Source organism: Pteropus medius, unplaced genomic scaffold (assembly GCF_902729225.1).
Source record: "Pteropus medius unplaced genomic scaffold, Ma_sr-lr_union100, whole genome shotgun sequence".
Taxonomy (NCBI): domain Eukaryota; kingdom Metazoa; phylum Chordata; class Mammalia; order Chiroptera; family Pteropodidae; genus Pteropus; species Pteropus medius.
The window spans coordinates 3763238-3818404 of NW_024348533.1; the positions used below are offsets into that span (position 1 = coordinate 3763238).

General features: G+C 52.4%; 4 protein-coding genes across 30 annotated transcripts in view; all 4 read right to left on the bottom strand.

Moving 5' to 3' along the window:
- The window catches only part of PDLIM7 (PDZ and LIM domain 7), a 17484-nt gene extending 14569 nt beyond the window's left edge, over positions 1-2915 (bottom strand). For 7 of the 13 annotated variants that reach the window (XM_039880108.1, XM_039880106.1, XM_039880105.1 and 4 more), the window contains exons 1-3: positions 2804-2909; positions 1983-2098; positions 1751-1851 (exon numbers count right to left, since the gene is read on the bottom strand). Coding sequence is in view for 10 of the 13 variants with exons in the window: in XM_039880105.1 (XP_039736039.1) it covers positions 1751-1846 (96 nt within the window). In the remaining 3 variants the exon portion in view is untranslated. Of the gene's footprint in view, positions 1-1750; positions 1852-1982; positions 2249-2803 lie in introns of all 13 variants that reach the window. The other 6 variants (XM_039880104.1, XM_039880099.1, XM_039880102.1 and 3 more) reach the window with 2 other exon arrangements.
- A 5950-nt stretch (positions 2916-8865) lies between these two features.
- Positions 8866-15068, bottom strand: DOK3 (docking protein 3). Of its 2 annotated transcripts, none has more exons than XM_039880128.1 (6): positions 13883-15068; positions 13119-13220; positions 11856-12161; positions 10078-10177; positions 9811-9983; positions 8866-9731 (listed from the first exon to the last, which is right to left on the bottom strand). In XM_039880128.1, exons 1-6 carry the CDS (start codon positions 13883-13885, stop codon positions 9051-9053), a joined length of 1365 nt encoding a protein of 454 aa, XP_039736062.1. In that variant the 5' UTR covers positions 13886-15068; the 3' UTR covers positions 8866-9050. The 2 variants fall into 2 exon arrangements, with proteins under 2 accessions (XP_039736062.1, XP_039736060.1); XM_039880126.1 differs by having other exon boundaries at positions 13119-13423.
- Positions 15068-20392, bottom strand: DDX41 (DEAD-box helicase 41). 2 transcript variants are annotated; one of them, XM_039880125.1, is made up of 17 exons: positions 20290-20392; positions 20030-20137; positions 19598-19757; positions 19443-19517; positions 19256-19316; positions 18991-19127; positions 18540-18612; positions 18261-18414; positions 18047-18183; positions 17064-17226; positions 16793-16924; positions 16464-16535; positions 16243-16339; positions 15954-16103; positions 15792-15863; positions 15581-15691; positions 15068-15423 (listed from the first exon to the last, which is right to left on the bottom strand). In XM_039880125.1, exons 5-17 carry the CDS (start codon positions 19309-19311, stop codon positions 15287-15289), a joined length of 1491 nt encoding a protein of 496 aa, XP_039736059.1. In that variant the 5' UTR covers positions 19312-19316; positions 19443-19517; positions 19598-19757; positions 20030-20137; positions 20290-20392; the 3' UTR covers positions 15068-15286. The 2 variants fall into 2 exon arrangements, with proteins under 2 accessions (XP_039736059.1, XP_039736058.1); XM_039880124.1 differs by having other exon boundaries at positions 20220-20299.
- Positions 20393-22638: 2246 nt separating this feature from the next.
- Positions 22639-53171, bottom strand: FAM193B (family with sequence similarity 193 member B). Of its 13 annotated transcripts, none has more exons than XM_039880116.1 (11): positions 51851-53018; positions 46913-46973; positions 39319-39561; positions 38317-38542; positions 36806-37205; positions 34108-34309; positions 32994-33233; positions 25937-26960; positions 25726-25801; positions 24788-24885; positions 22639-23013 (listed from the first exon to the last, which is right to left on the bottom strand). In XM_039880116.1, exons 3-10 carry the CDS (start codon positions 39430-39432, stop codon positions 24789-24791), a joined length of 2379 nt encoding a protein of 792 aa, XP_039736050.1. In that variant the 5' UTR covers positions 39433-39561; positions 46913-46973; positions 51851-53018; the 3' UTR covers positions 22639-23013; position 24788. The 13 variants fall into 13 exon arrangements, with proteins under 13 accessions (XP_039736050.1, XP_039736051.1, XP_039736045.1 ...); XM_039880117.1 differs by lacking the exon at positions 46913-46973 and having other exon boundaries at positions 51851-52043; positions 52875-53000; XM_039880111.1 differs by lacking the exon at positions 46913-46973 and having other exon boundaries at positions 34108-34306; positions 52875-53131.
- Between the last annotated feature and the right edge of the window lie 1996 nt (positions 53172-55167).

Sequence of the window (55167 nt, forward strand, 5' to 3'; positions counted from 1 at the left end):
AAAAGCCAGGGGGGTGGACATTACATGGGGTGGGTGGGGGGGTGAGTCAGCTTGAGGGCTCCACTGAGCAGCCCAACCCCCCAGTCCCAGACGTTACCTCATCTCCCAGGCCTGGGCCCACAGCCAGACCTAGCCCCTCCTTCCTCCCTCCATGCTAGGGTCAGGGGAGAGGGAGAGGGCCCACCCAGCTCATAAAAGACCACCCCATCCACCCACCCACTAGGGCCCAGGTCCAACTCCAGGGCTGTGTTCAGATGGTGGCCCCACCCATACGCTGGGGCTGCTGACCAGAGGACCAAGAGTGCCCCCAAGAGGCCACATCCGAAAATCCATCCCCCAGGCTACTACGATGTTGCCCATCCCCTCCAATGAAAAAAACGGAGGCTCAGAGGCCAGCCAAGACCTATGGCTCCCCAGTCACACTGGCCAGCACTTTCCCAGGGAGGGGGAGATAGGGTAGGTGTTCAGGGCTGGCAAGGCTTGAAGACTATATAGGGGTGGGTGGGTGTGGTGGGGGCACCACTGCCCTTAGCTATTCTGATGGCAGGGCAGTTTCCAGGGGAAACTCTTGGAAAAGTCCCTGGGAAAAACGGTGACCGCCTCCCTGCCCTGGCTACCAGTCCAACTCCCACAGACAGACTCCGCCTTGGGGCCCCTCAGGCTGGGCAGTGCCTGGATAACCTTCTGGCCCCTCATGGCTGTGCTTGCCCTGGGCTTCCTGCCAACAGCTGCCTGCCCACTAGGCACCTGGGTGGGCCTCTCTGGACAGGCAGATGTGCAGACAGGAAGTTCCCACCTTCTCCTAGCCCCCAGACCACAGTCAGAAACATTAGCCCAAAGGCCGGTCTCACTGTCTCTGGGCAGGCAGTTTGTTCTCTGTATCCCACAGCTACTCTACAGCTGGAGCCATGGCCTGGTGGTCACCAGGTGAGGTACCCACTGATGGGGTTCAGGGGTTCAGGCCTAGGCCAGCCTTTTTTGGCTCTGCAGACTCCAGCCACCAGTTGGCAATCTCAGTGTGGGGCTGCATTTTTGGGCTTATAAGGCAATCCCCCTGCCACAGAGAGGAGCCAGCCCCCAGCTCCGCCCCCACGATGGCAGGCTCTCAGAACTGAAGTCAGAGCCTTAGACCTCATTCCACACCCCCTTGGGGTCAAAGGCCACTGCACTCTGAATGTGACCAGTGGATGGGGATGGAGGTCCTCACATAGGCTGGGGAAACCCCCACCCAAGTTCTACTCCCCCAAACTGCAACCATCCCAGTGCCTGAATTCTAATCCTAGCTTGACCACGGAATCTGGGAATGAGCCCTTCCCACCTCTCAGCCCTGAGGTCCCTCATCTGGAAAAAAGGATAATGGCTATATCCCAGGTGGTGATGAGGTTGAAGTGAGATCCCACAGTCAAAGTGCCCCGTTTGGGGCTGGGCCCCAAGTACTGCTCCCACACACAGCTTAGACACTTCCTAGAGACCTTGGTGCCCCTCCTGCAGAAAGTTCAGCCCCAGGACCTCAGAGGTGGTTCCAGGAGCTTTGTGGAATGGCACCAGTTACAAAGCAGCGCTAGAGCAGTGTTGGAACTCCTCTCCCAGTATCCTAATTGAGAGTCCTTGAGGCAGGTGTCCCTCACACCTCTGGATCTGGGTACCTTCTGGCCTATTGGTCTTGGCTCACTCCTGCTCAGACTCACCACCCCCCAGGCCAGAGCACCCACAGACTCCTGGAGGAGCCCCTCCCCCAACCTAGGCTTACCCGGGAGATGGAGAGGGGCACATTGAAGTCCTTGCCTCCCTGTAGCCGAAAGCCCCAAGGTGCTGGCCCCTCTAGCACCACCTTGAAGGAATCCATGGTGCCTGCTCATGAAAGGAGAGAAGGGTGAATGGCTGGTATGGTGGGTGCGCAGCTTGGTACCCTGGCCTGGGACTGGTGCCAGGCAGGCATGGGGCAGATGCTGAGCACTCCCAGGTCACAGGTAGGCAGGTACCTTGTCAGGTTTGGCTGGGCTGTTGGTTGGCAGATCTCACTTTGGAAAAGACAGGGGCAACCCCCCTCTTCCAGAGACTGGGAAGGTGAGGGGAGCCCGTATCCAGGCTTGAAGTTCTTTTCATCCAGGAGAAGGCAGACTTAATGTGACTCGGCCACCCCACAAGCCAGTCTTCAGGCTCCAGCAGCGGGGTGGGTCAGGGGCCGTCGCTTGTCTCCCCCGCCCCCAGATCCCAGCAGGCAGGCCGCGGCTGGAGCCTGCTCGGACTATATAAGGCGTGTAAGCTGACACTGTGCAGCGAGCCAGTGGAGGAAGCACCCAGGGGCTCGGGACTCGAGGGGGAGGGGAGAGAGGCTGCTGGAGCGTGTTCTAGCCATTCGGGTACGGGTCGAGGCTGCCGGAAGCCAGGGCAGGACCCCTGGACGTTGGTGGGGAGTGGACAGGGGTGCGGCCCCTACAGAGATCGGTGGGGGTTGGGTCCCCAAGGAGTGGCCAGGAAGGGGATTCGAATCTGGGTAGTGCCTCCCTCGCAGGACTGCTACCAACCAGACGTGACTCAGTTTCCCTCTGGTCCACCCCCGCCGGGGCCCCCTGTATTGGTTAAATCCCGGGGGCAGGAAGCAGCGCAGGCGCCAATCGGCCTCGCGGCAGCCGGCTTCACCGCAAGGAGGCGGAGGCGGAGGCGGGGTCAGGGGCAGGGGCCCCGGCCCGCGAGAGGAAGCTCAGCGCTGGCCAAGACCCCTAATGCCCTCTTTGGTCCCCAGCAGCTCCCTGCCCCCCAGCTGGCCCAACCGAGACCCCCCACACACGGTCGCTAGTACCTGCTCGGCCCCGCCGGGGCGCTGCTCGCGGCGGACTCCAAAGAACCGCGTTGAGATCGGCCGCCGTACTCTCACTCCGCCTCCGCGGCAGCCATCCGCTTTGAGCCTGCGGAAAGGGGCGGTGCCCAAGACCACGGCCTGTCAAGGCCACGCCCACTAGCGGCCTCTCCACCGGTGGGAGCCCCACCCAATCCTTCCGGCCCGCCCAATCACGAAGTTCCATCACGCTTTGAGCTGGAAAGCACGGCCCTCCCGGGGGTCCCCTCTGTGAAGCAGAGCCTGGGCGGTGTCTGGATGGGACCTGGGCGGGGTATGGGCGGAGTGTGGCTTAGCAACGCCGTTCGCACAGCTCTTTGCTTTTCCCTCCCTCCAAGAGAAAAGAAAACAGCCTTCGGAAACAATTGTCTCTGAACCTAAATTTCCTCCTCGGAGAAATGGAACAATAGTACCCGCTTCACTGGGCCTCTGTGAAGACAGGCATTGTTTGGCGTAAGGCTCAGCCATCAGCGGCTCCAGAATTTCTAAATCGGAGGGAGTTGGTGGGGGCCACACATCGAGGCGGGGTAGAGGGGGCAGGGGAACTCGAAGCTAGGTTTGCAGAACACTGACTCATGGAAGGCAGAAAATAAGGGCAGGAGAGGACGGAAGTGGAGGGGGCCCTTGGCTGGGCCTCGAGCCTGAACTTCCCACCCACTCGTTCCCACCCACTGACCTCGGCAGTCAGCAGCCGCTGCCCTGCGACCACAGCTCAGCGTTGACCCCACAGTTGAGATGTGCTCTGTCCTCGTACTCCGTTCCAGTTGGAGTGTCAGAGTCCTCACTTTGCTCCCCACTCCTGCTCAGCCCGGGCGTCTAGCGCACGCGGAGGGGGAAATTGAGCAGGGACGGGAGTACGCGGCTGAGTGAACGGGTTAGCTGCTAAGACATGGCCGCTTCTCTTCGCCCCCTTCTGCCATCAACACATTCCCCCCTCTTCTGCATCATTCCCCTCACTACACGAACTGCTGTAAGAGTCTCCTGTTTAAAGAAATCCTCTCGACCCCACCTCCCTCTCCAGTTATGGCTCTTTTTTTCTACTCCCCTTGAGAATGAAATTCCTCAAAGGAGTTGTCTGTCGCCCTGTCTCTATTTGCTTTCCTCCCCCTGGTTCTCTTGAACCCACTCCAGTCAGGCACTTCACCCCTGCCCCCCCCCCCCCCACGCCTCCGGTCTTCTTGATTAATTCCCTCTTATCAGGTCTCAATGACCTCTGAGTTATCACATCAATGGTGCTTTCTCAGCTTTCCTCTGACTCTGCCTAGGAACAGCACTGGTCCAGTCACACTCCCTCATTCCCAGCCTCATGCCTCCTCTTGCACCACCGTTGCTCCTTAAACTCCTCCTTGGGAGACTCCTCATCTGCCTTCTAACTTGGCCCTTTTTCAGCTCTACACTCACTTTGAGACCCCATCTTGTTCTGTGGCTGGCTGGCTTGCTCTCTTTTCTTCCTTCCTTCCTTCCTTCCTTCCTTCCTTTTCCTTCCTTCCTTTCTTTCTCTTTCTCTCTCTCTCTCTTTCTTTCTTTCTTTTTTTCTTTCTTTCTTTATCCTGTGGCTTTCAATAACACCTATATGCCATGGACTTCCAAGTTATATGTCCAGCTCTGACCCCCAACACAAGAACTCAAGACTTGAATATACAACCACTTGTCCAACCCTTACTTGGATGTCATATCTCAAATAATCATGCCCCAATTTAAACCTGTGGTTTTCCCACCTCCTTAACTCCTTCCTCACCTCAGTAAATGGCACCACCATTTATCTGCCTAGTCCAGTAAAAACTATGAAGTTTTCTTTTTTTTCTCTTCTCTGTCATAGTCCAGATTCTGAAAATTCCACCTGTGGAATATATTCCACATCTGGCCACTACTGCCACCATTGTTGCTGCCACTCGTCTTGTGCCAGGACACCTTAACAGTCAAGAATCTTTTCCACATGGCAGCCAAAGTGATATTTTTTAAAGCAGAAATCATTATACCACATCACCCTCAGCTTTTAGCATTCTGGTAGGCTCACGCTGCACCTAAAATAAAACTAAAGTCCTTAAGATGCATATGACACTAATAAACTGGTTCCACCTTTCACCACTCTCCTCTCTCGCTCCACTCCAGCCACTCTGGCCTCCTCACTGTTCCTCCAACACGGTGAGCATATTCTTGCCTCAGGGTCTTTGCACTTGAGGCTCCTGCTTGAAACAGTGTTCCCCAGATATGTAAACAACAGGCTCTCTCACTTTGTTCAGGTCTCTGCTCAGATGTTGCCTCTGAGGGGCCTTCACTGATCATGCTTTTTAAAACAGCAGCCCCCTGACACCTCACTGGCATCCTTTATCCTGCTTTATTTTTCCCATGACACTTATTACCATCAACATTATGTTAAGATTTTGTTTCTTTATTATCCTTTGTTCCCATTAGAATGTTAGTCCCACGAGATCAGGGGCTTGTATGTCTCGTCCACCATTTTCCCAGTGGGAATGAAGGAAAGACTGAGAGAGTGAACGGCAAATGAGCAAAGGAAGAAGGGGTAGGCTGGGGTCCTGGCAGTCCTCCAGCCTAGAGGACCCCAGGGTCTGGTTTCTTGGGTCTGCGCAAGGCTCAGGCCTAGATGGAGCCCTGAGAGCTCCCTGCATAGGCAGCCCCTGCATAAGAACAGGCCCCAAGCTAGGTTACAGTGCCTCCTGGTGGCCAGGATGACTGTAGCTCCAGGGCAAATCCCCTAAAGCATCTGTTCCCACCCAGCTTTTTTGGCACCAGGGACCTGAGCTCCTATGAGATTCTAATGCCTGATGGTCTGAGGTGGAGCTGAGGCGGTGATGCTAGCTCTGGGAAGCGGTCGTAATACAGATGAAGCTTCGCTCACTTGCCAGCCGCTCACTTTCGGTTGTGTGGCCTGGTTCCTAACAGGCCACGGACCAGTACTGGTCTGCGGCTCCGGGGATGAGAACACTTGCCCTAAAGTCCTGGAAATTTCCAAACTCTTCCAGTCTATTTGGAACCTCACAGCAACTGCCATGAACAAAAAGGCTTAGATTTATAATAAATGAAAGCACACCCTATTGGGTACCTAGAGTTCTGGATCCCAGTTCTGGCTACGTCCTTGACTCTTTGAGTAACCTCCAGTGTGAACTGGGACTTGCTGAGCTGGTGGAGGGGTCCCTGCTGCAGCAACCCTGACTGGAAGCCTCCTGGTTTCACCTTGTTCTATGGCGGGCAGCCTGATCGCACATGGGAAGACATTACCATCAAGAGCATCCATAAATGGGGCCAAAATCTGCCTCCTTGTGGCTCCAACCTCCTTCCAGGCCTCGCCCTCCGTGGCCACAGACACCCTGGGAAAGCACTGTGCAGAGCTGCCTCCCCTTAACCCCCCTTCAGACATGATATTTGGAGATGAATCTTAGACCCCCAAAGCCTAACACTGTCATACTCTTAAATCCAGAGCCCGTGGGAGAGGTCTGAGTTGAAGATGTGCCTTTGGTCTGTGAGACGTGGAGACAGGATTGGCTCACTTAGGGCCATGGGTCTCAACCCTGGACACACACTGCAATCACTGGGGAATTGAAGAAATGGCCCTGCTGGATTGAAGCCCCAGCCCCTGGGTGTGGGCCTAGGCATGGGCAGTTTTTAAAGGCTCCCAGTTGATTCCGTGTGCAGCCAGGGTTGAACCATACTGTGTCTGAGGCCAAGAGTCCCAAGTGGAACTCGGGCAGAAGAGGCGAGAAACCAAGAAAGACAGTGTGTCATGTCAAGGAGAGATGTCAAGGAGAGATGTGTGCTACTGAGAAGTCAGAAGAGTCCAGGTCACAGAGGGAACCTGAGTTGCTTTGTTTTGGGGAACAGGGAGGTTGCTGATCTCCATAAGAGCAATGGAATGGCATAGTGAGTACAACTGGGAGACTGGAATTAGTGAAGGGAGAATGGAAGGTGACAAAGTGGAAATGAGAGTAATCAATGGCTCTTTTGAGGACTTTCTATGTGAAGAGGAACAGAGAAGTGGGGAGGTGCTGAAGGAGAATTTGAGGTCAAGGGAAGGTTTCTTTTAAAGATGTGACTTATGAACATGGTTCCATAGTGTAGCAGTTAGCACGTCTGCTTTACATGCAGAAGGTCCTGGGTTCGCGCCCCAGTGGAACCACGGTCCATGGTTTACGGCCATGCCACCCTGAATAAGCCCGATGTCTGATCTCGGAAGCTAAGCAGGGTCGGGCCTGGTTAGTACTTAGATGGTACTGTAGTACTGTAGGCATAAATAATAACAGTAAGAAAAATAAAATAAATAAAATAAAGATGTGACTTTACAGAGTTTGTTGATGTGGCTGGAAACGATGTAACAATGGAATTAATGGGTCGGGGAGAGAGGGGACAGCTCCGTTTGCCAAGCTAGCTGTGAGGAGGCGAGAGGAGCTGGGGTCAGTATGAATGTCTGGGAAACAGACACTACTTCCGATGTAGGTCAGGAAGGAGATACAGGAGCGCTTGCAGGTGAGGTGGAGGGAGGTGGAGGTTGTTCACTGAGGGTCACTATTTGATGGGATCTCTGCAAGGTGAGGATGGGCAGGGATGGAGCGGAGAAGGTATGAAGGTCTCGGGGAGGAGAAAAGCAGTGACTCTGAGATGCAAGATCTCTGGGCAGCATGGAGAGCCTGCCTGTGTGAGGTTTGAGATGGTACTAGTAAAAAGAACGCGATCAGCCCGGTTACGTGAATTTCTCTGGCCATGGGCAGCTGCCAGGCACAGAGGAGGGCTGGGTCTGCCCAAAGCAGGGGCTTTGCTGGACAAATAAGATAGAAAGAGAAAGGAGTGTGTGGGGGGTGACTGCATTGGTGGAGTGCAGAATCTAAGTGAGACAAGGACGGAACCGTGGACAGCAGCTGTGCAGACAGTGAGAAAAAGGTCAGTGTAGTTCCTGGCAGCTGGGGAGGCACCATATGTGCTACGCTAGAGAAAGGAGGCTGGAAGGAGAGGAGGAGGGGGCCAGAGGCAGTTGCTTGGAAATAAAATTGTGTCACTGTGAAGCGGCAATAGAGTGTCACTGTCATGAAGATGAGGTCCAGGATGTGCCAAGGGTGTGGGCAGCTGAGGCAGAGTTGTCGCCAAGGAGCCAGTAGATTAGGTCCTCATAGGTGTGATGCTTGTGTACATGGAGGCACCAGGGATAGTGACAGGAGTAGCATGAGGGGAGGACAGTAAGGCAAGCATTAAAGTCTTCATGAGACTTGCTTATCTCCCTGTGGGACTTAGGCTCCTTGAACCTGGCCATGTCCCCAAGGCAGGTGGTAAAACCGGCAGTAGAAATTGAATGAATGCATGCCCGGTGTGTAATTTGATCTTTAGCCTTGATAGTTGAGGAACCTGACACCAAGGGTTCCCCAGAGCATCTGCACAGCTATTTGTCTCAGCAGAGAGCAGGGGTTTTGGGTGCACAAGTCTTTGAAGTTTCTTCCACCTGCCCCTCCCCCCACCTCCTCCCTAGCTCAGGCTCCCGAGTCTGTAGTTTGGGGCCCAAATTCAGCCTCTGCACTGCTCCTACCCTGGTCTGATTGTCCTTTCAAGCTCATTGCAGGACCGTCAGGCATCTCACACTCAGCCACCAACTCCACATCAGGCCTTTAGAGCCTTTGTGTACACACTCTTCCCTTGGGCTCTGGACTACCATGACCACCCTTGGCCTGGAAAGCTCTGGGGCTCCCTGCCTGCCCAGTGCAGCTCTGCCTGCCCTTCACTCTCCATCCTTCCAGAGGGTGCCCTTCCCACAAATGAGCCTCACTCTTCCTCTGCCTGACTGTCCGACTCATTTCTGCTGCACATGGAGTCTTATTATCTTGCCTGCGTGCTGGAGTGGATTTGAGCCCACTGGTAGTAGAGATCAGGTCCAGGTCATCCATGTCCCTAGAACTCAGCAGAGGGCATTGCTGTTTGTTCCAACACATGTGCAGGAGGGTCTGTGTGCCTGTGCGAACCCCAAGTGCACTATCAGGAGCTGAAGTGAGGAGGTGCGGGCTATGGGCCACAAGGCAGGACCAAGAAGAGAGCTGGAGGCTTTATTCTCAGCAGACCTATACACTACACACTAGGGGGCCAGCAAGTCTCCTGAGGGGCCTCCTCAGGCCACCTGCTGGGTCCCCCAAAGGCCAGAGTGGATGCAGGGGTGTGTCCCCAGATGTCCATTGTTTGCCTGCCCTCTTGTCCCATGCTAAGGCACACCAGGTGCTCAGGGCCTATCGCAGGGGGCTGGGCCCTTCTTCCGCTCACGGCTCAGAAGTGTCACCAGCTTGGCCTTGAAGCCCGTATGAGTCCCAGGGCGGATGGAGCCCCCGGACTCTTCATCGTTGTCGCCCAGCTCCAGCTCCAGCAGCCGTCGGTACTGAGCCTCCAGGCTGGTGTCATGGGCCGGGCTGGGCCAGCCCAGGTCCTCGCTGTTGTGGTAGATGGGGCTGGCTGGGGGGCTACGGCTGCTGGGGCCCTCCTGTGCAGGGCCCCTGAGGTCGGGCGGTGCATGGCCAGCCTCCAACGCACACAGGTTCTCGTAGAGGTGCTCGGCGGTGCCTGGGGGCCCACTGGCCCGCTTGCACACAGCTGCGTACAGCCCGGACTCGGTGGGCAGAGGGGGCAGGCTCTGCGGCCCAGCCTCCGCCGGGTGCGCCCTCTGGGAGCTGGGTGGCTCGGGCCCTGGGGGTACCTCCCAAAGCTCCCCAGGAGGGTCCAAGGAGGGCAGGGAGGTGGCCCGTGGAAGGGGGCAGGGTCGGGGCCCCACCAGTTCAGGCAGCCGCTCCCGCTGGCGGGCAATGGCAGCAGCCACGATCCCACACAGGTCTCGGGCTCGGGGGCTGCTGAAGGCAAAGAGGCCCTCGCCTGAGTCACAGCGGCGGCCGGCTTCGAAGGAGAACACACCCTGGGCACAGGTGACATGGGTGGGTCAGCAGTCAAGAGGCCACCTGCTACCCCCACTCCCTGCCAGCCCAGCACCTCACCTTGTCAGAGCCGAACTTGCGCAGGAAGTGGTAGGGCCAGGTGTAGAGGGCCTGTGAGCTGGCAGGCTCGCTTAGCTTGATGGCATCTTGGCCCAGCAGCAGGACATAGGGCCCCTTCAGCTGGCAGCGGGCCGCAGCCTCGGTCCTCTGTGCCACCACTGGAAACTCCCCCACTGCAGGCAGAGGGCACAGCCATCATGGGTCTTCCAGAGGTCACAGTCCTGGATGTGGTGGCACTGAGGCTGCCCCTGCACCCCCCTGACTCACCTTCCTGCCAGGAGGAGTAGATGGAATTCTCCTCCATGGGAACCAGGCCCCGCTTGGGAGCTTCCGCCTCCCCTGGTCCGGAGGAGCTCTCCCCTGTACCCTGAGGAATGGGCCAAGGTCAGAGGTTAGAGTCATCTCCACTTCCTCCTGCATCTTTTTCATAGGGAAAGATATCCAGGATGCTGTGACAAGCAAGTGCACCAGTCCCAGCTCTGCGTCTGACAATACTCCATGACCCTGGGCACCCCTCTGAGCCTGTATCCCCTCTGCAATACCCCCTGCTTCCCCTGGAGCATGCTGAGAGCCATAAAGCAGAGGCACATAACAGGCCACCTTGCCCTAGTACTAGGCCAGGGACCAGGTCGACCCATGTGTCCCCCATAGCTTAGAGCAGTGAAGGGGCAGAAACTTCAGGGTTAGGACGAGTGAACTGTCCACTCACTCTTGCCCCAAGCCTCTGGCTCCACCTCACCCCTTCTCATCCCCTCTCATCTTTGGGGCTCTGACACTCAGCACCTCCACCAAGACCACTTTGGTCCAGGGTAGCACAGCCAGGGGCAAATGCAAGGGGTTCCTCACTGATCTCCTTGCTTCTGTTCATTTCCTTTTCTTTTCTTTTTTCTTTTTAATTTTTAAAATCAAAACAATTTTAAATTAAAAACATTTAAATACACAATAACAAATTCTACAATTTTAACCATTTTAAAGTATATTCAAAGTCACAAGGCTGTGCAACCTTCACCTTTATCTACTTCCAGAACTTTTCATCACTCCGCATCAAAACCGTACTCAGGCCCCACTCCCTGCTCCCCCCTGGGGGACGCCAGCCTGCTACCTGTCACTATGGAGACTACAGGTGGCATTTTGTGTCTGGCTTCTTCACTTAGCATAATGTTTTCGAGGTTCGTCACAGTGTAGCATGTGTCAGTGCTACGTTCCTTTTTGTAGTCAAGTAATATTCCATCGTATAAACAGATTACATTTGGTTTATCCATTATCAACTGACGGATATTGGGTTGTTTGTACCTTTAAGCTACCGGGAATACTGTTGCTCTGAATATTCTCATACAAGTTTTGTTTGAATATCTGTTTCAATTCTCTTGGGAATTGCTGGGTCATATAGTAACTCTGTGTTTCATGCTTTGAGGAACCAGACCCATTTCTTTTTGGTCCATCACAGACCCCATGAAGCTTAAAACTCTCTGTCTCTGACTCAACTCCCTGAAAGCTTCTCCTCTCACTCAGAATAAAACCCCAAACTCCACACGTGGCCCAAGGTGGTTTCAGCTGGCTCTCCCTGAACTCTCCCCATCCTGGACTCTCCCACTCCTTGCCTTCCAGCCACACTGCCTGCTCTCTGTCTCTTGAACACCCCAACCTTCCCCCCGCCTCAGGGCCTTTGCCTATACTGTTCCTTCTGTTCAGTACATTCCTCAGACCTCAGTATCTGGGATACTGTCTCCAGATGTTTGACTCGTGGGTTGTCCTTGAAGACTAAAGCTGGCTGTCCCTTCCTGAGAGGCCCTCCTGGGCCATCCTGCCTAACGTCCCCTGGTCCACTCCTGGTCCCACCCCAGCCTTTCATTTTCTCCATAGCACGTATGGCCATCTGAGATTTGTTCTGTGGCTTCTGGGCTATTTCCCAGGCTTGTAGGTACTTACTTGGCAGGTATTTGCTTAGTGACAGGATGTGAATGAGCATGGAATTAATAAGGTGGCAGTGAAACAGTCCCCCTGGGCCAGCCCCTAGAGGCCCTGCCCTCCCACCCTGTGCTCACCGGGAAGGCCAACTGGCAGATGGAGCCCATCCATGCCTGGCGATGCTGTGCAGCCAGCAGGTGGCTTCGCTCCGTGGTGGTGAGCAGGAAGGCGCCAGTGTCCCTGGGGCAGCTCTCACCATCAGCCGGCAGCACGGACACACAGTCAGCCAGGCGGATGACCCGACGCTCTCCCCGCCGGCCAGGACCTGCAGACCTGTCACTCGCTGGTCCCAGGCCACCATCCCGGACCTCCCAGCTCTCCAGCCGTGCCACACCTGATGGGCCTCCTGCATACAGCAGACCCCACACCTTCCGCCAGGATTTCTGGGGAAGATGAAGACTGAGGTGAAGACCTTCCCTGCAGCTCAGCTCAGGACAAGCTGCTCAGCAAATGCTCCTGGCCACTCAGGCTGGCCTCTGCCTCTCCTGGGTCCTCAGGGCCTCAGAGAAAGAGGCCTTGCCACAGCCGGCTGGCCCCACAGGTGAAAGAGTCTATGCTTAGGGTCAGTCAGCCCTAGGTTCAAATCTGCCCCCTTGCTTTCCTAATCGGTACCCCCATAAACACTAGTGTCTTTGTCTCACAAAAGGCCATGAAAAGGAGAGGTTGAGGCTTCTACTGGATTATGTATGTAAAGTATCTAGAGACTGGAACAGTCCACCTGACTCTGCTGTTATGCTGGTGCCCCTCCCCCTCCCAAAAAAAGTCACTTGGGCCACGGGACAAGGAAGGGTGGGAGGGAGACCTCACTTTCATGATGGCAAGGAAGGAAACATGCAAATAGTGTCAAGCAAAGGAAACAGACCGTTTATCTGCCTGGGCAGCAGCTGCAGCTGAGCTGCGGGGGGTGTAGGGCCTGCTGCCTGAGGAGAGGTGAACCCCACAATATGTCCCATGACAGGCTGGGAGGAGCCGAGCCTTCTTCTGCAGGGTGGGGCTCCTCCTCTGGGGGCTCCTCCGGTTCAGCCCCCAGACCTTTGGAAGGTAGAAGGCTGTTGGATCAGCCAGCCTCCCACATTTGCCCTGCCTCAAGGTGTGGGTTCTTAGACCCTCCTGTCTCTTGGCTCCTCCATCTGTAAATGGGGCAGGGTCTCGCCAAGGCCCACTCAGGTTTTCAGCCCACCCTCTCAGGCTGAGGACAAGGCTCCGTCTCACCCTCCCACCTGGGTTGGATCCCCCACTACCAATCCCATCCCCATTCTCCCAGGTCCGGGTGGGCTATCTGAGGCTGGGACGTAGGCCCACCGATCATCTTAGGCAGCTGCCTGGCAGCAGGTCCCCACCTTGCCGAATTTGACGTGCTGCTGGTAGAGAATGCCATCCTTGACGGGGGTCTCCAGAGGTTCCATGGCTGCAGTGGGCCCCAGGGCCACCACTCTGAGGGCCTGAGGAGACTGGTGACAGGCTGAGGGGAACTCACACTTCCCCTTCTGGCCACTTCCCCTCCCTCTGTCCAGAGAGGCAGCTGCATGGCTGGGGGAGGGGTGCCCCGTCTTCAGTGAAGGAGTTAGAATACGGGCGGGGGCATCAGATATTTCTTCCTCAGGGATCCTGCTGGTCAAAGTGCCTGGCAGGGGCCTCGGACCACCTGAGGACAAACGACCCATGCCTGTGCCTGAGTCAGCTGGATGTGAGTGTCTGACCCCCAGGCTGGCTCCCTAGTAGTAGGCTCTGACCCCTCCCCTGTCCCCTTCAGGGGCCAGTTGTGCACCCTGGGGCCTCCTCTGACCCTTCCCCAGGACCTTCTCTAGCAAGGCCTGCGAACTCCTTGCTTTCCCATTCAGAACCCCGGCGAGTTGCCTGGTCTTTATCTCGTAATATTTCTAATATTCACTCTCTCTATCTTCACCGACTCCATCCACTGCCAGCCTGCATCTCTCTCCTTTGAACCACCGCCCTACCTGGACCCACCTCTCTCTCCCCTTTTTAAATGTCTCCTGGCTCCCCACTGCCCTAGAGTCCAGCCTGGGCTCCTCAGCCCAGCAGTCAAGGTGTCTTGTCCTGGGCTCACCTCTCCCCAGCCCAGCCCCTCCAGAGCCCCCCTCACCATTGTGCTCCTGTGGGTGCAGTCCTTTTCCTCTGGGAGGCCTCCCCTGACCACTCATGCTGTCTGAGAGAACAAAGACCCCAGCAGTGTGCCCTAGTCCTCACTGTGCAGCCCTGGCCACGTTGAGTGCAGGGGGAATGCCCCCACTGGGTCCCTGGAGAGTTCGCATGCTCTTTTTTAAGCTTTGCTTCTTGTTGGGAACCTGTTTTTTTGTGCCTTGCCTTGCTGGAGGTATTGGGGCTGTGTGTGTGGATCTAATTCAAGGGACAGCCTCATGTCATTCATTCAATGCCACCCCTGAGAAGGATTGTGTAAACAGGCTGAGGAATATAGTTTGGGGGTCATATATGGGGTGTGTCGTTTCTTGGGCAGAAATCTTTTCCAAGGGCCTCCTGCACCCAGCGTTGTGTCCATTGTGGCCGGGCAGCCCCAAGCTCCAGCCCCACATACCAAGCCCTCTGCATTCTTACTGCCATTTCAATGATGAGGAAATTGAGGCTCAGAAACATTAAGTAACTTGCCCAAGGCCACACACCAAGTGACAAACATGGCTTGAGCAACTGTCGTCCTCCTGGGATAAGCATGTACATGAAATGCTGGGCACAGAGAAGCCGCCATAAGTGCTGGTCCTCTGCCTACCCCTTGCCAGATATTAAAATCCTGGTCTACTTGCCAACACTGTCATGACTGCTGCCTATGTTTAAGTCTGATCTCTCTCTGCCACTCAACCTCTGAGCTGCCCAGCAGAGAGCTGGGCACAGAGCATGCCAGAGTGCTCATGGCCTGAGTGGCAGTCTTGTGGTACCTGCCGCTTCTCAGCAAATAGAGTGAAGAGTTCCCTACTGAAGGGCTGCATAGACTGCCAAGTGGGCAGGGGGCGTGAGGCAGGAAGTCACCTCCCATGGGGCCCTGGGAAAAGCCCCGAGCTTCACACAACTGATAAGAAGAGCGGGGCTGGGGCAGGGATGGGAGATTATGACAGCCAGAGACCCAATGTGGTATACCAATGTAGTCCCTCTCAGTCACAAATTCAGCCGGCCCAAAGGGAGCCCCAGCTAGGCTGTTCCTTCTATAACTGAAGTGGTGGAGACACCCAGGCTCCACCTCAGAAGGGCTCTGGAGGTCAGTGGGTGAGGGTCTGGAAGGCAGGGGGCAGACAAAGTGAAATGCAGAGGCAAGTCTGGGGCGGAGACCACAGAGGCTTGTGCTTTAATGGCAGCTGAGGTAAAGGGGAGCAAAAATAGTAATTCTGGGGGTATAGGGAGCAGGCAGCCAGGCACGGCCTGGCCCAGCCCAGGCCAGCTGGGCCGAGGATGCTGATTTCTTGTCCAGGGAATGGTGTGTGGGGGGCGACCAGAACCCAGGGACTGAGGTCTCTCGGAGAGGAGGAGGGACAACAGGCAGCTAGAAGTCCATGGAGCTGTGAGCCAGGTAGTCTTTGCGGCCAATGTTGCTGACCTGCTTGGTTTGCATGGCCTCGAGTTTGGGGCAGTCGGTGATCCGATGGCCCAGGCCCCCGCAGAAGGCACAGCCGCGTTCTCCTGGGGACATGGGGCATAAGGGAAGAGGGGTCAGTATGGTGACAGGGCCAGACTCCATGCTCCAGGCCTCCCCAGTCCACTGATGTGCAGGGTGGACTTGTTTTACAGTATTCTGTCATGACCCGCTCTGGACTAGTGTCTCCTGCTCTACAGTCACCTCCGATGTCCAGCATGGACTCGTCCCCGCAATGTAGTACTTGCAGCACAGGTGGCACCTTCTGCTTGGCCTCCAACAGTAGGGCTTTGAGGTCCATCAGCACCGACTCATCTGTTGGGGCAGTGGGGATCATTAGGTCCAACCCCAGGCCTTGTAACCAGGACCTGGAGGACCTAGGAGACAGCTGAGGTGTCCCTGGTAATAGACTCACCACAGGCCTTGTTGATGAAAGTGGTGGCGATGCCTGTGTTTCCTGAGCGCCCAGTACGGCCAATTCTGTGCACTGCAGAGAGAGAGAACAGCCCCTGACCCACTGCCCAGGGCTGGGGCCTAGCCTGCACCCTGATCCGCAAAGCTCCTCCCAAGCTCCTACCATAGTTCTCGATCTCCTCAGGCATGTCGTAATTGATGACATGCTGGATGGCAGGGAAGTCCAGGCCCTTGGAGGCTACGTCTGTGGCCACTAGGACATCCTTCTTCCCCTCCCGGAATGCCTCGATGGCCTTGGTCCGTTCCTCCTGGTCTGGGGAGGGTCAGGCAGGAGCTGTTAGAGTGACAGCAGGAGTCTGGGGAGTAGTAACAAGCCAGCCAGGTAGGAAAACGGGTTAGGTGAGGGGCTGCAATGGCGGCAGGATCTATGCCTACACATGTGCTACCCTGACCTTTGCCACCATGAATGGCCACAGCCTCGACCCCCTTGAGCAGCAGATACTCGTGGATGGCATCCACATCTGCCTTCTTCTCTGCAAAGATGAGCACCTGTCAGGGAAGGCCAAATCTAGTCATGGGGGCTGCCTCTGCCCGGATGGCCCCAGCACTCCCCAGTGTGCCACCACTACTGCCCTCTCCCCTGGTCTGGGCTAGCCGGCTTGGCTGCACTCACGGGCGGCGGGGTCTTTTGCAGGCACTCGAGCAGGTACACCATCTTGGCCTCCTCCTTTACATATTCCACCTCCTGCCATCAGAGGGACCAGATCAGGTGATTCTGAGAGCAGGTTCACCAGTCATGGCCCTGACACAGAGGTGAGACCCCCTAATCCTGGCTGGGAGGTGACCAGCAGCCTTTTGCCACCAAGAGCTGGGCACCTTAAGAATGTTTCCTGCTAAAGGCCAGGGCTTTGAATGAAAGCCTGGTGTTCCAATCAGCTTCAGGGGAGCCTTGCCAGACCCAGCCCTCACAGGTGAGACTGTTCACCAGGGGGACTTGCCTACCTGGATGACGTCCAGGCTGGCGGCCCCGGCGCGCCCCACGTTGATGGTGACAGGCTTTACCAGGGCACTCTTGGCAAAGTTCTGTATCTTCTTAGGCATGGTGGCACTGAAGAGTAGGGTCTGCCGTTGGCCCTGTAGAAGAGGAGGGCTGGGGCTGAGGGCATGTGGGAGCTGGGGAGGCTGGGACAGTGAGTGGGCACCACAGGGCCTCAGGGACCTCCACAGTTGATAAAGGGTGGCAGGAGTGCCCTAGCCAGGCACAGTTGGGCACCTTGAAGTAGGAGAAGATGGTGCGGATGTCACCCTCGAAGCCCATGTCGATCATGCGGTCAGCCTCGTCCAGAGCCAGGTAGCGACAGATGTCTAGGCTGACCATCTTCTTTTGCAGCAGATCCATCAGGCGCCCAGGGGTGGCAACCATCATGTGCACACCACTAGGGACCAAGGAGAGACCTTGAGATCAGGGCCACGTGCTCAGCCCAACAAGGCACTGTGCCTTGTTCTACCCTCTGGCCACCTTCCTGATTCTCCTCACACGCTCTCTCCTCATCGCGCCCACCACCTTGCCCTATGTATAGCACATATCTCTCCTGGAGAGAGCTACACTCATCTTGACCAACGATGGAGAGGTCTCCCTAGCCATGTGGTCACCTCTGCCTGGCAAACCCTTTTCCCTTCTTCCAGGTCACTCCTGTCATCCCCAGGAGGGGGCTATCCTGAACCTCCTGTGCTTCCCTAGCTCACTCTGTAGGCCTTAATGGGCTCACTTTCTTGGTACGCTGAATTCAACTATTCCTCATCTGCATCTTCCCTGAGGTTAAGAATGCCTATCAAACAGGCGCTGAGGCTACTCTGTGACCCCAGATGGCTAGTGGTATCTGCTGGGGACAGCACTGTGTGGCAAGGGCACAGGTCCAGCCCTGCCCCAGTGCCTCAGCCTCTTTGCTGGACTACACACTGAACTACCCTGGCCTTCGTGGACACCCTGGGTCCCCTATCTCTGTGCCTTCTGCCTGGAATGCCCTAACCCCGACCTCCCAAATGCCCCCATTCCATCTGCTGTGCCCCTACAGTCCCTTACCACATTCCTCTCTCTGTCCTACCCCAACCTATCTCCCCATTAGACTAGGGATCTTCAAGGGCTGGGCTTACAGGAAGCTTCTGCAAGGAACTGCGAAGTAGCTAAAACGAAGGGTCCTGCAGCTCATCTAGGGGCTTTGAGGGAGGCCCAAGGGAGGGGGTGCCTATGCTCACTGCCGGATGGTCTCCATCTGCTCTTTGACAGACATGCCCCCAATGCAGAGTGCGCAGCGCAGGAGTGGCGAGCTGTCTTCCTGTAGCAAACGACAGTAATACTCCAGGATGCTGTGGGTTTGCCGGGCCAGCTCTCGCTGCAGGTACAGGGGCAGGGGTTGGTACCAGAAGGCAGTCTCACTGGTGCCCTGCCCACCAGGCCAGCCTATCTTACCGAGGGGCAGATAATGAGTCCATAGGGCCCTTCGCGCTTAGAGAAAGGTAACCTCTTCTCCTGTTCCAGGCAGAACATGATAACCGGCAAAGTGAACACCAGCGTTTTGCCTGAACCCGTGAAAGCAATGCCTATCATGTCACGGCCAGATAGACTGTTGGGAGAGGACAGGTATGAGAGTCAGGTTCAGTAGAATATGGGGACTGCTTCTCCCAAAGGACATCTAGCGACTGCTCCTGCCGTCATTGCCCTCCTCAGGGCCCCCAGGTCCATACTCACATGGTAGGGATGCCCTGGATTTGAATTGGTGTTGGGTGGTGGATGCCTTTCTTCTTCAGGCCTCTCAGGATGGCTGTGGAAAACAACTCTGGCGTCATCCTTGTGTCTCACAGGTACTTTATCAGGCCCCACGGCCTATAAAATTGGTACCATCCTCCCCAAGTTACAGATGATGAAACTAAGGCCCAGAAGGAGACAGTGAGACTTGCTCAAGGCCCCTAGGCTACATGGAGGCACCTAGGCCTGTCTAAGGGCAACATCACTTATCCACTAAATGTCTCTAATGACAGAAACAGTGAATACATACAGCTGGGACACCTGAAAAAGGAGTCCAAAAAAAACTTTCCTCAATCCCTCCATCCCCACTGGCTTGCTGCAGCTGCTGAGCTCAGACACAACTTCGCAGATGTTTGACTGACAAAATGTGGTACCTCTCCCAGATCCCAGGTACCTGCAGGAAATTTCATTTCCTTGAAGCTTTTGATGGGTGGCGGGATACCATCTCCTTCCACCAGGATGTGGTACTTCTTCCGTACCCGCTCATGCCGCTCTTCGGACATGTTCAGGACATAACAGGGTGGTGTCCAACTGTGAGTGAGTAATCAGAGTCAAAAGAGTCCCTGGGCATAGCTGGCTTTGGGGTGTCTCTGCCAGTCTGAGTCACATCCCATCCCAAGTTAAGGGTGACCGCCTTTCCGCACACTGGAAAAAAGTACCTGGTTTTGATTGGATCGTCGTATGTGATTCCCTTGGCCATTTCCTTCACTGACATCAAGGCTGAGAAGAAAGGTGTGGCTCAGGGCTGGCTTTCGCTTCCCAGAGACCAGGCTCCTTGAGATATAACATGCCTGGGGGGCGGGGATCACAGCCCACCTCCTCCCTGCCCCGGCTACAACCATATACCTCGGCCCTCCGCCACACTCTCCAGGATCTTCTCCTCTTCCTTCAACTGCTTCTCCTTGGCAGACTCCTTGCGGGCTGAGAAAAACAAGCAGCCGATGTTACGGTGACACCAAAGCAGTGTGCTGAGCCGAATCTCCTGCTGCTGCTGAGCCCACCTTCCGCCTTCTCTTTGAGGTGCTGGTGCTGATCCAGGAGGCTCACGTTGGACTGAGGGCCCAGCGGGATGTCGTCCTCATCTCCCCGGGGCTCACTGCCGCTGTCCTGCTGCTCCTCCTCTGCTGCTCCCTTGCGCCTGCGCTGCAGCAGCTTCTGGAGCTGAGGTTCCACCAGCGCCCCTCAGAGCCAAGCCCAACACAGAGTGGGGCATCGGGCCCAGAGGCTGCGTCAGGATCCTGGCTTTTGGAAGAGGGTCCTGTGCCCCAGGGGCCGAGCTGCCCTACCTCTCAGACCAGGCCGCCAGGCCCTCGTGTGCCTGGAAGCCACGCTCCCGTGTACTGATGCCTCAACCCGCAGATCAGGGTCACCCCCCATCCCACTGAAAATCCCCTATCACCGCCCTCATTTCTTCCCCGATCCGGGGCCCTCACCAGCAGCTGTCGGCGCTGCCGCAACGGTACGTAGGGCACGTAGTCCTCGTCTTCATCCTCCGCCTCGGAGCGGCTTCCTACAGCAGTCGCCTCGTCAGTGCGAGCCCGCTGCAGAGACACACAGGTCATGCCCGAATTCCCCCGCCTTCATGCGGCTCGCCAACCGCAAAGACTCCAACCTCGCTCCCACCTTCCGCTCGGGTTCCGACTCCTCCATCCTTTGATGCACGCATGCGCGCCACGGCAAAACCCCGCCTCACCTGAGTGAAATCCAATCAAATGTGAAGAAGCGGGCGTCGGCGCCTAGCAACGAAATCCGAGTGCCGGATCGCGCCGAGGGACAAACTTTCTCCTAAGCCGCGGTCCTGCGGTTTGGTGTCAATGCCGCGGTCCTGCGGTTTGGTGTCAATGCCGCGTGTGGTTATGCAACTGTTGCCGGGGCTAAGGGCGAAAGCGGCGGGCAAAGTATTGTGGGATGCTGGAGGATTTGGAACATGAGCTAAGGGCTCAAACCAAACCTGGGTGGTGCGAGAGGCGCCCCAAACGAAGACCGAGGATCCCGCCAGCTGCCCAGAGCATGACACCAGCATGACGTAACCCGGCGCGCCCCGCCTGCGGACATTGCGCCCTCTGGTGGTCGGAAAGCTCAGGGACAGGGCCGGCTGTGACCCCGCCTCGCCGCGGCGGAAGGGTGAAGCTGGCGAAATAAATGACTCAGGCACTGCTATTCTGACTGGTGTCCTCACCTGTGTGACAACACCTATGTTCAGAGTGGTGAGGGGTAAATAAAATACTGATGACGGTGGTTTTTAACTGAGGACCTATACATACGTGTGTAACCGATTGTTATTGTAAATGCTGTAATAGAGCTCAGAGTGCCTCGCTGCCTGGGGAACCACGGGTGGCTTCGAGGAGACACTGGATCTGAGCTTCCAGGGAAGTGTGGAATCTCAGAGCAGGGAGTGGAAAGTTAGAAAGACTTCTTGATAGAGGGTCCTGCAGGAATGGTCTGGCCACATGCAGGTGCACAGGTTCCCAAGTAATAAAGAGATCACTTGACCCATGTAGTGTGGGGGTAGCCAGAGCAAGGGTCGGTGAAGTAGATTGGGCCGACTATGCAGAGCCTTGTCAGAGAGGAGTGATGGGTCAGTGCTATCCTTTCCTTTTTCATATGTTTAATATGTGTGCTGGGTACTGTGTAGTGCTGAAGTAGATAAAGATGAGCAAGACACAAACCTGGTTTGTGAGATTACAGGCTAGTTGAGGAGCCAGAAATATAGATAACCAGTCTTGAGGTTAAAGAGAAGTATCAAAAGACAGACAAGACAAGGCAGCACTACCTGATCCTCTTAGTAAAAGTGGCCTCTCAACTGAGATGTGAAGGATAAGCAGGAATTCATGAAGGAACCATAATCTGGGATTAGAGAAGTCCGGAGTCGGGAGAGAGGGGGCCAAGCCTAGCTAGAAACTGAGCTGTAGGTGTGTCTGGAGTCAATGCTGGAAGCAGGGGCCAGGCAGGGAGGGCCCTGAATGCCACTCACAGAAGTCCTCTGTAAAAAAAGAGGCTGCTTGAATCAGACCTGCAATTTCCAAATGATGCAGAATTTTAGATAGCTGTGCCAATTCAGCTGCAGGGCAGCTGCCTGGAGCAAGAGTTGGAGGGTGAGAGGAACACAGGTAATAAATACACAGACAAAGGGTCCACAGGAGAGTGTCCACAGTTCCTTGGGGACTGTGAAAAGACAGGCTCCAGGATTCATGAGCCTGTGGGCAATACTATTTCACTTTGGAAGAGGAAGCTGGCATTGACTGCCAGCCCATGGCGTGGAGGAGAGGGAGGAGGGAGCGTTTTCTGATCCTGCTCTTAGTGACTGGCCATTGCCTCCATTGTTCTCCACATGAGCTCAAGTTAAGAGTTGGTTTTAGTGGAGAAAACAACATTGGGGGCAAGGAGTTGGGCCAAACATGCATGTGAGGCATTTTTAGAAACCTATCATATTAAAATCTGAATTTGCAAAGCAGGGAGGAGGAAGAGGTAGTTTGCTTTACTTTATGGAAGGGTTATCCTCTTAACTCTCAAGTACTTAAGCTATATGTCTCATCCCCATTGGAAAGTCAGATCCAATTTATAAAAACTGCATTTACCCGCCACATCCCCTGACAACCCCACACACCCAGGCTACAGGTGCACAGTCCATAAAGGCCTCAAGCGTTCCCCAGGCCCCTTCTCATGTCAGCTGCCCAGAGACCAAGTCCCATCCCTCCAACTCACCCCTCTTGCAGAAAGGGAAACAGACATAGCATGGGGAAGGGGCTGTTTCCCTCCCAACAAGAGAAGGGGCAGAGGTTACAGTTATCCAGGCCTGTGCTCTAACCCTAGTCAGCTAGACCCAGCTCCCTCAAATCACTTTTCTATCTTAGCTTTAGTTTCCTCGACTATAAAATGCGACCAGTCCCACATAGAACTGGTGCAAAAATTAAGAGGAAACAATGACAAACCATTAACAGGCAGTATGTGTTTAACAAGGTTGGTGACTAAGGTAGACCCCATGCTTCTGATTACATCGCTCACCTGGCTCTGACCCAGCCCACACAGGAAACACACCAACTCTGTGTCCAAATGTTGCTTTATCTTTCGCAGGAAAGATCTTCACAGTATCAAAAGTAAAGAATTAAAAAAAATAAAACAAAAACAAAAAACCAAACAGAGAGCAGTGTTGGGCCAGCAGTACCGTCATCCCCCGGCCCACAGGCCAGCCCAGCCCCCAGGCTCTGAGTGTGGAGGCTGCGTAGCACCAGGAGGCGGCTCTGTGGCGGTCCTGAGGGGCCCCAGATCGGCATGGCATCCATTCAGCTTTTGGTCAGTCTGGGATGGTGGGGAGCTGGGAGGGTCTTCGGCAGGTGAGTAGGGATGTGGAGGAGGAAGAAACTGTAGACCTTCAGCTGGCAGTTGGACACCCTGAAGAAGCTGGACCTGGCAGCGGCTGAGAAAACAGAAGAGCATGGCCATGAAGTGAGCACGGCCTTCCCAGGCCGCCTCTGGGTCTCCCTGCGTCTCTGTGAAGGTAGGAATGGCAGTCTTCTACTTTTGCTCCCTGTACCAAAAACACTGAACAGACTTCCTCCATCACCTCCAACAGACACTTCCAGGAAACAGCTCAGTCCCGTTCTTCTGTCAATAGCATCCTAGATCTCAAGGCATGTGGGACCATCCCTAAGAAGCTCACGGGCCCCTGAAGCAGTATATCCTCACCCAGGCCAGGGTAGAGGAAGAGCCCAGCCTCTGGCACATGTCTTCCTGGTGACAGGCTGTGGAGAGGCCAGCCCTGTGCTCAGACTCTTGCCTCAGGCTCCAGGTACACAGCCCAGGCTGGATCTGTTTTCTCTCATACTTGGGACTCTGCTCTTAGGACAGTAGAGAAGATCAAGGAGCTTTGGGGAGGGAACAGCTCTGTCTTGGGAAAGAGGTCAGCCAAAGAGTGGCAGGAGATGGCTGATGATGGGGGCACTAGGCCTGCAGGAGGTGCACCTCTTTTTCCCTCACAAGGAGAAGCAGATGGAAGTGCTTGGGGTACCCAATCATTCCTGGTTCTGGTGGAGGTGGAGAAGAGAAGCAGGAGGGCACCTTGACCCAAGCGGCAGCTCTTGGGAGTGTGGACATCTCAGTTTGGCAAAGGATCAGGGAGCCCAGTCCCTCAGAGCAATGGGTTTGAGGCCAGTCTGAAGCCATTTCTGACTCTGGTGACAGGCAGCCCAGCCCCGAAGGCTGCCCCTAAGGAGCTAAGGCCAGCATCAAAGGAGGGGAATCCTGACCCAGAGGGACAGGGAGGCTTAGCCAAGGATCCAGGAAGTCTGCCTCCTTGGCCCAGGGAGGGGGGAGGGGGACAGTGAGGACACCCTCTTGGGGTGTCTGTGGATTCAGCTTCCCCTCTCCTCACTGGTCCCAGCCTGCCCTAGGGCAGCTATGTGGTTGCCAGAAAGGCCTAATCCCAGAGACACAGGGCTGAGATCTGGCACTGCACCTCCATCGGGCCCCAAGCCCAGCACCAGAGCTGGCCTGCCAGCTACCCTTCTTCCTCTATACTATGGTCCTCAGCCCATCGCCTTCTCCATTCTTCTGTTCTCAGTCCAGATCATCATCTGACAGGTCAACATTTCAGACAACACGACCTGTGCAGGTGGCCAGAAGGGGAGGTCACAGCTGAGCTAGTGGCCAGGCCTCTTCTTCCAGGAGGCAGCACCGCTATTCATTTCCTTATGGAACCTACTCTGTTTAAGGAGAGTGTCCCCCAACTCTGCTAGGCCTAAGTGACCTCCAAGGCCTTGGTCTAGCTTGGCTGTCCATGCTGATCCCTTGGGGCTGGCCCTGGTAGCCTGCATGGAGGAGCCAGGCTCAGCAGAGATTCAACCCTGAGGCTGATAATGTCAGGGGTGTGGGTAGCCCTCTGGGCCCACTGGGCACTTGGGGAGGCAGCTGGCAGCGGAAGTGGAGGTCTGATGGAGATACCCCAGCGGGTGGCAATGCAGGAAGGGGCAAGAGGGCCTGGCCCAGAGGGGAGAGATAAACGGCCTAGGGATAAATGGCCTCAGGAAGAGAAGAGATGGGGCTTGTTCCTTCAGACAGCATAGCCTGCTGGGTTGTCACTGTGGAGATGTGACAGGGGGCAGGGCTGCCAAGCCTCAGCTCAACTCTCTGTGCCTCAGAGCACAGGAGCTAGCAGGGAGGGAATGAACATAACACTTGGGGGTCTCTTATACCTCACTGAGCTGTGCTGGGAGCAGTTTTCTTGAGGCTGAAATTGGTCCAATTCACAGCAACTTTCTGACGTGTTTGCTTTGCAGAATCCAAACAGAACCTGTCAGGTTTGGGGAAGGGAGTACACAGGAGAAGCACAATCAGAGATCCCTCTTGCTTCCTGGACCCCTCTCTTAGACCCATGTGTCCTGATCACTAAAGAAGCCAAGTCAACTGTGTGCAACCCCACCAGCTCCTGGGTGTTGGGGTCTAGCAGGTAAGGGAGCTGTGCTAGCTGCGGGGGCTTCCTGGCCAAAGCACTCACAAGCCCAGGGGTGTATGAAGACAGTGACACTGTCTTGGGATTCAGCCCCCTTCTTACCCTGTATTTCCCTCTAGCTATACTGGGCCCCCTACTGTTCCAAGAACGATATGTTTCTTTCACCCTTACACCTTTATACGTGCCGACTCCACTGTCATGAATACCCTTTTGGTTTTGCCTGGCCCACTCATTCTTAATCAAATTTTGGCCTGGTCACCAACTCTTCTGGGAGGGCTTCCCGAGCTGCCCCCACTCCAGCTTGCTCTGCAGTCCCTTTTCCAGGCCCAGCCCTCACTCCCTTAATAGTACTAGACTGGAAGTCTATGCTCTCTCCTCATCTGGACTGTCCGGTTTGCTTCTGCCCCAGAGCTCAGTCCAGGCAGAGCAGAGGAAGTACAAGTGAATAAACAAAGTGAATGAGACTGGAAAAAGCCCTGGTTCTTGGGATCTGATATGCCTCCTTCGCCTGGTCCCTTGCACCCTCCCACATGCCCTGAACTGCCAAGTGACTCCCTAAGTTCCAGCAGATAGGCTGGTGGGAGAGCATGGGGGGCTGGAAAGGCCCTCCCTTCAAGGGTGCAGGGCTGAGAGGCCGTCCTGAGCTTGGATGTGGACAGAGCGGCAGGCGCCCACACCTACCTCTTGAAGTACTCCACCTCTCGGTCAGTCTCATCCATCTCCACCCCATCCATGTCCTTGGGCAGGAACACATCGTCTAGGAAGACATAGCCAGTGGGGCTCAGTGCCCACAGCCAGGCCTCTGGGTCAGTGCTGCCCATACACAAGGACTGCCCTCCACCCCATGGCTTGGCTGGGGGCAGGGGTCAGCCACTGTTCCTGGCGCACTCACCCAAGGAAGAGGCCGACTTCTCCTGCTTGTTGCGGCTGCGGCGGTTGCGGCCCTTGGCCTGTGGCAAGCTCTGTGGCCTTGCTGGGCCCGGGGGCTGCACAGACTCCTGCTCTGGAGGCCGTGCCTTGGCCTCACCTGGCCAGTTTCGCCATGAGCTGCCCTTCTCCTTGTCAGCTTTGGGGCTGCCTACCCAGCCTGGTCCTGGCCGGCTCCCCCGGCTTCCTTCTCCGAACTCCGCACAGCTGCCCACTTTGGGAGGCTCCGGGGCCTTGCCTGGTTGCTTGGGGCTGGGGTTCTGGCTCTTGGCACTGGGAGCCTCCAGGCTGGCCAAGGGTCGGGGAGCTGGGCTTGCCTCACTCTTCTTGGCCTGAATGCCCTGTCTTTTGCCTTTCCGTGGCTTCCCACCTGAGGCCACAGACTCAGGCAGCTCCTCCTTGCAACTGGGGACTTCCTTTGGGCTTGGTTCCTCAGAGGTGGTGTTGCCTGGCTTGGGTGTCTTGACCCAGATCACCCGGGACAGGTTGGGTACAGTGTTGAGTCTCCTCACTAACCCATTCTCGGGGTTAATACCGGGAGGGGGGCCCCTCACCTCTGTCCACGGTGGGTGGGGGCCTTGCATTTCTGCCCATGGTGGGGCTGGCTCGCCTGGAGCTTGTAACGTGTGGTTCTGAGGGGAGCCCAAAGTCAAAGGGGACAGGTCCAGGTTGATGTCAGGGTGATGCTCTGAGGGGCCATTGAGGTTCGAGGCGGGTAGGCTCTGGGGATCTGACTCAACAGCCCCTTCGCTGGAGAAGCCATTGCCGTCGGTGCTGAGCTCATGCGCACTGAAGCCAGTGCGGAGGGAGTCCTTGACGGTGTTCTTGATCTCGCGTAGACGGCCACTCAGGAAACTGCTGACCCGATCCAGTTCCCGGTCCGGCCACTCCAAAAGCTTCTCCCGGGCGGGCCTCTGCTCCCGGTTTCCGGAAACACCACGATTCACCTGCTTTAGAGCTTCTGCTGCCAACTGGGCCTTCTCCTTTTCCTGCAATACAAGAGGCAGTTTCAGTAGGGGCCTGGCAGCTGCCAGGTACACTGTGGCACCTGACACACCAGTGTGGGGCCCAGCTTTGCCATAACTGGTTGGAGGAAGGGCCTCAGGATCCTGGCCTGCTTGCCCACTCTGCGAGAGTAAAGAGTAAGTGCGACTAGGCAGGTACGTGTCCTTGGGGTAGAGGCAGTTACACCCAGAGGGCAGGGTTTTTCCAGCGTGGTTGTGCAGAGCCCTAGTGTCAATACTAGGGCCTAAGAAGGTGAGCTCAAGATTCAATAGCTAATTGAATCTTGCCTCCCAGGCTTCAGCTTGACCAATCCAGCTATTTGCTGAGTCTCAGTGGACTCATCTGCAAAATAGGGACAACACTGGAGTGAAGATCAAAGCAAGGATGCACGTGAGAAAGACGGCTGCTACGGAGTCCTTCTCTCCAATTCTGTAGGTAGCAGGGGAAAAGCCGTGTCATCATGCAGGTCATTTAGGAAAGAAGATGTGGAGCTGAGACTTCTCTGGGTGGCCAGGAATGTATGTGCTCTCTTGATGCTATGTATGGGTGCCACTGAAGAGGGCGAAGTTCCCATAGGCATGCCACTCATTTCTCAACTGGCCTCAAGTAATTAAGGGCATGGCTAAACTGTGCCCCACAGCATACAATGACAGCCACATGGGCCCCCAGGCAAGATGTAAAAGCAGCCCCTTGGCCCATGTGAGGCCAGGCCCTGCCAATCCATGTGGACAGAGCCAGAACTGGAGAACGAAAAGGAAAGTCTGTGGGCTGAGCCACCCACCCCTCTGCCCAACCTCAAGCAACAACAGGCCAAGAAGGCCTTTTGAGGAGACAGGAGACAGATGTCAAAGGCCTATAGGAAGGAGGCAGTGGTGTGGTGCCAGGGGCTAGATGACTTCCGCCATCTCACATATTTCTTAGCTGACTTGAGGATGAAGGGGGAGAAACAGAAAAAGGAAAGTGGGGAGAGAAAAGGACTTGCCACCACCTCAGAGTCAATTTAAAGCAGGCATGTGTTTAATTTATTCTCGTCTTTTTTGAACACTGGCTCCACAACTGACTAGGACCTTGGACATATCACTTATTCTCTGAACCTTACTATCTTCATTGGTAAATTTGGGAGAAAAATGACCTACTTATATACCTCATAGGGTTGCTATAAGGACATCTGAGAAGGTGGACCCTTTTCCCCAGGCGCAAGTAAGGCGAGGCCTTGGCACTGTGGTGCTCAGGTGAGGGAGCAGCTGTCTGGATCAGTGTTTCCAGCTGTGTGCCATGAAATTCAAGGTCATGGGCCAAGCTCCGAGGCCGTGGGGATGCACAAAGGGCTAGAAGGCCCTTCTCTTCACTCCTCCCCTGCACCAGAATGGCTTTGCTTTGTTAGAAACTGAGTTCCATGGAAGACTTCATTTGCAGAAGAGAATTCTGCTGCTATACAAAGATGTCTGAAAACTGCTGGTGCAGAGGGAGCGATGTGGAACCACATACAATTTGGTAGTGAAAAAGGGAAAGCACAGAAACACACATTTTCTTCGGGTACTATGAGCTTGGTATTCCCATATATTGTTTCATTTAATCCTCACAACTGCACTTGCTGCATCATTATTCTCAATTTACAGATGAGGACTCAACTTCAGAAAGAAAAAGGAAGTGGCCCAAGGTTACACGGCTAGTAAGTGGCAGAGTTGGGATAGCACACCGGCTGTAATCTGCAGAAGTTCTTATGTTTTTCAATCCTGTCTGACAATCACTTCTTGAACACCGACTCTGAGGAACTGGGCTGGGTGCTGAGAGCTCAGCAGTGCAGGAGACAGTCTCTGCTCGCTGACTCGAGTCTGCTGGGCAGAGAGACGTGCAAACAGGCTGTTTAACTGTGCGTGACAGTGACAAGAGCTACAGAGAAGCAAGCACAAGGTGCTCTGGGAACCCAGACTCAGCTATCAGGGAATGCTTCCCAGCAGCAGTTATCTCCCTGGGTATGACAGCTGAGGGGGACTATCCTGGTGAAAGAGAGACAAGCACTTTCCAGACAGAAGGAAGAACAAGTGGAAAGGCTGGAAAATGGTAAAGCACAATATCTTTAGGGGATGCAAACCACTCAGAGATACTGCTGGAGCCAAGATTTCTTTTGGGGAGGTGGGGTGGGTAGGAAGGCCAGAAAGGACAGACTTAGAGGAAGGTGGTGAGCTAAGTAGGGGCTGGGTCCTGAAGAGCCCTGCAGGCCGTGCTCCAGGCTGGGTTTGATCCTGAGGGCAACGTGCAGCCACTGAAGGCTTTTAAAGTAGTGGCTGTTAGGTGGAGAGAAGTGGACGGTTTGAGCTATTTGGGGAGGTAGGGTGGCCAGGACTCTTGGTGATGGGCGGGGACAGAGATCAAGATGAGTCACACAAACAACCCAACACCCACTATGCTGCTCTAGCAGCCAGTTGGAATGAGCGCTCACTCTGCCAAACCTTTCCGTGCATCACTCCATTTCATTCTCGCAACAATCTGAGTTATGTTCTACTGTTATTCTCATTTTATGGATGAAGAAACTGAGGCTTGGAGGTTAAGTGATTGGCCCAAGGTCATACAGCAAGTGTGGCAGAGCCAGGTTTCAAACTGAAGTCCAAATCCAAGGCCCGCTGCTCCCAATCACCGTGACGCATTCCTCCCAGGGTGACACCTGGGTTCTGGTTCAGACAACTGGGCAGATGGTGGTGCATCCAACGAGACAGACAATGGAGGAGGAGGAGCAGGCCTCTTTGGAGAAAGACAACAAGCTCAGTTTTGGATGTGCTGAGTTTGAGTACCTGTGGGACGTTGTGAGGAGGTGCCCAGTGGCAGTAGCGGACATCAGTGTGACGTGCGTGGAGGAAACAGATGGCTATACGCAACCAAGAGGCAACAGTATTTAGATGGCTCCTCTTGCCCGGGAAGATGTCCTCAGAGGGGAGAGAAGGGAGTAGAAGAAGAGGTACTCACGAAGGAGAACAGAGAAGAGGGCAGAGAGGAAGGTGAGCGATGGGCAGACCCCAGCACTCTTACTGTCCTTTCTCTGTCCCCCGACTGAAGGCGGAGGAGCCAAAGTACACAATGTCTGGAAAGGAGAACAAACACAAATGGGAGATGTCACCTAGTGGATAAAGATGACCCAGGAGAATAGGATTTGAATTTAGCAACAAAGAAGTCACACGTGGCTCTCAGCAGGGGTAGGGGGTGGTGGTGTAGTGAGTGTACAGAAGTAAAGACAGTGAAGCAGAGAAAAAACAGTATTCAAGAATTTGGCTGTGATGAGAGGAAAGAGACGGGGGTGGGGCGGGGGTGAGACAGAGGGTTGTATGCTCAATGAAACAGTTTGCTTTCAAAAAAGAGAGTACCAGGCAATGGAATGCTGATGGGGAAACAGCCCAGGGGAGAGGCTGCAGCCACAGGACAGGAAGTCAGTGTGAGCCTGAAGAGGTGGCAAAGGACTGCGTGGGCCTTAGGAATGGGGTAACTCATCCCTCATGACAAGAAAGTCTGCAGGTGGGGTGGTTGAGAGAGTGCTTGTCCACTGGCCTTGCTGGGACAGGAAGTAAGGTTATTTGCCAAAAAATGAGGTGGGGGTGGGGTGGGAAAACCTGGAAGTTAGAGGCCTGACAAAGGGGCTGTGATGAAGTGGTGACGAGCAAGAACACTAGGGAGCTGTAGAGGCCTGCAAGGCAGTGTGGGGGCTCAGCAAGCAGGAGACCCCGTGGCCTGATGCCACAGCGTCAGTGCTTTCCTTGGGTCTGGGGGGAGGGGCAGGTTGGGGTCGAACCCAGGGCTGCAGCTTTTCTGAGTAGATGTTAACGGAAGGGCAATGGGGCAAGGAATTGAGAGTATTGGTAAGAAGTGAGTAAATGATGATCAAGGGATCTCACCTGGCCCGGGAAGAGGAGAAAGAGGCAGGTGACAGTCCTCAGTGGATAAAGAGGAGTGGCCAGAAGGTTGCAGATGAGAGAGCCAACAGTCAGTTCCAAAGCAGCAGGGGTTAGCCCGTGAAGGGGAGAGTCACGGTCTGGGAACGTATAAGGGAGCAGAAGAAGGACACTCGCCTTTTTTCATCTCCCGAGGTGGGAGAGAACCAACAGTCTCCACTGTGTGACTCCCAGGGAAAGCTTGGGTTTTGGTAAACAGCCAGATTGCAAGCTCAGGTGGAGGGACACAGGGGGAGGCTGATGTAGAAACAGGTAATGACCATGATCACCTCTCATATGATGTTGCGACTGCCTGCTTCCTCTGTGTCCTCTAGACTGGGCTGGGTAGACAGCAGCTGGGGAGCAAGTTTCTGAATGAGTGAGCAGTGTGTGAAATGGCAGACTAGAGAGATGTAAAAGGTGTATCAGGAGTGTAGGGGGAGAAGTTACCCGAGCAAGTCTGCAAAAAAGGAGACATCTAAGCTGAGCTCAGAGGAAATTATCAGGAGGAAAAAGGGGTGGGGTAGGGGTGGGGGGGGCGGGAAGGAGAGCACTACTAGTGAAGGAGAAAGAGTTATGAAAAGCACACCAGGTCTGGGAACTGCGAAGCACACTTGCTGGGATGTAACTGCCTCAAGAGCTCAGGAAAGGCCGCTGCTGCCCACCGGACACCTAGGCAACACTGGATGAGAGAAAGAAAGTGCAAACTGCTTTCTGAAGGCAGCGGTGGGACCCCTTGGCTCACTGCTGCAGGGCAAAGGTCCTGGTTGTTCTTTGGGCTGGAAAAAGATGGAGAACCACGGCTGCTTTCAAGAGCACCAGGGCTGTTTGACCACCCAGGACCTGGAGCTAGCTGGTTGTCAAACCCGATCTTGTCGGCTGCTGGGTTCCTGAGTGCAGCATTGCGCAGATGCAGCTCGGGGCAGGCAGGCGAAGTGGTAATGAGGCGGCAGGGGACGGCCATCAAGCTCTGGGGCTAGCCTGGCATCGGGGCTGCCTGGAAAGGACTCACGGGAGTCTCTCCTCAGCCCTCGGGGATGCGCTCCCTGGGTCATTCTCATGGCTTCAATTACAACTCCGTGCTGGCAACTCCCAGCCCCGCGCCTCCATCTCCACTTGGATGTCTCGTGAGAACCTCTGAGTCAATGTGTCCCAGCTGAATTCCCGTCTTCTGCTAATCCCATCCTTGCTCAGTGAAAAGCACGCCATCCTGCCAGTCACCCAAGCAAACACCTGGGAGACAACCCTAACTCCTGCATCTCCCTGTCCTGTAACGAGATCACCAGAGCTTGTCACTCTCCTTCCTCTGAAAATCCACCTCCTGCTGCAGCCCCACCATGAAGCATCTCTACCCTGGCCCTCGGCTTTCCTGGAGTGTCACCCTGCCAGCCTCCCCTCCCTATTGCCACACAGTAATCTCAGAATACAGATCTGACCAAGTGCATTCTTCGATTAAAGCTCTCTAGTGACTTCCTCTCAGCTGCAAGATCAAGTCAAAGCTCTCCCGCAGGGCCTACAAGGCCCTCCGTCACCTCCACCATCTGTCCTGCCTCTTGTCTGAGCCCAAGCTACAGTGCTGCTGGGAGGGTCCTCCATCATGAATTTATATTCACTCCCTGTGACCCAACTCCCGAGTCAGCCTCTTGGTACAGTTATTTCCAGCATGCCCAGGCAGGATGGGGGTCTTCCCTCATGCCAGTAGCTGTCACACACTAAAGTGCTCATCCAGTTTGGGTCAGTCTCTCTACTGGATCGAGTTTCTCCAGGGTGAGAACTTAACTGTAACATGCTCTGGCTCCTAGTATTTGCAAAAATGTTTGTTGAATGAGTAAATGACTGACTGACTGAAGTAAGTCCTGGGCTTGGAGGAATCCAGTAAGCGGCTTCTGAGGCCAGGACTCGTTTGTCCTCCACTCATTGAGCCCCAGTCTCCCTGACCCTGTTGCCTCACAAACTCATTGAGACCTTCCCAGAGTAGTGAGCCACAGCAAGGCTTTTGGGCAGCCAGCACCAGTCATGACCCAGAAGTCCTGGGGTTGGGGCGAAGGACTCCTCGGGGAGAAGAGGTGGTAGAGCTTGGCTCCCCTCCACACCCACCTTCTTTTTCAGCTTGTGCCGGGCCCGTTTGGCGGCCCTGGCGCTGTTGGGGACTTTGGGTTCCGTGCTGTTGATGAATTCCAGCAGCTCATCCACATCTCGGTGGTCCACGGCGGGCTCCCCAGGGATCCCGCCCAGGGCGCCCCCCTTCATGGGCAGCTCCTCTTTCCGCCTGGTCAGCCTTGAGCGGAGCTTCTCTCGGATCTCGGTATAATTCCGACTCGTCGGGGCAGCGGGTGGCTGGGGGAGGGGGAGGTGCTGACATTACACCCCGGGCCTGGGAAGCCCGTGGCACTCCCACCCGCTAGCACCAAACATGTGGTGAGAAGCGAGACAACTGTTTTTTCTCCCAGAGCCACAGAGGCCAAATGGCTTCACCCTCAGCCAGGCCGGAGCCCAGGCAGTGGTGGGTGGGGGGTGGGAGGTAGGAGGCACATGACAGTGTTGGGAGCACACTGGCCTAAGAGCCAGGCTTCATCACTTAGAAGCTGTATGACCTTGGGCAGGTCACTGAGTCTTGTGAGCCTCAATTTAGTCATCTCTAAAGTGAGGATAATCCCTAGCTCAAAGGTGACGAGCAACGGAACTATGTTCATTTCTTCCGTCCTCAACTGCTCTCCCCTAGCCGGCAGCCCTTTCCTCTTCACCTTGGGAGCCTTCTGAACTGCTTCCTCCCCCTGTCCAGAGACAGCATGTACTCTGCTCTGAGCCTCTTTCCTGGTGCCATCTGTGCTCCCGGCCTGTCCCTTGACTGGCTCTCACACCTGGGGACCGAGAGCCTCTGCTGCCACTCTGCCTTCATCACGCACAAGCGTTCACTTCTTTGTGATTACACACATACACATACTCATCAGAATCATAGCTTTCTCTCTGCCATTTCCTTTCCTTTTGCCTAAAGAAAAAAAGTCAATCTTAAGAGAAGCCGTGAAAAGAGCAAAGGTAGCAAAATGTTAAACCCCTACCTCATCAGTGTGCTGTGAGGGTCAAGTGAGCAGATGCAGGTGCGAGGATTCACAGGGAGGGCCCAGCGCGGTCCCTAGAGCAAGGGGCAAGTGGGCGCGCCTTGGGCCCCCATGGCTGGCCCCCAGCCCTCATTGCCCGCAGGCTCACTCACCGCACTGTGGCCGAAGAACTCACAGTAGCAGCAGTCACAGAACTTGCCATCTCTCTGGTGGGCGGAGGATGATGTGCAGGAGCTGCGCTCCGAGCTGCTGTCTTCTTCCTCGCCCAGACCCTCGTCTGCCTCGCAGGGCTGGGGCAGCGGGCAGGCCGGGCCACTGTGTGGGAACTTGTGTCCCTTGCACCCAGAGTCTCTGCTGATGAGGAAGAAAGACAGGCCCAAAGGTAAGAGAGGGCAGGAGCAGGATGCAATGCAAGCCGGGAAGCAGCCCCGTGTCGTCCCACTGGCCTTCCGTAGCCCCATCTCACAGGGGCTGAGGGGTCAGGCCTCATCAGGGCCTCTCACAGGACAGGGGCCTAACTCCGGAAAGGTCCCCCATGCCTCCCCGGCCCACACCCACTGTGTGATCCTCCTGGATTCTGAGGGCACCATGCGCAACTCTATCCTACTATCTACCACACTTTATTGCAATGGTCTGTTTGTCCATTTGTCTCAGAGCAACCATGAGCCCTCCAAAGGCAGGGACCATGTCGCTTCTATTTTTGGGTCTCAGTGTGGAGCATAACCACCTTACACACAGTAGGTGCTCAGTAAGTAGGTGTCTGAACAGATTAGTGGGCTGATGGCTCCCTTGGAGCATCCAAAGGTCAGCAGGGTCAGTCTCCTTTCATTCTAAAGCTCTAGGCCTGAGTCTGCACCAGTGGCTGGAGTTGCCTTTGTGGGACGTTGCGGTTCGGAAAGCAAACGCGCCTTGTGAGACACAGACTCTAAGTGCTCCTGTTTGTGCCAGGTGCTGTATTCAGTATAAGATTTTTAACCATCTCTCACAGCCTGCAAAATCATGTCGCTATCGCCACTGTGCAGTGGAGGAGACAGGCTCAGAGTGCCTCAGTGCTTTGCTCAAGGAGTGGTCGGACTCAGCCAGGTCTGTGGGCGAAGTTCATGCTTGCCCCCTGTACTGCTCTGATGACCTCAGGAAGCACGACAGCTTCTCGTAATATAGACTGTTTTCCCAGGTGAGGAACAGACAGGCCTGCAAATTCCCAGAACTGGAGCAGAAGTACCAGAGCCTGAATCCCAGGTCCCTTGGCAGTGGGAGTCCAGTGGAAGGGTGGGGAAGAGGCCGGGAGGAGGCTGGGAGGAGGCTCAGCTCCAGGGCGGGTCCCGCATGGGGCACGGGGTAGAATAGGTGGGGCAGGAACCACTCCCAGTGGTGCTTGTAGAAGCTTAATCCAAACTGACCACTCTTTCATCAACTACATTAGCAAAATTAAAATGCCCAGTGCACCCGAGAATATGGAGACCAGCACCCTAATAATGGTGCTATGTCATTTTGGAGAGCACTCTGGAAAGCAACTTTTCAATGTGTATTAAGAACCCTTCTCAAAAAAGCAAAACGAACAACAACAACAAAAGAAAGACATCCTGATATCCTTTAAACCAGCAGTCGCCAACCTTTTTGGCACCAGGGACCGGCGCTCCTATGAGAACCTAATGCCTGACAATCTGAGGTGGAGCTGGGGTGGTGACGCTAGCGCTGGGGAGCAGCTGCAAATATAGATGAAACTCTGCACACTCACCAGCTGCTCACCTCCTGCTGTGTGGTCTGGTTCCTAACAGGCCACGGACCAGTACTGATACCTAGGAGTTGGAGACCCTTGCTTTAAACCAAGAACTTTTTCATTCTGAGGGGTCTATTCCAAGGAGAAAAACCCCCAAATGAAAAAAGCTTTAGGCAAAAACACCTTTAGACATTATTTATAATGTTCAAATGCTGGAACGACTAAATGTTCAACAAGGGGAGAATAGCAAAGTGGACTGTGGCGAGCATCCTCCAGCCTGCGAAGCCACGGCTCAGGAGACCACATGAGATCCTCACAATGCCAAGTGAGACCAGGCAATGAAAAACCGAATAGACAGCACCAGCACCGCATGGGAGAGACTCGGCCACCAACGCCGTGCAAGGGAGACACCAAGGGAAAACTGCTAAGAGTGGTGATACCGGGGTGGGTAGGATTTTAGGATAGAAAAATATAAATGCAGAATAAACATAAATCTGATTTATAATATAAAAATACATACCTACCTTCTCCAAAGAACTCTTATCTTTCAAATACATATTAATACAACCTTTCTCAGTACCAAGAGTGACTTTCAGGACCCTAAAGACATAATTCCTAACTCAAACACAGATTTGGGTGCAAGGATACTTATAAGCTTTATCAATAATGATTAAAAACTGGAAATGCCTAAATGTCTAGGAATGGAGGAATGACAAATTATGCTAGACCTATACAATATGACATTATGTGGCCAATGAAAAGTTTTTGAAGAATTTAACTGGGGAAATGATCATGGTATAATGTTAAAAAATAACTACACAAAAATGTATATAGAACAGGGACTTAATTATGTTACATACAGAAATGTTGGGACGAAAAACTACTGCAGCATTAGAAATTTATCCTTAGGGTATAAGGACATTTTTTTTCTTTGCACATTTCTAAATTTTTCCAAGTTTTTAAAAAATAATAAACACATTTCCTTTATAATTGGAAAAACAAACAAACAAAAAACCCATAAAGAATCTACCCTTTAATTTCCAACCCAAAGGTATCCTTTGCAAAGTATTCCAAAACTCTTAAGCCCAAGTCAGCAGGCAGTCTGCCCTTCAGGCCACTCCCCGGCTTACCTGTGAGTGTTTGGGAGCTGCTGCGAGCTCGGTGCTGGGAGCAGAGGCCCATTGCAGGGCCCACCACAGGGTCCGCTGCAGTGCCCACTACAGGGGTGGCCGCACCCCGAGAAAGGTGGAGGCATCTTCAGGAGCGGCATGCTGGTGGAGGGCAGGTGGGGGCTCTGACATGCCCCTGGGGAGTGGGGGGCGGCGGCAGCAGCCACAGGGCATTCCGAAGCCTGGGCAGGGAAAGGCGCTGCTGGGGTGCTAGGCAACAGGTGCGGGTGAGGCGCTGAGCCAAAGGATCCAGGGTGAGAGGGGATCAGCGATGCTGGCTGGGGGTGGTGGCCAGTGGGGCTGTTGGGTGGAGCAGTGAGGTCTGCGTGCCGGTGGTGCTCCAAGATGGGGAAAACCTCACCTGTGGGCAGATGGGGAATAAGGTGTCGGAACAGGAGCCAAGACTCCAGGAAAGCAGGCCTGAGGGCCCGCTGCCCCTGCCTCCTGCTTTCTGTGACCAGAGAGACCTGTCTGGGCACAGCCTCTCAGCAGTGGACCCATGAGCTTTGGGGAATGTCCAGCAGTGCCACCTTGGGCTGAGGGTTTCTCTGCAGGTAACAGCTTGGCTGGACAGGCTGGAGGAGCTCAGGCCTGAGGGAGGAGGTACCAGGAATGCCAGCCCCAAGGAAGGCCACACCCCTCAACCTTGGTACAAGAGGGGAAATGCATTCTGTCAGGGTTGCTCTAGGGCCTGCTGGCTCAGGCATTCCTCAGGCCCAGGGCAGGGCTGCAGAAGCCAGTGGAGCAGCAGGCATGACAGCAGGAGGCGGTTCTGCATCTGGGCCAAGAAGGCTGAGGCAGCCAGGGGAAGCCAGACTCTGGTGGTCTCGAAGTTCAGAGAAGTGGGAAAAGGCTTTCACGACTCTGGGGTTTATGCGCCACAACAACTGGAACTAGGTACTGCTCAACTTGCACAGTTCTGGGGGCGGCATCCCTCTGAGGAGCTCAGCCCTCCACTCAGAAGTAGACAGGAGTTCCATGTTTACACAGTACATCGGTAACTCCCGATTTCTCCTTCGAGTCTCTAAGGGTTATCTCAGGGTCTAAAGGAGGCTCAGACAGCTGCAAAATGGGCTAACAGTCAAGACAGCTTGCACTGCCAACCTCTTGTGGATGGAAGTGCACCCTTTTAACACCCACCTTAGGAAGGTCCTCTGTGCGGATGGAAGGGTCAGGTGTTAGAGGAGCTAAGCCCTAGCTCCCTTTAAGGGCCCTCCCAGACTCCACTTTCTATTCAGCCAGCACTCACCAGGTCCCTTTCCAGATCCAGTGGGAATAGCTGCCAGAGCCAAAGATGGTAGTAGTTTGTAACTTCAGAGTCCTGGAGAATGGGGTTTCCCCTTGCTTCCACCAGAACAGCTCTACTTCCACTTAATTTAATAACTGATCTTCCAGTTTATTTGAGCAAAGTGGTTAGGAAAACACAATGTCCACGTTTACAGACACAGATCTCTCTGAGTCCAGAGACTCACCGGGGATGGCAGGAGGACTCCCAAGCGAGCTGCCCGGCACGGCCCCGCTGGAGTGTGGGGAGTTCCAGAGGCCCGAGAGCTTATGTGCTGACAGGAATGAGCTGGGATCCCAGTCCCCTGAGTTCCCATGGCAGGACGAGGACGAGGATGATGAAGAGGAGGACGAAGAGGAATGAGAGTCACCCCCACAAGACTGTGATTTGCAAGATGTGTGTGACAAGGAGATCTGGAGAAGGGGTTAGAAAAAGGCCTATGACACAACAGCAGGCATCACAGCTGACCCAGTGCTGCCTAAGCTTACCCAGGAGAGCTTCCTCTCCAGGCCCCTGGGCCCCAGCCGGGAAGGGCTGTGCTGCCAAGGTGAGGTGAAGTGTGTGGGCACTGGTGAGAGACACTCTGAGGGGTGGGGTGGGGTGGGGTGGGGCGATTGCCTGTCAACTATGGGCCTGTGGGGGTGTCCTGAGAGCTGCAGAGGAGAGGAGGGTCTTTAAATCAAGAGTCCTGAAGCTGAACTGACTCTGGGAAAAGAGGGGTTGGAGGGGATGAGAAACAAGGACGTTGTGACCACTGTGATTCAGGAGAGGCAGACTAGTTGGTTCCCAACCTCCTGCAGGCCTTCTGAGACACGATGCAGACCCTCAAATCGACCTCTGTCCTCTACGTCACACTGGTTGGCTTTCAAGCTACCGCAGAGCTGAAGGCAGCTCGGTCACATGGAAGGGACAGGGTTTCCATCTATCAATACACCTACGAGCTGGCCCTCACACTGTGCACAGACTCTCCTAAGGGGTCGGTGGGCTGCCTGAAGCCTCTCTTCTTCCCCTACATGTGAACCCAAGCTGCTAATGCTGTGTGGGTACAGCCCAGCAGCCCCTCAGCTCCTGGGCGTAGGGGCTGCCCAAGGAGAGCCACCTGAGGACAGGGAAGGAACAGCTCGACAGTGTGACGTCTTTGGGCAGGCCATCTTCCTGCGCTCAGGGACCCTTCCCAGTGGTTACCTACCGCCACTGCATGCTCTCGACCTGTCTGCCTTTCATCTTCCTCCATGCTCCTTCGGCAGCTCTGGCAGACCCACAGAGGCATCTCGCCTAGGAGATTCTTGACGAGCTTTGGCATGAAGTCAGGGGGCAGCTTCTCACCCTGCAACACCAGTCCATTCTGGGAAGGACCTTCTTCCCAGCCTTTGCGTTCCCGATGACACAGCAGGCAACAGGTCTGCACAGACTGGCTGGAGGTGGGAGGAACCTGTCCAACAGACAGAAACAGGGTTTCCCAGGAGGGGAAGGCTCTGCTTAGAGATAATACTAACAATATTAATACTGTCACTTATTATATGCCACATACTGGGTTAGGCACTTTATATACATAATTTTAGTCCTTGTAACAGCTCTGCAAACTAGGTGTGATTATTCCCATTTTTTTAGATGAAGAAACAGATTTTAAAAGTTAAATGAGTTGCCCAAGGTTACAGAGCTAGTGAGTGAGTGAGTGAACTAGGATTTAAACCCCAGGGAGGCTGACTCCAAAGCTCATGCCCAAATGCCCTAATGCCCCAATGTCCCCAAATCTTGAAGGTTAAAGAGAAGAAAGAGGGCCCTTCCTCCTCTGACATGTCTCGAGAGGCCACAATCCTCGGGCTGTCTGTGTAGCTCACAGACCCATTCCTGTCTGAGAGGAAAGAGCACTTCAGTTAATGCTGAGTGGGAGGAGCGTGGGCTTCCTGAAGAGCTGTTCATTCTCCTGGGATCACAGCAGCTTTGGAGGAGGGGTTTGGCTTACTACTCAAAAGGTATCAACTCAACTGAAAACTGAGCTGGAGGGAAGGTAAGGCAGACCCTGGTACTTCTGAGAGGCAAAAGGTGTGGTGAAAAGAACCTGGGCTTTGGGGGTCGTACTGACCTGCACTCTAATCCCTATCTGACCACATATTAGCTGGGTGACCTTGAGCAAGTTATTTAACCTCCCAAGCTCCGATTTCCTACCCACCTTGCAGAGCTGTTATGAGGCTTGGCACATAAACAGGGAAGGTGCCTAGCCCAGTGCATGCCCATAGCATAGTCCCAGTCAGTACACAGCAATTCTTACTTGGACTGCTTTTTCGTTCTAGGACACACCTGACCTAGAAATATAAGTCTACAGGTTTTCTTTCACATTGAGGGCTACTGATTGGGAGACTGATTGCATTTAATGACCCCAACTAATAGCTTTCCTATATCCTGCAACTTTGTAGTCCCTTCTCAGTCTGATACTGGCCTTAGTCATATCATTTTCTTTGGCCCATATTATGTTAGCAAATGTGCTGCTGTCATAAGTTTGAAAAGTGTGTATTTCTATAGCTTCCTTGCATAGCTGAGCTTGCTGGCTCTTGTACCTCTGCCATGCCACGAGCATGACCAGGCTAGCTGCTGGAGGGATGTGAGAAATGTGTGGAGAAAACGGAGTTAATTCTAGCTGATTGGTTGGCAGATCAGATACATGAGTGAGCCCAGCCGAGATCAACCAAGCCGGTTCCTATCAGCAGAAAAACCCAGTCAACCCATAGACTTGTGAGAAGTGATAAATGGTGTTGTTTTAAATCACTAAGTTTTGGGGTGGATTGTTACATGCAACAGTTAACTGGTATACCTTCCACACTTACCCACTACTAGGTAAAGGTGTTTGCAGGCCTAAGCAGAGGAATAATAAGGGTATCATCCTCATTCTATCAATAAAATTAATGCCATCATCTTTATCAAATAAAATCACCTTCTCACAATAAGTTGGCATCAGAGTATCCTTAAATCTGTAATGTTACAATTACACTGACCTGGGTCCCTGATGTCTAGGAAAAGAAAGGAACCAAACAGTAGTACCAAGAGCATAAGAAACATTTGGGGGGTACAAAGACCTTGGAAGACTATCAGAAAGAGAGAAATCTTACATGTGGAACTCATATGAGATACTAAAAACCTCAACGGTCTCTGCCAAGGGAACACTTCAGTGAGCAAGGCAGCTGCTCAGTGTTAACTGCAAAAGGATAGTCAAGTAGAACCCACTGGTAGTGAGTCTCTCATGGAAAGGGTGGAAGGTGAATGGAGAAGGATGACGGTCAGAGAAGTCAAGGCAAAGGAGGCCTTTCTGCCAAGTTACCTAGGAAACTTTCTATAGCTACAAGGTGCCATAGTAACTGGGGGGGGGGGGGTCAGGGGGAGGGGCAACACTCACATCCCTTTCCCTATAATGATGGTGACCAGAGTCTTAAGGCAAACACCTGGACATATAATTGTAATACAATAGAGGTTCATTTCATTTGGGTGTTAGGTTCTAAAGGTATTACATAAGATGAAAATCTTATATGAGTAAAATTATTCTTTAAATTCTTTATATCGCCTGTGAAGTACAGCATATATGGTTTTTTAGGTACAACCAAGAATTCAAATGTATAATATACAGTATATGGCAATACATGAGAAGGGTTTTTTCCCGTTTTCTTTTAAAAGCAAACGGAATTCTTATACGTTAAATGTGTTATCAGTGTGTCAGAGGACGTGTGGGAGGCACTGGAGTGCAGTGGAAACGCCAGCCTTGGCATTAATTTTGGGTCTCCATCGCGTACCAGCTGATGCCCAGCAAGTTTTACTTCTGTCTCCTTGTCTGTAAAACGGGATTAAGTCCTATCTTGTAGGGTCATCTGTGAGCATTAAGTGTGACAAAGCACCTACTCCAGTGCCAGGCCCATAATATGTTGCTCAACATATGGTACTAAGTGTGAACCGGATGGGAGCGATAGAAAACAGTATTTAAAATCAGGACTAGGGTAGAAAATATAGAAAATATGGTCACTGTATTTTACAAGAATGCAAGAATCTCTCACATACAATGAATCTAAGGTGACTTGTTAGGCATCTTAATCTTTGCCCTCAACTCCATGAAGTCATTCCTTGAGTTCCCCAAACACTCTCTGTACTCTCCTATCTCATGCCTTTGCTAAAGGGAATCCCCTGCTTAAAACCTCCTACCTTCCCACGTTTACCAATAGGAGCTAGGCAGGGCTTAAAGGCCCAGTTTAAATCCAACCTCACCCAAGCTCTCCTAGACTCCTGCTGCTCTGCACGTCTCTTCCCATATCACACAGCACACTGTGCTTTGGTTGCAGCGTCGGTGCCTTCCACTATTTGCCCACATTTTCTTTTCCTTCTATGAGGTGTGCTCCCAGAAGGCAAGTACCAGCTTTGATTCTTGTCTGGCTCCCTCATAGTGTATAGCACAGGGCCTAGGCTCAGCTGGGCACACAGAGGCTAAGTCAGATTTGTCAAGTGTCCCCACGGCAATACAGTTGGCAGGCAGTTTGGTGAGACAGTGCCTGAAATTATTGCTTCCCACAAAGAAAGGCCATCTCCCCACTGGACCTCCACCCAAATGGTTCCAATCTGAAGTGTGGAAGAGTGGAAGGCTGTATTCCTTGGAGATTACAGTGAGATGCCTCTGTTCATGGAAATACTGTGACTCTCCCTAGAGCCCAACTAGTCACATAATAAATGAGATTAGCCATCAGTGGAAGTGAATTTACAGGACAGGCTGTCTTTCCAGTTAAAGGAAGAAACACAGGGCCTGGGAAGCTAATTAACTCCTAACTGAAGCGGGGATGATACCACCTACATTGCTTAAGGATGCTCAGAGGATTAAATGATATTAGAGATGCAAAGCTTAGCTCAAGGGATCCATGCAGTAGGCACTCAATCTATTATCTAGGCCCCTTGGTTGTTCTATCCTTAATAAGTCTAGCAACTAGCTTATCCACTGTCCTGAGTTTGGTATACTTGAGTTCTTTCTAGGCCCAGGCAGTTCTGGGGGCAACCCCCAAAGCTGTCTTAACCCTCAGTCTCGGTGCCTGCACCTGGGTACAATGTCTGGTGGGGCCTGGAAACTTTTCTCTCTGACATTTCATCTCTAAATGCCAGAGGGTGGTGAGAATCCCAAACCCTGGAGATATTACATTCAGTCAGTACTATCACTGTTTCTTCACATTTTTGCTTTGGCAGAGACAAGCTTTTGGTTCAGAGTTCTCTTTAACTGCAGTCTCCTGCCATTCCCCAAATTCCTGGCAACTGTGACCCTTTATGCCCTGAAGTCAAACCAGGCTTTCGACTAAACCATTTTTCTTCATCACAAAGGTGGATGGAACTGATTCTTAAGCCCAGCAGTCCTGGGCAGCAGCTAATTATTCCTTCTCATCTCAGTTTAAATTTCAGAGCCTCTCCAGATACAGGTCTAGACTTTGGCAAAAGATGGGGAGAAGAGGAAGGAAAGGTTCTAGGGGTTCTCTTGAGTTGGGATCTGCTCAAACAAGCTCCAAGATAATTCTGCTTCGTGCTCTGAGCAAAACCAGAATATCCGGAGAGCGTGGAGTTACTCACACAGGGGATCCATACTGTAGCACACGCATCCCCAAGGCAGTCAAGGAGCCAGGTGAGCCCCAGACTGTCGCCATTCTCATCCAAGGAGGCTGGCACGTGCAGCCATTAAAACCAGTATCTCTGCTCCCCCACCTGACCAGGTCCCAGACTTTTATGTCTTTGTCTCAGAAGTATTATGTTAGGCGTTTTAGTTTTTCCTAGATAAAAAGAGATAAAATCAAAGAAAGAGGAAGCTATGTTTTTCATGGAACACACTTTTCACTTGAAAGAATGGCCGACAAGCTATGGTTATTTGGAATTGGGTACTGACAGACATTAAAAAAAAAAAGCCTGTCAGTTCTTCAAGGAAAACAATTTATTTGTGGCCAATGATAAAATTTAACCTTTTGAGTAAAACTTAGCATTTTGGAAAACTTGTATCTACCACCAGGAGCTTGACAACTTCCCAATACTTAAAGACTTTTCTGATGTAACTGGTGGTGATATTAACAAATGTTATCTTTTGATATTATAAAATGAAAAGTGAACATATCTGGAAGATCTGTGTAACTCAGTGAGCTTATTTTCTAAATGATCAAAGCATGATGTTAAAGATTCATACAATGGTTAAAAATCCACTCAAAGTGCTAGACAGACCAACAGATTTCAATGCAAATGAGTAAAAAGACAACTGACACGGTTTCAGATTCCATATTGCAAAGAAGAATATCAAGAATCATCTGGAAAGGCTATTAAAATACTCCTCCTTTTTCCAATTAGGTATCTGTGTGAGGCTGTATTTTTTGATATACGGCAACCAAAACAACAGACTGAATACAGAAGCATATATAAGAATCCGGCTTTTTTTGTATTATCCCAGACATTAAAAAAAAAATTGGCAAAAATGAAAACAAGACTGTTCTCACTCATTTTTGTTTGTTTTGGAAAAAGTTATTTTTCATTAAAAATTACGTTAATGTGATAGGTTTAACATTGTTATTCTCAAATGAATTTGTAACTAAATATTTTTAAACTTTTTCAGCTTTAATACTTAATTTGGTAGATATCAACAGATATAACCAATGCTAGTTCTTTTGGGTCCTTAATACTTTGTAGGAATGTAAAAGGGCCCCCAAGACCAAACAGTTCGAGAACTGCTGATATAAAGCATCTAACGGTGCCTGTCACCCAGTGGGTGCACAACAATCAATGGTGATAAACAATGATATAGCCCACAGCATATCTGGATAGTTCTTTGGGGGCATGAATAAATTTCCCCCTCAGCCTTTCTGTCCACAATTTAGGAACTGCCAGGGTATAACCCAAATCACCAGACCAGATAGCTGTTAAGGACTGCTCAGAAGCTAGATGTGATTTCTAGCACTGAACTTGCTCCCGTTCCTCTCATGGATTCCTTACACTCCCAAGAGTTCAGGTATGTTTGTAGAGGGTTCCCCCGAGACACATGTGGTATCTAACCAGCAGCCCTGCAACAGCTTCCAAATTCTATTCTGAAATGGTCCATTACAGCACTCTACTCTCAAGGCGCCCAACTCTAAGAGCCTCCCTGTCACCAAAGCAGGCAGAGGACAACAGTAGCAGCTAAAAATTCCCTTCCAGAAGCAGAGAAATAATGAATTCCCAGCCTGGAAAAACTCATCAGCCCAGTCATCACCACTCACTCTTCCAGTCACCCATTCATTCCCTCATTCAACAAACATTCTCACAGCCCCTACTTGGTGCCCATCATTGTGCTAGCAGCTGGGACAAACATCAAATCATACAAAGTTACTGCCTCAAGGACACGTCCTTAAACCAGGCAGGTTCATGCACTGGGTTGTCAATGTTTCCAAACTACCAGGATGTCTCATATACGTTTTAGAGAATCAGGCAGAAGCACCAATTAAAATAATACACAATTATAATTAATACACAAAATACATAAATGAAAAACAACCAATCAGGACACTGGGCTCCTCTGCCTAGTGTAAGCCCAGTGTGTGCCCTCCCATGTGCCTAGCCAGTTTGATGATCTCCCTTCAGTTCCTCTTTCCTACCTCAGTCTCGCTTTGACTTCCAGGCTCCTTTCTGGTTGAGCGCACTACCTTGGCACTCTGGCCCCTGGCGTTCATGACTTGACTCCAACTGACATCTCTGTGCTCCACTGCCACCTGAGAACCTCAGGCTCTAGTCAAACTGTTTCTCAGATATGCCTTGCCCCTTCAAACTGCAGTACCTCAGCTCTACTCCTTGGCAAATTCCTCCTCACTCCTAAGATCCTGGTTAAAGGGAATAAAGCTTTTGCGGGACCAGGCTACATAGAATGAATTCTGTTAGTATTGCATCTATTACACTGTGCCATAGGCACAGTCTCTGTCTGTCCCTAACCCCAGCAAAATGGGTGCTCTCTGAGGGCAGGGAATGCACCTTTGTTATTTAAGTGTGTCTGGGAACCTAGGCTTGGCTTCCACCTGGCACAGAGCAGGCATTCACCGAATAAATGAACAAATGCTTAAAGCCCATCTGGCTGACATCTCAGCTGCTCTACACAAAGGATAGAATCGAAAACACAGCTGAACCAGCCCTTTCCCGACATGCTATGCTAAAGGCATGACTGTATCACTCCGGGCCACTGACGAGAAGTCATCTGTGCTAAGAATTTCAGACCATTCTAATGTTGGCAAGCAGAGCTGCAGTTAATTCCCAGGGGGGCTGATATAACTGCACCTTAGTACCCTGGAACTTTCACCTAAACGCCCACCCAGGTTGTTGGTTCAGGTCCTCCCAGGAGACAGGACAATTGTTTCATATCGTAAAGCCAGTTTGTGGAGAATGTGCTCTTATACAAGCTAATCAAGGAGAGAGCAGGGAGTCTCTCAGACCCCAGTGGCCTTCCACCCCTCCAAGGCTAACTCATCTGTCTAACCTGCTTCCTGGGTGTCATCAGCCATAGGAAGGCCTAAGCTGCTGCTTACTGACCTGAAACCTCAGGCAAACCGTATTACCTACTACTGTATAACCCCAGCACAGATATCTCATGGGTGGAAGAGTATGAACTTTGGAGACAGACTGTTGTTAGTTCAAATCCCAGTTCTGCCATTTTCAGTATCTTAGATTATTACTCAGTTTCTTTGAGCCTCAATTTCCTCATTTATGAAATCAGAATAAAATCATACTTCACAGAATTGTGAGGACAGAAGGAAATAAATTATGTAAAGTACCTGGCCTGGGCCTGGCACACAGTAGGTGCTCAATACCCGTTAGTTTCTTTCCTCTTCTGTCCTGGAAAAAATGACAGGGAAACTTACTAAGTGAGACTTGCCCAATCCAAAGTTATTACTTGAAGCACAGGACAGAAGACTAGACAGGTGACCTTCAAGGCCCCTTTGAACCCCCCAGTCCACCTTCTTTGGCTACAACTTTCTAAAAAGAACATTCAGTGTTTCAAGTCCCTTCTTTCTGCCTTAGTTCCCCTATATTTATTCATTTCAGAATAGAGGAGAACCACAAAGGGAGCTGGAGAGCTAAGAGCCTTGCGTAGGGAATAAAGGGGAGATGGCCTATAGGGCTGTAGCTTGGGCACAGAACCGAAGGGTGCACACATGGGGCCTTTCCTAGGATATAAGTATGCTGCCTCTCAGTACTTTCCTGCTCTGCGCATCCTGCCACAAAGAACCATTAACCCTTCCTTTCCCCAAACACATAAAGCGCTCATGCCTTCACTCGTGCTGTTCCTTCTGCCTCTTCCTTTTCAGGATCAGTTTGGGTTTTACACCTTCCTAAGTCTGAAGGCAGAGTGAACCATGCTTTGCTCTGGAATGTCCTAACACTTCTTTACATATCTTCTGAGTAAGTTTATTACAGGTATCCAGTTGTTGAAATCTAACTTCTCCACCAAACGGTGAGCTTTTTAAGGGTAAGGCCCATGTCCCATGATTCACTGCATCTCAATCATTCGGCAGAGGTGGCAGCTCGAGGCAGGCATGAGTTAGTGTTCTGATACACAAAGGAAGATTAACAGTTGGAGAATATCATTAATAGGGCAATAACAGGGGACCTAGGGAAAGATTGTTTTTGTTTTTTTAAAACTAAGGCTGTTTCTATTCCTGCTTATAGAAAAGCCTCCCCCTGGGAAGCTCCATTCTTTGAAGAATATCCTAGGCCTCAGCAAACATTCTCGTGGCACCCTCAATTTGGCAGTTCCCTACAGTCCCTCAGAATCACCTGGGGCAATTGAACAACAATAGGCTCCAATTCTGTAGGTCTGGGACAGGGTCCAGCAAAGCACAGGGGAGCTTATGATTGGCTAGGCTGAGGTGAGGGAAGAGTGGAATCAAGCAATCACAGCGGCTCTCCCACTGAGAGTTACTTCCTTCCATGGATCAGAGAATTTATCAAAGCATATCACATCCACTTGAAACCTTTCCTTGGTTCCTCACTGCCTACAGGATAAAGCCCAGACTTCTTGCTGTAGTTTTCAAGAACCCTGCTAACCTCTCCAGCCTGACCTCTTACCACTCTCCCATGAGTTGGGCACTTCTTGCCTCTAGGTTTCTGTCTATACTGTTTCCTTTGTTTAGACACTTTCTCCTACCTTGTCATCTGGAGGAACTTCAATTCACCCTTGAAGCCACCCTGAAAAGCCTTCTCTAGACTATCACATCCGTGCACCCTCAGCACCAAGCATCTATAATCATAGCTACCACTTGTGTTCAGAGCTTGACATGCAATACTGGCCAAACCCTAATGTGAGCCTGGCGTCACTATCATTTTATACGTGAGAAAACAAACCAAGGGGCTGAAACACTTCCAAAGACCGGTACTAGGATCTGGATGTGAACCTTAACTCAGAGGAAGTGATACTCTTCTAGCCTCACTGCCATTACTATATATGCGTTCTCTAGACCATGAGCCCTTCTGGGCAAGGACCATGTCTGATTTATTTCTACATCCCCAGCTAGCCCAGGGCCTGGCACAGATCAGGTGTCCATTAGTGCCTGCAGAAGAAAGGAACACCCAGGTCAGATAAGAGGAAGACTAGGCATGGTGTGTGCAATGGGCCTAAATGAAAGAAAGACTATCAGCCTGGCCCAGCAAAAAGGGCAAGTAAGAACAAAGTGGTACAAACCTAACTTATTTCTTTTATCATTTAATTTAACAGTCATTTTTCGAGCACTTAAGACCATGCACAATAAATACCCCAGAAATGAATTAAAACATAACCCCATTCTCACAAATTCTAGATTCAGTAAGTAAAGGTGTTGGGATCTTTAATAGTCCATCTGACATCAGGTATTGAGTTTAGAGCTCTGGCATGTTTTAAAATTAAAAGTTTAAAATCTTGGCAGGTAAGTCCTCCTCTTCAAAGGCCTTTTGGCATTTCTACATAGTGAATCTCTACTGGCTTACAAAGAAGATCCAGAAGGATCCCCCTCAGTATCATTTCTTCCTACTTTCATTGAAAGCACCCAGATGGGCTGGATTGTGATTTAAAGAGAGAGATCTCTGGGTATAGGGACTATCTCACTTATCTGTGTGTCCCGAATAAAGGCTCTGGAACAGAGGTTGTAATGCTTGCTGAGTGGGTCAAACATGAGATGGTTTTAACAAAGATATTGACTGATCATCTACTCCAGTCCCTTGAGGGAGCAGGTTTAACTCTGAGCAATGGGGGAACCACGTCTCTAGAGTTCCTTTAAACTAGGCTGGGCATAGTCCCTGGGGATGCTGTAGGGAGATCAGAGATGGGAAGGGCAGCTCAACCCCCACCAACTGCTGGTTTACATTCTAGCAAGTCTCCTGGGGGCTTACTGGGCATGCACCTGGATTACAAGCTGAGCGGTCCAAGGGAGATCTAAAGACAGCCAGCAGAGCTGGTAGGTGAGAACACTCAGGGTTTGGATGGCCATCTGGCACACCTCTTACCACACACAACCTCTGACTCCTATTCTTGTGTGAGGAGCATCAAGGTACTATGTGCTATGTGGGTTGCTCCACATTCTCTTGTGAAGTTGCCAAAGAGGCTTAGAGAGGGGAGGAGCATGCCCAGAGTCACAAAGCTAGGAGGAGCCTCAGCTTGGAGTTCACCCCAAGTCTGTAATACTGAACGCTATTTCCAACTGCCTCCTTCAACTGCTTTGTAAGTTTTTTCTCCTTTGCTAATAAGGCAGTAACTGTCTTCTTGTAAAGTAGATGAGGATTTGGGTTCTTAAGTGAATAGATCAATGTAGTTTCAGGGCCTGAAACAATCCAAAGTAACGTCTTTTGGGATCCCAATTAAGCTCAAAGTCCTATGTTTAACCGTGTACGGGTTATGCAAATGAGCAAAAGGGAATTGATGGAACCAAACTGAGTGGCCTGTGAACCTTAACTCAGAGGAAGCAAGGTCTTCTAGCCTCACTGCCACTGCTATACATGTGTTCTCTAGACCATAGGCCCCTTGTAGGCAGGGACCATATCTGATTCATGATTCACTTCTGTATCCCCAGCTAGCCCAGGGCCTGGCACAGATCAGGGTTCCTTCATATGCAAAAGGAACAGACACCACTCAGAGTGCAGATTACCGCCTCACAGATGTGGGCCCAGCAGCACCAGACTTTTAGAGTTTTAAGAGATGGCACAAATCCAGTTTTGTGGGCAGCCTTTTGAATTTAAAATATTGGTTCAAATCAAAACTAAAACAGAAACAAAACAATGTGTAATTGGGACATTAGGACCTGTCTGTGGACGGGAAATGGTCTGATTTGCTGTCTCTGGTTTCAGCTCAGCATGGGACACTGTTTCACCTTACTTATCCACTCTGTATACATAAAACAGGGTTGTAAGTGGTGGTGGGAGCCAGAGAGCCTCACCAAAGGCACCCCTGTGGGCAGAGCAATGACTGACCCTTTCAGTGGGTGCTTTTCACCAGGGCACAGAAGCCTAGTTCTGGCATCCATGACCCCCCTCCCCAGCAAAATTTGGGGCACGATCACAAAAGAGTTTGTCATCTGTTTCCCCTCTTTGTGGCTACAGTAAAAAAAATGCTGTGTTAAATCCCCCACAGGTCACCAAAGTGTCTTGGGGGGCACACTGAGACCTACAGTGGGAGTTACTGGGTAAACGTTTAGTTGTTCTGAGTTTGTTTCTTCATCTGAAAAATGGGGTAATGGTATTTACATCCTTCATTCGTAAACACGTTAATCACCAGGTGTGGGGTATAACGTTGACTGACGTGGTTCCTGCACACTCAGAGTTTATGTGGCAAAGCAGACCAACAATGACACCAATAGTTAACTCATCACATTTGTGCTAAATGCTGAAAATACAGGGGTGGCGGGAAAGATTAGAAGTAAGTTATGGAAAGTGCCTGGCATGAATAAATGAATGAAATGGCAGATCAAGCCGTGGAGTAGGTAAGAACATGGTAGGAACGCACTGTGTTAATGAGGCTTATAGCTCTTAGGAAAGATGCATCCTAAGTAAAAACTAAATGATTGAGCCACCAATCCAAACTTTCTGGCCATGAATATTTCAGGCTACCTAAGTGGCAGGGGACCCTAAAGTACTGTATGCTATAAATGAGAAGGGGAGAAAACAACAGTTCCCTGGCTCTCTCCTCCCCCATTCTCCCCTTTTGGATAACGACACTCCCAAGGGATCCCAGAGAAGGGAAAAAAAAAGCTAGAAGGGGAAGTAGCTTCAGGGTCAGAAGTCAGACTAGGTGAGAGTGGGGTCCAATCTGTGGAAACAAATCCTTTGGAACCAGTCTCAGCCCAGGATAGGGGGTGGGGGTGAAAGTGGAGAACAAGTAGTGTCATTTTCATTAATTAAAAACTTACTGTGATGAGACACAAAGGAGACCAGTATAAACTGGGTTACAATAAGCACAGGTTCTCAACAGATTCATCTCTCTCTCATTCACCTAGTTATTTCTACTTGATGTGAGCAAGGCTCAGGGCTAGGCGTGGAGGACCAGAGAGAGAGGACACAAGACTGTGCCCCTGTGTTCACAGTCCAGTGTGAGAACAGACACATCAACAGAATGTTTCATCACAGAATGGGGAATGAAACCAGAGGGGAGCACAGGGGGCTGTGGGCACAGAGGGGGCACCTCACGCAACTGGGGAGGTGAGGGAAGGCTTTCTGGGAATGGTACCCCAAACGGCATCCCCACTCACATGCACAATTCCAGAGATTCTACTAGAAGGCTGTCAAGAGCCATGCCTTCTTGGCTGCACCAGCCTCCCAGAGTCCCCTGCTGCCCGATGCAGTGTCTGCAGAGCCAAACGCATCTTCCGCCACGCCTCAGTCTCATCCGGCGCCGCATCCGACCCTCCAAGACTCCTGCAGGAGCCTGCCTTCCTTGGCAGGCTCAGCCAAAAGACCAACTCAAAACTCTTTTGTCAGAGCAAGCTTAGGGCGAGCCACCCAGCCCCAGGTGCCAAAACCCTCCCAGAGCAACTGTGGCTCATGCCACCCGGGCCTCTCCCGTTTTCTCCTTTGCTCAAAAGAAAGTGACCTTCTTCCAGGAGGCAAGCTGGAAGCTTTGGTGAATCCTCCTACTGCTCACTCTTACCGGGATTCGCCAAACCCAGGGATGTAAGGGAAGAGGCGGGAGCCTCGTGGATCAGGGGTACAGCAGAGAGAAAGGGCAGGCTTTGCTGGGTTTCCACCTCCGTGCAGGAGCCCCATTAGATAGCAGCCTGGCTGTCTGCTTCAAGTGCTGCGCTGGACAGGGAAAGGAGGGAGGCCCCACCAGACATATGCTGGGGACACAGCTGCTGAGGGGGCAGTGGCTGCAGGCAGTGAGGGGAAAGGGGTGGAGCCGCTCCCGGGGGAGAGAGAGAAGAGGCTGCAGCCTTCCAGGCCCCAGCGGCCCGAGACGGCCCCTGGGTGAGTGGGTGGGGGAGCAGGTGGGCCCGGGGAAGCTGAAGGACAGAGGTCTGAGCTGTGGTCTCGGGATCACTGTCCGGTCCCAGTGTGGGTGCAGCCTATGTTCCAGCCCGGAGGCGGCAGGAGGGGTCAGGCAGTCTGGTCTCAGGAGACCAGAACCGCCCGAATCTCGGCTTCGGAGAGAGGGTTCCAGCCTCCACTCCTGCCCCGGCCCTGAAGGGGGAAATGCTCCATCCCCAAGCCCGTCCCGACCCCGCTCTGGGGAGGTGAAAGCGCCCGAGCAACCGGACTCGCTTCGCTCGCTCCTACCTGCGGGCCGGGCATCAGCTTGGGCTCGTCCTCTTCCCTGGGGCCGTCGCGGTCGGGCTCCGCCGGCGCCTCCGGGGGCCCCGCACCCGCTCCCGCTTCCAGGCTCGGCGGCGGCGGGGGCTCAGGCGCCTGAGGCTTCTGCGGCCCCGCGGCCCGCACCCGCTCGCGCCGGCCCGCGCCGCCGCTCGGCCTGCTCCGCCTCCGAGTCATGCTGCTGCTTGCGCCGCTCCCTCGCTCCACTCGCTCCGCCGCCGCCGCCGCCGCCGCCGCCGCCGCTCCCCTCGCAGGACAACAGCTAATATGGCGGCGCCCGGCTCCCCCTCCACCGCTGCCAGCAGGTCAGAGGGCACACGGAGTCCGCGCCGCCGCACTAGACCCCGAGGCTGTCTGCGCCATTTTGAATAAGGTCACAACCCGGAGTTACGTGGGAGAAAGAACAGGTGGGGAGACGCCCTCGCGGTCCCGCGACAGGAGGCAAGCCACCTGCGCAAGAAGAGGGTATCCGCTGTGGTAACTGAGCTGTACGGCCCTAGGCGCTTAGTCACTGCCTGTTAAATGGATGCGTGAATTAATTTAGTGCTACAGTACTTTCACACCCATCACCTGACTTGTCGCACCCACACAGAGTTGGGTACGATCGTTCCCATTTTGCAGCGGAGGAAATCGAGGGTACAAAAGGCGAAATGGTCGCTCAACGTCATCCAGCCAGAATTTATGGGCTTGTGCACTGCCTGAGCTGAGAGGGACGAAGGGATCGTCTAGTTCTTTATTTGCAGTGTATGGTCCCCTGGGAGTACAGGGATCGGTGCTTGGGACAGCGGGACTCAGACTCTTCTTCCCCCGCCTCCTCGCCCCCAGTCTTGTGGGGAAAGTGGACACTTAAACAGTTACATCCAGTGTGATAAAGATGAGATAACGGGCACGCACTAGGTCAGTGTTTCCAAAAAAGTGGTTTGTTTGGGAGAAGGTTTTGAATGGTACACAAAGGAACATTTTTTAAAAATGTAATAATTATGCATTTAATTGTTAAAATGGGATTTTCTCTCCTTCTTTTTTCAATACATGTAACACATACGCATGGTACAAATTTTTTATTTAAAAGTTTTAGTCTATGGCCATGCCGCCCTGAACAGGCCGATTTGGTCTGATCTCGGAAGCTGAGCAAGGTCGGGTTAGTATTTGGATGGGAGACTACCTAGGAAGACCAGGTGCTGTAGGTATAAAAAATAAAAAATGAGGGATTGTAAACTGACAAGGTCCTTGCAATCTGTGAGGTCAACCGAGGATTGCCTCGCCTAAATAAATAAATAGTAAATAAATAAAAGTTTTGAGTGTAGTATGTGTCCTACCAGGGCCAGCGGTACCGTGAAATCACATGGTGGTTATATGTAGAGTTGCCATTGATGTCATCAACAGGGACAGAATCTTAACATTAGCCTAACCCACAGAGCAAGGGCTATTTTGAGAGGAAGGGTTAATGGAAGGCCCTGGAGTTCTCCTGAACTGCCAAGAACATAAATAAACATTAATACTTCATCTCATCACAGAGATTAGTGCTGCTATTAAAGACTTGAAAGATTCGGAGTGATTCCCACTATATCACCATTACCTCTTCAGTTTGGCAGAATAGAAAAGAGATGGTATTTTTTCCATATATTTTTTATTGTAAAATATTCATAACATAAAACTTACTATCTTAAATGTTTTAAATGTACAGTTAAGTGGTATTAAATACATTCATATGGTTGTGCAACCATAGCCACCATCCATCCCCAGCACTCCTTTCATCTTGCAAAACTGACTGGCACTCTGTACCCATTAAATAATTCCCCATTCTCCCCTCTACCCAAGCCCCTGGGAACCACCATTCTGCTTTTTTTTTTTAATTAAATTTATTAGGGTGACATTGGTAATAAAATTCAACTTTCCTTTTTTAATCTCCCCTTTCCCCCCAACACCCTAGCCTCTGATAACCACTATTCTGCTCTCTGTTACTGTGAGTTCAACTTTTTTTTTTTTGAGTATTCCACATATAGTGAGGTCATGCAACATTTGTCTTTCTGTGACTGGCTAATTTCATGTCACAAAATGTCCTCCAGTTTTATCTATGTTGTCACAAATGGCAGGATTTCCTTTTCTAAAGGCTGAATAATATTCCGTTGTATATAATTATATATGCTTTACATATATTCCTATATATATTTATATATATACTATATTCCTTTATATATAAATACATACGTATATACCACATTTTCTTTATCCATTCATACATCAACAGAGAAGATAGATG

Coding starts and splice junctions, on each gene's coding strand:
- DOK3 (XM_039880126.1), bottom strand. CDS start 13,940: ATGAGTGGTCAGGGGAGGCCTCCCAGAGGAAAAGGACTGCACCCACAG. Junction 12,162..13,118: donor AGCACGTCAAATTCGGCAAG/GTGGGGACCTGC, acceptor CATCTTCCCCAG/AAATCCTGGCGGAAGGTGTG. Junction 10,178..11,855: donor TCTGCCAGTTGGCCTTCCCG/GTGAGCACAGGG, acceptor CCCATTCCTCAG/GGTACAGGGGAGAGCTCCTC.
- DDX41 (XM_039880124.1), bottom strand. CDS start 20,246: ATGGAGGAGTCGGAACCCGAGCGGAAG. Junction 20,138..20,219: donor AGTCGGAACCCGAGCGGAAG/GTGGGAGCGAGG, acceptor GTGTCTCTGCAG/CGGGCTCGCACTGACGAGGC. Junction 19,518..19,597: donor CCTCAAAGAGAAGGCGGAAG/GTGGGCTCAGCA, acceptor TGTTTTTCTCAG/CCCGCAAGGAGTCTGCCAAG.
- FAM193B (XM_039880110.1), bottom strand. CDS start 53,084: ATGACTCGGAGGCGGAGCAGGCCGAGCGGCGGCGCGGGCCGGCGCGAG. Junction 26,961..32,993: donor GGCACAAGCTGAAAAAGAAG/GTGGGTGTGGAG, acceptor CTTGTATTGCAG/GAAAAGGAGAAGGCCCAGTT. Junction 25,802..25,936: donor GAAGTCGGCCTCTTCCTTGG/GTGAGTGCGCCA, acceptor ATGTCTTCCTAG/ACGATGTGTTCCTGCCCAAG.